We start from the raw sequence: 72,089 nt of genomic DNA on the forward strand, positions 1-72,089 counted from the left end.
AAATGGAAGAGCACATGTGTGCCTTCTGTAGTGGAGTGGGAATGTGAGATGGCGGAGATGCGTGCCCTGGAGGAAAGAATGGTGATAGAAGAGGGGTTCAAGGAACAAATATTAAACATATGGGCTATATCAGAGCCTCTTCAAGGCTTCTGAGGATGACATAGAATTTTAATGGATCATAAGAGGAGGGTTTTTTTTTTTGTGTGGTTTGTTGGTATGAATGGGTATGATTGAGTAGCGAGAGAGGATGGAGGGTGGGGGGGTAGGTTTAAATTATGGAATTTACATCCTTGAATTAATTTTGTAGTTTAAAGGGAATAGAAAATTGAATAACTGTTCTGATAAAGAATTATAGAATTGTTTCATGTTATGGATGTGTATCTGTATTATAAGTCGTTGTTAAAAATATTTTGATAAATAAAGATTGTAAAAAAAAAGAAAAAGAAACATGGATGTGCACTTATGGCCTTAGAGTACAGTGCACAACACAGGCACCATATTTATACACCATGTGTTATAGGCACACACCTCCAAGGTGCTTTTACACTAGCAAGTTAGTGTGGCCTTAGTTTTGTAGCAAGCAATGAAGAGTAAACCATGGGAAATGAACAGAATTTACAGGCAAAATTCCTTTTATATTTACCATACAGTATAGGACACAGACAATATATTCATACACCATGGGACATCCCCAAGCAATGAATATGGAGGGTGGGCAGCAACTCGGCAAGCAAAACTGTGCCAACTGGCCCAAACAATGTGGTCAAAAAGCCCAAGTTCCGAGTGCCAATGCAAGAACCTTGTAGCCAAAAGCTGCATCCACAGAAAATTGGACAGCCACCTGGTAAAACTTTGAGAAAGTATGAACAGAAGACCAGGTCCAGCAGCCTTACACAGTTGGTCTACAGAGGCTTGGTGCCAAAAAGCCTACGACTACGGATCAGGTGGAGTGAGTGCACAGGAGGTGGTTTTTGCTTAAATGATTATTCTAATCGGGCTCCTTATCCACTGTGCAATGGTGGATTTTTAAGCAGGTGTGCACCATGCAAGGTTCAAAGGATAGAATCTTTTTCTGATGGGAGCAGTAGCTTCTCATGGCTCTAACTACATCCAGGCAATATAAAGACAATTTCTTAGAGGGCTTAGGAGCAGGACACAGGATGGCAGAACAATGTACTCATTAAGGTGGAATGCTAAAGCCACCTTTGGAAGAAAAGATGGACTGAGGCATAAGCATAAAACAACTTTTTGTCTTTGTGAAGTATAAGGAAAGGTTCTTTTATAGGAGAGGGCTGCTAATAAAACACATCTGACAGACATGGTTGCCAAAAAAGGCAACTTTGCTGGCAAGAATCGCCAGGTGAAAATCCCTGATGGGTTCAAAGGGTGGTTTCTGCAAGGTGGAGAGAACCAAATTAAGGTCCCAATCTTTGGTATAGCAGATTGAACGTCTTTGCATGAAGAGATCATTCCCTTGGTCCAAGTGGTGGCAGTTAAGTCTGCCTGCTATTTGTCCATTCCTGGGATGTGGACTGAAGTGAGATTCTGTCGCCTCTTGCAGAGGTGACTGAGCCCCCCTGGTCCTCTTGGGATCCCTGAGGCCTCTTCAGGCTGCACAGGCTTTCCCTCTACACCCCCTGCTGGAACAGGTGGTGTATGCTGTTTGGGGAACATCCTGACAGGATTTTGTTCCTCTTGAGAGGTTTTCCCTTTTTATACCCCATGGATTAAAAGTTTGTTAAAAAAGGGAGCATGCCAGCCGTAGATGCAGCAGTCTCTTCCTTAAACAAGAAATGAACTTGTCCAATGTAGATAACACACAGGGCTTGAAAGACCTTGTTGACAAGAAATTTGAGTAATTTTTAAAGGCTTCCTTTTTCTTTGGCCAGTTCAGCTATTCAGCCAGCTGTTGCAGCAATTGGCATCTGCCAGTCCGTAAAGGATTAGGTCAAATGGCCCGATAGGCCTAACCAGGAGGATGATCTGCCTGAAAATAAGACAGATATTCCTTGAGCGCTGTGTTTTGCAGTTAACGCCTTAAAAGGATTCAATACAGCAGGTTTCTCGTTTGGATCTCTTGTCTGTACATATGCATAGACTTTTGTGGCTTAAGAACTGGTCAGCCGTGGTTCCTTGTGAAAAGTTATTGGCAGGTTTCCCTTTTCATGTGGAACTTTTATTTTGTGATCATTTGGATGAATATATTCAAAAGATTTCCGGAGGGAAGAGTTCTCTACTTCCTATGAATAAAAGCACCAGGCATTCCTCATTTAAAACTTCAGGGACTGCTTCCTCAAGTGTCTCAGTGCCAAGGCAGTTCCACTGCCAACAGGGCAGTGGGCCAGGGGCAAGCCACAAAGCCAGGGCCAGAAAAAGCCCTGGGTCCAAAATTCTTCTAAACCCAGCACCAAGCCCTCCCTTTGAGGGGACGGCCCCACTCCATTGGGTGGGGGGGAGGCTGCTGCACTTTGCGGACATTTGGAGAAAGATAATTCAGGACAAGTGGGTCACCTCAATTATAACCCGTGGTTACAAGCTGGAGTTGCGGGGGGGTTCCCCCTCAGAGGTTTTTAAGATCCAGCATTCCCTTGGATCCTCTAAAAAGAGACTTATTGCTTCAGGCACATCATTTTTTGCTTCAAGGAGTGATTGTACAGGTTCCTGTATCCGAAAGAGCGAACCTGTTTTACAGTTTAAAAACCAAACGGGGTCACAAGGCCCATTTTTGGACTCAAGATCCCTGAACCAGTATCTACTAATCCAGTCTTTTTGGATGGAGTCTGTCTGCTCAATTGTAGCCTCACTCCAGATGGAAGACTTTTTAGCCTCCATTGATATAAAAGACACATATTTACGCTTCAGCCTCATTAGAGGTTCCTGCGATTTGCAGTAGAGTAGAGGAACATCATTTGCCGTTTGTGGCTCTACCCTCGATATAAAAGACGCATATTTACCGTTACCTATCTTTCAGGCTCATCAGAGGTTCCTGCGATTTGTAGTAGAGGAACGTCATTTTCAGTTTGTGGCTCTACCCTTCGGGCTTGCTACAGCTCCCCGGGTGTTCACAAAGATCCTAGCACCAGTACTTGGTCTTTTAAGGGCCCAAGGGATCCTGGTGCTAGGGTATCTGGATGACCTCCTGCTCAGAGATCCCTCATTACAGGCTCTAGAAGAGAGCATAACATGCACAGTGTGGTATCAGAAATACCGAAAGGTCAGCCTTAAAATCAGCTCAAGGTCTAAAGTATTTAGGTCTGATCCTAAAAACAGTCCAAGCAAGAGTATTCTTGGCCACCCGCAAGGATCTGTGCCCTTAAGAATCAGGTGCACCAGACAACCCTCCATTCGGCTCTGTATGAGTCTTCTAGAGAGAATGGTATCCTCTGAGGTGGTGCCCTATGCCCAGTTCCATTCCAGGCCTCTACAAAAAGACATCTTGTTGGCTTGGAACAAGAGGGGACAAGCCCTGGATTACCCAATGTTCTTATCTCCTCGGGCACGCTTAAGCCTAAACTGGTAGTTCCAGGATCAGAACCTGCGAAAGGGAAGATCCTTCCTCCCGGTAACTTGGAGAGTGCTGACTACAGATGCCAGCCTATCAGGCTGGGGAGCGACCCTAGAGGGGCTCACAGATCAAGGGGGAAATGGTCAAGGACAGAACAGATCCTGCCCATCAACATCCTGGAATTACGGGCAGTATGACTGGCCCTACGGTCATGGACGGTGGAGCGTCAGGACTATGCCATCAGGGTTCAGTCCGGCAATACCACTGCAGTGGCATATAAAAACCACCACCTCGGTAACCAGGAGTCGTTCAGCTCTGAAGGAGGTAAACCACATACTAGCCTGGGCAGAGGGACATGTAACAATTCTATCGGCAGTCCATATCCTGGGAGTAGAGAACTGGAAGGCAGATTATCTCAGCCACCAGAAGATCTGCCCTGGGGAATGGTCCCTGCACCCAGGGGTGTTCCAGGAAATTTGCCAACATTGGGGATGACCAGAAGTCGACCTAATGGCATCCAGGTTCAAGAACAAGCTACAGCAGTTTGTGTCCCAGACAAGAGATCCTCTGGCAATCGGAGCAGATGCTCTGGTAGTTCCATGGAGCCAGTATTCCCTGGTTTATGCTTTCCCTCCGATCCCTCTGCTTCTACATTTTTTGCACAGGATTCGGAGAGAGGGGGTTCCAGTCATTCTGGTGGCACCAGCCTGGCCCAGAAGGCCCTGGTTCCCAGAGATTGTGAGACTGACAATAGACGGGTCATGGACACTTCCACGTCGCCCCGCTCTACTGTCTCAAGGTCCTATATTCCACGCCAATTTACAGTCTCTAAATTTGACGGTGTGGCTATTGAAGCCAGGGTGTAAAAGGACCGAGGCATCTCAGGACCAGTGGTGTCTACCCTAGTGAATGCTAGAAAAGCTGTCACTAGGAAGATCTATCATGGGGTATGGAAAACTTATATTGCTTGGTGTGAAGCCAAAAAACGACATCCTCGGAAATACGTGATTGGGTGAATTCTCTTTTCTACAGTCAGCTGTGGAAATCAAATTGGCTTTGAGCCCTATCAGTATTCTTCCAAAAGCCTTTAGCCTCCCGTTCACTGGTCCAAACCTTTATGCAGGGGGCAACTCGCTTGCTTCCCCCCATTAGGTCACCTAAGTGTCCTTGGGACTTGAACTTGGTGCTGTCTGTGTTACAGAAACAACCATTTGAACCTATCTAGGAAATTCCATTAGACTTGCTGTCACACAAGCAAGCCTTCCTGATGGCTATCACCTTGGCTAGAAGGGTGTCGGAGTTGGCGGCCCTTTCATGCAGGGAACCGTACTTGATCCTTCATGACAGGGTCATGTTACGACCTGTTCCACCCTTTTTTCCAAAAGTGGTGTTGACCTTTCATTTAAATCAAAAATTATTTTGCCTTCTTTTTTCGCCTCGTTAGGCGGAAGAGACAACTGCACTCCTTGGACGTTGTCCAGGCAGTCAAGGTTTATTTGTCTAGATATGCAGAGATCCGAGGATCAGACTCCTTTTTTGTTTTACCAAAAGGACCCAGGAAAGGGCAGGCAGCTTCCATTGCCAATTGGGTCTGTCAATTGGTCATGCGGGCCTACAGTCTGAAATGTAAAGCTCCCCCCTTTAGGGTGAAAGCTCATTCTACCAGGGGTGTAGGAACCTCCTGGGCTTTTCACCATCCGGTATCTGTGGCTGATTTGTAAGGCTGCTACCTGGTCTTCAGAGCAGACGTTCACAGAATGTTATCAAGTGGACGTTCGAGCAGCCAAGGATTCGGTTTTCGGCCACAGTGTACTGCAGGCTGCCATATAAGTTCTGATGGCTATTGTTTGGCAGGGTGTCTCCCTCTCCTCAAGGCTATTGCTCTGGTCCTAGCAGGTAATGAATATTATCCTAACTCTGTGTCCCATGATGTATTAAAAAAGAAAATATGATTTTTTTTCATCATACTTACCTGTAAAATCTTTTTCTTTGAGTACATCATGGGACACAGAGAACCCTCCCATCTTTTTTGAGGATTCAGTGCTTGCTACAAAACTGAAGTGCTTCCTGTATGGGAGGGGTTATATAGGGGATCACTTCCTGTCTAAAGACCTTTGGTCTACCAGTGGCCATTCACCTGAAGATGAAGTATAACCCAGCAGGTAATAAATATTAGCCTGACTCTGTGCCCCATGATGTACTGAAAGAAAATGATTTGACAGGCAAGACAAAAAAAAAATCCTATTTTTCTGAGAGCTGCAAGAAAGATGAATCCTTCAGAAGGACTGTGACATGAATGCCCTGAGAAGGGCATGCAAGGGCGCCAAGACCTTTGTGAACATCCTGGGAGCAGAGGGACAAACTGGAAGTGAATTTTCTGCCACTACGAAGCATAGAATGCGCTAATCAGATGGGTAAATGGGAATATGCAAATAGGCACTTTGGATGTCTGTAGATTTCCCACTATATCTCAGTGAGGCAAATTACACCCACCACCCATCCTTAGCAGTGAGGGTGCCCCTTAATTGTGAAGAAGGCCTGGCGGCCTTTATGGGCCAAGCCTTTAGGTGAATAAAGGGCTAAACTTAGATTTTGAAGTTCATTTAGAGATGCTAGGAGTTGCTGAGGTGGGTTGTTTTTAAATCTTTCACTGTGGAAATAAAACCTTCCCAACTGTGACCTCCTCAATTGGTCAAGTGGCTCCCCCAAATGTGTGAGGTGCCTTTTTGCAGGCAATTCCAGCTGTCCAAGCTTTAAGCCAAGTCTGTACATGTGAATGGAGATTCTTATTAATTCTGGAGATTTATCTAACAACATGTTCTGGGGCATCCACACAACAAAAAGGGGTAACTGCTGTAATTGCTCTGTAAATGGTGGTTGTTTATTGTCCTAAGTCTGGGTACCTGCAGTTTGGACATACTAAAATTGCAGCAAGAACTGGTTGCATGGCTGGGCCTGACAAGTTAACCACCTCAATACAGGGCACTTTCTCCCCCTTCCTGCCCAGGCATTTTTTCAGCTTTCTCACTTTGAATGAATTGCACAGCCATGCATTACTACCCAAATTAATTTTTAAATAATTTTCTTCACACAAATAGAGCTTTCTTTCGGTGGTATTTAATCACTGCTGGGTTTTTATTTTTTACTAAAAAAAAAAAAAAAAAAGAAAAAGCCATTCCTGTAAATAAGTAATTTTTCGCCTTCACGGATGTGCGCTGATGAGGTGGCGCTACTATGTTGCACTGATGGGCTCTGAAAGGCAGCATCTGTGGTGGACATGCCCAGTAATTAAAAGATTCTGGGAGTCGGTGTCTCCATGGATCAAGAAACTGACGGTGGGATACCTGGAATTTCAACCACTACATTATTTGTTCCATGGGATGCCGGGCTCTAATAGAAAGTATCGGGAGGGCATAACACCCCACCTATTAAACGCAGCGAAAAAAATCATACAGAAATTTTGGAAACAGACACAGGGTCCCTCAATATTAGATTGGAGAAAGGAAGTGAGCTTAATAATGGAAGCGGAAAGATGGGTTCATAAGGTAAAGGGCCAACACAGGAAATTTGAAAAGAAATGGGCAGGCTGGAAGGAATGTTTAGTTGAGATGGAAAAAGAAGACGGAGATGACTAAAATGAGAAGGAGGTGGAGGTACAGCCCTTGTAAATATGTAAAATAAAAGATACTGACCTATGGAAGGAAGAAAAGGGGAAAAAGAAAGGAAAAAAAAAAAAAAAGGAAAGAAAGATGAAAGGAATATTGGAATTAGTTCGCTGGCCCAATATGTAGGGGAGGGTTTGGAGGGGGTGGGGTTGTGGTTTTCCTGTGTTTTTCCTTCCCCCCCCCCCCCTTTTTCTTTTTTTTTTTTTTTTTTTTTTTTACGATGGGTAAAGGGTAATAACACTTATAGTTTGGCCATGGAGGGCTTCCTCTCAAATTTAAAAATAATGATAAACACGGGGTTTGGGGATGGGGGTTTGGGTTTTTTTTTTTTTTTTTTTCTCTCGAGATAACGTGATGGGTAAGGGTAATAACACTTATAGTTCGGCCAATGAGGGCCTTTTACACAAATTATATAATTGATAAACTTGGGTTTCGTGTAAAAAATTTTTTTTTTTTTTTAAATACGACGGGTAAAGGGTAACAACACTTATAGTTTGGCCATGGAAGGCCTCCTCTCAAATTTTAAAATAATGATAAACACGGGGTTTGGGATGGGGTTTTTTTTTTTTTTTTCGAGAGATAACGCGACGGGTAAGGGTAATAACACTTATAGTTCGGCCAATGAGGGCCTTTTACACAAATTATATAATTGATAAACTTGGGTTTCGTGTAATTTTTTTTTTTTTTTGTTTGGTTTTCTGGTGTTTTGATGGGTAAAGGGTAATAACACTTACTAGAATAGTTTGGCCAATGAGGGCCTCGTACACAAATACAAATTGATAAACACGTACACTTTTTATTCAATTATGTACACTTATGCACTTTTATGTCCCCCCCTCCTTTTTTTTTTTTTTTTTTTCCCCTCTCTCCTTCTCACGAAGGGTAAGAGGTCTTCTTGCACAAAGAGAGGAGGGGGAAGGAGTAACTACAGGATTACCAAGTGGTTTGGAAAGGGGGGGAGGGATAAGATTTAAGCAAATGTGGTAGTAGAAGATGTAATGCAATAAGGGTCTGGGGTGGGTGAGGAGGGGTTTTTCTTTTTTGTTTGTAACAATGTATGAAGATTGTTGTATTGTAAAATGGAAATAAAAATTCTGATTATTAAAAAAAAAAAATGAAAGGCGGCACTGACTGGCTATAATGGGCTTTACTGTAATCGGGGCACTGATTACCTGTCCAGGTGGCACCTGTGAGGAGATGCCGCTGATTGGCTCTTCTCGCCACACACTCTGTCAGCGTGAGCCGATGAGAGCCGATTACCAGCACTTCCGCATTTACATGAGACCGGCTGTGAGATTGGACACAGCCAATCACATGGTTAAAGAGCCACATCTTCGGCTCTTTACAGAGACAGGGGTCGCGCAGTGTTCTAGGAACACAGAGCAGCCATTCTGGGGCGACGTCACATGAAAAATAAAATTTACTATCTGCAGAATCTTTGAAAGACCAAACATCCTCAATAGGGACAGTGAGATGTTTGTTTAGGACAGAGACAGCAGGATCAAACACGGAATTGCTCACTTCTTTGTAAACTTTTTCTATTGAACAGAGTTCTGCAAAGATTTTGGAGGAAGTGAAAATCCTTTTAGGATTCACCCAATTATCATAGATTGCACATTCTATCTTCTCATGAACAGGAAAGCTTTTGCAGATCTTTGTCCCAGAGGGGCAAGTCGAGACAGAGGAGAGTCAAGTTGCACAATGCAAAGGCTTTTACGGACAGAGGCAACAAGCATGTTGCATAAATCTCCCTCTTTAATATAGTGACGTTTTGGGAGAGAGCAGTCTTCCGCAGCTTCCTCCTATACTGATTCAATATCCTCTTCCTTGCCTGCATCACCTAGGACCAACAGCTTGCAATTTTGATCTGGCTACCTCAGAGGGCATGCTGCAACTGCTGATTCACAAGCCTTTAGCTTGCCAATCAGCACCTGGCAACACCCAGCCCTGCCCACTGATTTCTGGGTTGACAACTCTTTTTGTGAGCCCCTATATTATGGGGAGGTGTTCTTTGGTCCTAACAAACTTCCTGTCTTAGGTTGAAGTTGCTCATCTATTGACACAGTACGTTGGGTGAACATTGTCACTCTAGGACAGGCAGTGTGTTACTGACAGGCATAAATGAAGGGAAAAAAGGGCCAAAAAAGAAAAACCTAACACATCTAATAATTAAGCAAACTGAAATCTATAACATTTTTGTTCTTGGGTAAAAACCCCCTCTAGATGTCTGCAAAACAGCTAGTGAAAGTTCATCAGAAATATCCCCATGCAAAATATTCCCAGTAGACAAATCTTATACACTCACAGGAAGTTAAGATTTCCAGACTTTTATTTCTGGAACTGTACACCAGATATTAAAGTACAACAAAAATACAAAATAATGGTTTTTAAAAAAAAAAAAAGTCAGTGTTTATGTACAAATATTAAAACCAATGAACAGTGACCTCCTTGAGCCTTTTTGATACTAAAACGTTAATGTGATTGTCACCCAATGTTCCTGGGGATTATAGCAGTAATTCTGAAACTGGAAAAACACTGGCGATCCAACAGGAATATTCATACATATCTTAAATATATATGGCAATTATTTCCATTTCTTTATTTTTAAAAAAATACCTCTCAGTAAATCAGGAGCCATTTAGATGGGTAAACTTTTCAGGTCTTAGAAAAAATAGAGCATTCTAATTACTTGTAGGAGGCGTCATATACGCATAGGAAGCCTTGCAGGATAACAACTAAGGATTTACTTTAATTATGAAGTAACTCGAACACACAAAAAAATAAACTTCTCAAAAGTTCAGGTGTGAAGCATAGTAAGATGTTTGCTGATGAATAATAAAAAAAATACCAGGAAATAAAACACTGCACAACTGTGAACATATTTATACACACTTTAGTATTTTCTTAGAACTTTCTGCAAACCCTTCAAGTAAATTCAGAAAAAATAAAATAAAAAAAATGAAAACATTCATCATGAAAATTTATGGACAGGCTGACAACTCAGTGTACAGCTACAAAGAAGAATGAGACTCCAGAAAGTGGCAGTCTTATAGGGAGGGTCATACACATTCCATGCCTACAAATGTATGCTTTTTTTGTTCCAGATTTAACACTTTACACATAGGTTTATGTATGGCCCTAGTCTATGCTTGGTGGAGACCATCTCACCTATAGAAGAGAAAACAAAGCCATATTTACTACAAACTAACTGTATAATCCAGGGGTAATACTCTAAGTGGTGACCAAAGACATCTCAAAATGACTACTGTGTGAATGTAAGAACTTGGTCGAAATAGTGGCTGTACAGCTAAACACAAGCAAATATATACATTTGTGTGACTGTATCTGAGTTTCCAGATTATTATATAGGATTTATATCATGCCAGAAGTTTGCACAGCGCTTTACAAAATGGACTAGTCAAAGGATTCAAATTTTGCATTGCAAACTTGCAACATGACTCAATACAATTTGGTTTTGGATGACGAGTCTGAAAGACACCTGGGGCATAGAAGCCCACCATAATAGAATATGTAGAGCAAATTTTCTTAATCCACTGTTTTTAGCTCATACTGCTGTATGCAAACTTTGTACATGTTCAACTTTAGATCTAAAACCATCAGGCAAATTGATTGTATAAGGAGGAACCAACTGATGGAGTGACTAAGACTGAATATGTCCCTGCAATGTACCATAGTGCACCGTATAGGTGTTTTGCCAGTAAGTGGCACCCTAATACATCAACAGTAGGAAAAAATATAATGCATTAAAGGCTGATCTTAAATCACCTTCCATACAGAAATATATTTAATATAGCTTAAGACCAATATTTCACAAAATGAAGGTAGATGTCCACACTAAGCCACTGCACAAGGATCATTATTGCCAATGACATCATTAGTCTCTAGTATACCAAATGGCTGGATCTTTGCCTCGTTAACTAACCCTTACATAATTTGATGTCAGTTACTTAAACTGTAAAGCTGTGGAAGAATTATGACCCCCTGAATAAGACAGTTCCAGACTACAGCAAAAATGTGCCGTTTGATATCAAACAAGTCCAAAAGCCTCACATCTCTCTGGCAGCAAATTCTTCTTCCTTGTTTGGGGATTCAACATGTAAATGGGGACAGTGGGATTACTGCAGAAACAGTTTTCTCTCAGCAGTTAACATGCTGCTGCTCCACAGACAACAATCACTAGAAAAAGCCGATAGCCATTTACCAAACAGGTTTTCTTTTCTGTTTTTGGTTTGTCTGCATGAAATAAATGGCTGAAAATTAAAAAAGGAGAAAAAAAAAAAAAAAAAAATCACCGGTTTCCTAGGAGGAATTGTGCTTAACATTTAATTTCAAAAGGCAAGATAGATAACATTTGTAGGTTTCTTCATGCCAATGCTAACGTGTACCTCTAACCTATTTGCAGTAAATGCAGCCATTTTGGATACAGTCTAGGAAACCATTATTTACCTCATTAGCTCAGTGATGTCACATGTGCAAAATGCCCATATTAAGAAGGACACAGGTACACGTTAAACAGTGCGCATGGAGGAACCTCAGGCTTGCCACACTGGTCTGCTATACTGTGCTTCTGTAAAAAGGTACAGCCAATAACACAAAATGTTTCGTATTTCATGTCTTTATAATTTAGTACAGGCCCATGTGGCAGCCAGAGTGATAATTTAAACAGAAAGCTCAGCTTTATTAAAAAAGAACCAAAAAAACAAACAAAAACAAAACAAAAAAAAAAAAAACATAAAAAAAAAATAATAAATAGCTATTTTACATGGGTAAAGTTAATAGTGGTACACATTGTGTCACATTATGCATGCACAAAAATGTTACTATACACTGCAGGAAGTCAGAAAACAATTTTACAGAAATAGATATATCTAAGATAAAGAGAAATTTACATATATTTACAAAATTCTTGCAATTATTGCCTCATCACGAGAATTAAGAGGTAAAGATTTAATGCTAGCTCACAGTTTCCAACACTCTTTTTGCCCACACAACCAGCAATGCAATACTTTGAAAAAACATAAAAATAAAATTAAACACACAAAAGGGGGCGGGGAAACAGTTGCAACGGCAACCAGAAAGGCCTCACTTCCCGGCAGAGGGTTGCCAGGAAGAGAGGCCTAAAAGGATTCATAAGGCTTTACTAAACAGGTAAAGGATTCATACACTAGAAGTAAACTAGCATTACAAAAAGGCATGTATCGCTAGCTCAACTCGTTACACCATCAAAAAGTATTTTGGTCAAAAATAAAAATACTTTTTTTTTATTATTATTATGTTAAACCACTAAAGTGTCTGTACAAACTGCTGACAATCAAAACTACTGGCAAGAAACTCAAGACTGTCTTCATCTACGTTAAGATTCCAGCAATGCATAGATTCACTGAATATTACTGCATTTGCCATGGAGAATGATTATGTTTTGCTAAAAGTGCAACAGGTTGAGCATTCAGTCATCCATAAGCAACCATGATTTCTAAACCACTGTAAGCCCATTCCTTGGAGAAAATAATATAAACAATCTAATGACTTTAAAGTGTATATAAACCCACAATCTAGATTTGGTAGGTTTGGCATCATGCCTTACTGTATACTGTTTTCCTATTATTATCGTCATTATTTGGGAGTTTGCTGCCACATCTCTTACCTGGCGATCCTGCCAGTAATTGCGCCATTTGATAAAGGCTGACAACACTATACCACTGCCTCTCAGCTGCAGCATTGTCAGCTTCCTGTGTATGCTTTCTTTCAGTTGGCTGTTGGGTTGCCCATCAGGCCTACATGTTCTCCCTGTAGCCCAGTGACTGCAATGAAGCAGGGTGCATGACAAATTGACAATGCTGCTGTTAACATGCACAAATCCAGAATATTGCTGCACTCCTTGGTACCTTTATTAAAGCATTAAAATGACATCACAGGTATGACTAAATTTAGAGCTTACTGGTAACTGGAGCTGCAAGATTCTGGAAAAAATAAAATGAGAATCTATTTTTTTGCCCAAGATAGGGATCACGATTCTCGGCGTAACATCTTTCACATTAAAAAAAAAAAAAAAAAAAAAGTGGCCAACTTTACTGTTTAATTTTTTTTTTTTTTTTTTTAATTAATTGAAGTGTATTTTTTCCCAAAAACTTGTCTTTGAATGACCGCTGCGCAAATACGATGCAACATAAAATATTGCAACGACTGCCATTTTATTCTCTAGCGTCTCTGCTAAAAAAAATATATATAATGTTTGGGGGTCCAAACACTGACACTTGTAGGCAACAAGTGCCAGAAAAAGGCTTACTCTTTAAGTGCTTACAGACCGCAGTTCATCCCTCTGATCTAGAAGAACCAAAATGTATCCTTTCATCTCCCAGTGCTGAGAAATGTTGATAAACATTTGCCATGGTGTTTTTTTTTGTTTTTTTTTTTACAACTGCTAGTAAGCAGAGAACAGCTCAGCACTTGTTATGTGAAAGAACCGTGGAAATGACAGATCAAAATTGTGAGGGGGGTTGAATCGAGACCGTGATTTTTTAACGATTAATCGTGCAACTCTACTGGTAACGTGTCGACTTTTAATGTTCCTGTCATGTCATTTTAATGCTTCAATAAAGATACAAAAAGGTGTGCAGCAATATTCTGGAATTGTGTGTTACTGAATCTCACAGACGAGCTGCGCAGCACTCTGGGTTCCAGTTCACAACATGTGAGTCGGTCACTCTCCTAGAGCGGTATTACTTTGGCTTTATTGACAGTGCTGCTGCTGACTGGGGGGGGGTTGTGGGCTAGCGTCAGCCTTCAACGGCAAATGCGCTTACTGGCAGGATCTCTAGGTGAGAAACATTTCAACAGCCACAAAAATGTGCTTAAAGAAAACTGTATACGAGAGGATTACAAACATACAAAAAAAGAAGAAAATAGATTAAGGATTTACATACACTAAGCGTGGGCAAAGGCAGGAATTCATATTAAATACTACATAAAAATAAGCAAAAACATAACTAGGCAAAAATAAAACTGCATACAGAACACGGGAAAGGTATGTTATTACCCACTGTTGATCAGCCTAATAAAGCCTGCAGTGTAAACTTAATTATCCTTCAAAAAACAGCAGTCGCTCAGGACCGGTTCCAATGCAGTTCACAGTAAGTTTAATAAATACCCTCCCTCTGAAAAATCTAGCTATGATCTATGCTCTCTGCACACACCCAAAACGTGTGCCATGAATGAACGGTGAATGGGCACATTCCTCGGATGGACTATGGAGACAACATTCTCAACACTTGAGCCTATCTGGAGCAGCGGTAGAATAAAGAAGACAGTTGCAAAAAGTGTGCAGTATGAAGGACTCTTTGGCAGAGGAGCACACAGGACATGTGCAGTTTTTTTTTTTTGTTTTTTTTTTCCCACTTTTAAAAATGATCTCTTCTGTGGCAAGTTTACAAAGGGAGCACACAAACTTAACACCTCCTGGCTAGGCCTGTAATGTATTGGTAAGCTTTGGGCTGCTCAGCAGTATTTATGTATGGGCAATGACAAAAGGTTTACCCTTCTATTATGATCTGTTCTAAATAAACGTGAATCACAGGTTAAGTAACTAGCAGTTCATGGCTGTATCTGATGCAACAAGCAAGCAAAATGAAAAAGGGAGCAGTACATCCAGGCCTTGGTTAAAACCTCGCCCACCCACACCAGTCTGAAAAGGTTCAGAATAAAAATGAGTGCCTTCATGTAAACTAGGATGTGTATTCTATCACTTAAAGTGTATGTCTGGGCAAAAAAAAAAAACACATATGCAGCAAATCTCTGCAATATATGCATATTCATGTTTTATCCCTTTCAAAACAAAGCAAGTACAGAAAAATACCCGTTTATCCACCAGAAATCCAGTGAGCTTCCGACTTCCTGTTTGGGATTTTAGTGTAGCAAAGGCACTGTTATCAGCCCAAACAGCATAGTCAGCCGTATCCCACTCAATTTCTCTCCCAGCAAAACAAATGCTGCTGCCTTGACTCCCAAGAGCCTGTTTACATACCACATAGAGAAAGGTCTCTTCTGAAATATAGTTCTGCTGTGTGCCAATGTCAACAGGAACTGACCCCCCCTTAAGTAGGTGCTCCTGCAGAAAAACTTTACAAACCTGCTCTTATTGTCACAGGGCTTAAAGTAGAGTCCCCCCTCACCAGCAAACATTTAAAAGTCAGCAGCTACACACTGTAGTTGCTGACTTTTAATATTAGGACACTTACCTGTAATGGAATCTAGCGGTGTCAGCACCCCAGCCGATGTTTCCATCGGCTCTCAGGTGCTGCCGCCGCCATTGTCTGTAAGGAAGACCGGCATTGAAGCCTTATGGCTTTACAGTCAGTCCCCTACTGCGCATCTGTGAATCGTGCTGCGCTTTCCAAATGGCCCGGCTGCGAGGAAAGGAGGAAGAGGGCCAAACTTCTGGGTGATCGCACGGTAGTGATAAGATAAGGGGAGCTTCCACTTTTGGGTGGAACTCCGCTTTATTAAAAAGCCATTTCTCACAGCAGGAACAAGGTATAAGAAGAAAAAAAAAAAATGGTGGGGCGACATTAAATAGGAATATGCAGATCTTGGGGGTAAATTTGGGAACACCTCGACATACACTTTAAGCTTGGACAGTATCTGCTTCCTCATAAAAGATACACAGATTAATGTGTAATTATTTTTTTTCCTTTTTTACAATTTTCAAAAAAAAAAAAAAAAAAAATTGGACAAGTAGCACTCCCTTTCTCCTGGTGAAAAATACAACACCGCAAAAAGAGACAGAAGAAGACACATTCAGCTACGGTACACAGATCCACTCTGGCAGTATAAAGAACATTGTGTATTTATCAAAAAAAAAAAAACAAAAACAAAAAACATGGTGAAGTGTATACTGTCCCATACACCAGCTGTAGTTGCTGGTCTTGGGGTCAGCTCAAGTGCTCTTCTTTTATATCTCTTATGAAATGGTATGCTTAAAGAAAAAAAAAAAAAAACCATCGTGAAGGGTGAGGCTGTGCAGTTCAAATTAGAATTTCCAGTCCTGCTTTAAATAAAAAACAAAAACAAACAAAAAAAAAAAAACCCCAAAACAAAAAACAAAAAAAATGCTACATTTAGCAGGGAAGGGACTGGTACCTGTAAACATTGGTTATCCACTGAACTCTCTGCTGTAAAACAAAGCTTACATCAAGAGTCGCCTACTTAGATCCTGAACCTGTGCTGGTTTATTTTTTTTTTTTTTTTTTTTTTTTTTTTTTTTTAGATGGAGACCAAGTTTATCTACCAAATTTTAAAGAAAGAAAATTAGAAGTTAAGCCTAAAAGCTGCTTTCCCAGATCATAATCCGAGTTCCCAACTCTGCCGAACATTGTCATTTTCCCATTGAATGGACCAAAAAAAAAAAAAAAAAAGTTAAATTCTTGACAAAAATCAAGATATAGTTCTTTACATACAAAGACATCACTGATGTCATAGTGAAAAGTTCAAACTTCCAGTGAAAGACTAAGCAAACCCGAAGTTTATGATCAGATTTTGCGGCGGCTGCGTCCCCAAAACAGAACGTTCGTAGGAGGATGGAGTCACTCCGACTGCAGGGCTGTATGGTGTAGTGTGTGCGAACTTATAAAACTATTTGTGTCATTTGCAGAAAGACTGCTGAAGTCTGCCATGGATACAGCCATTTTGGCACTGGTAATATGGTGCGCATGGTTGTCAAAGTCTACACTTAGGTTATTTACAGACACGTCGTTGATGAAGGGTTCTGGGACGGAGATCCCCATTTTTATCCTTTTTGCCGGCCTCTCCGTTTCCTCGCCACATAAGCTCACCGGGTTGAGGTCAGGAGGATAAAATCCAGTCTCAAACAAGGTAAAGCAATCACTTTCGCCATTGCTGGGCAAGTTGAGCAGGTCTTCTGTGCCGACAGGCACGTGGTTCACTGAGCCTCGGGGCAATGAGTCTAGCGATGGGAAGCCATCATTTAAACAGTTTACGTCTGTAGAATTGCATACGTTGGCCACGCTGTGCGTCAGTGCTGAAAGAATCAAGGGACAGACAACTATAAATATATATCTACTGCTGCTTCTCGGGTATGCAGTAAACACGCTCGGTACTGTCCTATACACATCCTATTTTACAGAGGATAAAAAGTTAATTGCAATGATGACCCACCTGTAAGGTCATTCGCAGTTATATTCAGAATGTTAAGCTGGGTGTCAGGCATGGACTCGGACCTATTCTGGCAGGTTAAGGCTGATGGATGCTCAACTCCTCCAAGTGCCTCTGCTTCATCTACCAATCTGTCCATGTAATCCCTAAATACAAGAAAGAACAGTGAATTCACATGGAAACAAGTGACAAACTAGCAGATCAGATGTGGCTAAAATTCAGCTGAACCACGGGAACAAAACAGTTCAGTTGGTCCACTGGGAAAAGATTTTCTATGTAGCTGATTTACTGGAGGGTGTAAAATCTGGTGCAGCTGTGCATAGAAACCAATCAGCTTCCAGGTTTAAGCCCCCGTTCACATTGGACCGATTTGACATGTCAAATCGCATACCAAATCTGAGCCCATTGCCGGCAACAGCACCGTCTGAATTGGTGCAACGCTGACTTTGTGTCGCAGCACCGATTCCCAAAAGTAGTTCCTGCACTACTTTTGGCAACTTCAGAGGCAATTTCAATAGACATCTGTGCATGAACCCACACAGAGGTCTTTCAAATCGCCCCCGAAGTCGCACGGAAATGCAGGTTTGAAATTGTGAGAGTTCAGCTGACAGTGCTAAAAATCTGCACCGTTACTGTACACCATAGGCCGTTGTCTCTGCAGCAAAAGGGGGAGCAGTTAAGGGGCACTAAAAATGTAGCTCAGCCACAGGGTTTTACTACCTCCCCCCAATCACGTGTAAATGAGCCCTTAGGGGTTCAAAGCAATGTAAAACTAGAATTAAATCTTGTATGAGGATTTAGCCATTAAGTTTTACATCAGCTTTAAACCACTTGTGAACCGCCAACTCGCAATGTACTGCAGACCATACATCGTGGCCTGCTGTGAAAAATGATCTACATTTTGTTTGGGTCCAGGAGTTGCATGACCAAGCAATTAGCAGTTTAAGTAATGCAGTGCTAAATAGCAAAAAAGGGCCTGGTCATGAAGGGGGTAAAAGCTTCCAGAGCAGAAGAGGATAAATGGTTAATGTGATTTTAAAAGATGTTCATTTTTCGAAACCCACAGCTATAATAAAAAAAAAAAAACCAAACCACACACACACACACACACCCCATCTCCATATCCTAAAGCTGGCCATACATTATACAATTTTCTTATTCAAGTTCCTTTAGATTTACCTTCAACTATATAATGCAAGGGCCTGCCTGATTGCACACACATTGAAAGGGTTTAGGTTTGACCTTATATTATATGGTTTTGGTAAATCTAAAAGAAAATTGTATAATGTATGGCCAGCCTAAATGTGCTCTCTCATTGTTACCCTGTCATGTGGGCATCTGATAGAGACTACATCTGGCTGTTTCAACATTACACAAGCATGGTCCACTGTTGTCACCATGGGGAAATCTTCACTAAATGTCCATACAACTAGGGCTGCAACTAACAATTATTTTCATAATCGATTAGTTGGCAGATTGTTTCGATTAATTGGTTAATAACCTTAAAAAAAAAAAAGTGTGGTGTATAATTTAGTTAATATGTAAAGTTTTTAAAAAAAGGCAATTTATTCTTAAATATATCTATGCAATGGTAAATAAAAATAACCAACTATATGGTTAGGGAGCAAAATATCTAATCCACTCTGAGAATGACAGAAGAGATATACTGTATATACTATTAGAGGAGAGATAAGAACGTTCATTCGATTTTCTAATCGTTGGCGAGGTCAAATCGACGTTCATTTTCAACCACAGTGATGGGAAAATTTGGAAATAGGAAACTTCTTCATGAAAGAAATTATCAGACAGACAGTGTGTGTGGTTTTCGTTCAGAAATTACAATTATTTTAAAAACAGAATGTTAAAAACAAGGGAAAATTTCAAACATTCTTTCATTCATCGAATGCACAAAGATTTTTCGTCTGAATATTCTCATCTGAAAATTGATCGGTGTGGCCAGCATAAGGCTCGGTGCACACCTACCCTGTTTCCCCGAAAAGAAGTCCTAGCGTGATTGTCGGTGATGGCTGCAATGTAAGCCCTACCCCCCAAATAAGCCCTAGTTAAAGTCCTTGTAGGTCTTATTTTCAGGGTAGGGCTTATATTGCAGTCATCACAGACAATCACGCTAGGTCTTATTTTCGGGGAAACAGGGTATGCAGTTTGCTTTTGATCTGTTTCTGGAGTGCTCTTTGCTGTGCGTTTTGATTTTTGCGCACATGATTTTGTGGTGATTTGCGTTTTTGCATTTTTTTGGCCAATTTGTTGTTGGGCAGATTAAAAAAAACACAAATTGCTGCAAAAATGCATTACATGCTTTTCTGCAGCTTCTCCGTTGAAGTATATTGAAACAAAAAAGCACTGTTTTGCGTTAAAAAAAAGTCACTGACACTTTCCAAATATGCAGCGGCTGAAAAAGTATAGATGTGAACGTGTCCCATAGGAAACCATGTAAATGAACTGTAGTCCGTTTCTGCAAAAAGCACCAAAAAACACATAGATGTGAACCAGGTCAAAAGACGTTTAGTAACATAATGAGGTTAAAAAAACTAATATTAGCCCTTTATAGTACAAAAAAAAAGCAAATCACTACTGTAAGGGGTTTGTTTTTTTTTATTGTAGAACTGAGAGAAATAGTTACAGTAGGGATTATTTGCTCTTTTTCGTACTATAAAGGGCTCATTTTAGTTTTTTTTTTAACCACGTTATGTTACTGGCCAATCAATCGATTATGAAAATAGTAATCGATTAATTTCATAATCGATTAGATGTCGATGAATCAATTAGTTGTTTCAGCCCTACATACAACCATCACTGGAGTGCATGTATGCACACATAATGTGGCTGCAAAGAGTCTGCAGAGATCAGGAAATCACCAATACTGAGACACTAAGGATAAAAAAAAAAAAAAAAAAAAAACAAAACACGTTTTTTGTTTTTTTTTTTACATAAACAATTGCCCTTATTTATCGTACATGGCTGTTTAGCAATTTAACTATTATTCAGTTATGGTTTACTTTTACAGGTGCAGACTAAAACAGGAAATATCATGTGGCTGAGCCTTCTGCTTAGTGAGCAAACCAACCCATCACAGGCTTCACACAAGGTGACAAACAATCACTGGGATTATAGGTTGTTGGCATTATTTTAGGAATGTAAAAACCCTGTAACCCAATTCAAAAACACTTCAACATACATATACATCTCCAGACTAAAATCAACTTACGTTACTCCAGGATGATGGTGATATCTTTTCTTGCCAAATCTAGTTTGCTGGGCAAAATTGTCATATCTCTCCGATTTCTTCCAGATGTAATAAAAAGCTACACATTCAGCTACTGTGCGGGTTCTCACCTGGGTAGTGGAAGAAGGTAAAATAATGAGAACTTCAATCCAATAAAAACTTCTGGACAGAGTAAGGTGATGGTCTCACGGCTTTTCAAAAACCATTACTATATGCCATTGAAGGATGCAGCAGGGCAACAATCAAAACAAAATTAGTGAGGGTACTCAGCTCTTCCCACTCTAGACCTGCCAGTCACAGGCTGTCATCTTGGGAATTAAAGATCTGAATGACACATTCTTGAATTGGTCTGAAGGCAGCTTGAATGAGCAGCTGCTTTTGCACCTTCACATATGATTATTTTGACAGCTTAGAATAGCAGACTCTGGATCTAGAAATGTTACAAATGTGCACGTCGAGTGAAACTCTAGATTTGCTGATTTTTTTTTTTACCTTTACATACACAATTCCCCTATATTCTATGCAACGCTCCTATCCTTTTCCACTAAAGAAGCGGCCATCTTAGCCAATGTATGATGTATGATGCAGTTGCCATGGTGCTGAACATGTGATTTGTTATTTCAGTTGCGAGCACAAGCAAAATGTGACAGTTATCATTCATGATATGCCTTGAATTTAACAGTTTTTCAAAAGAGTTAAATCAATGGGTTTAGTTCCGAATATAATATAAATATAAATATCTAAAGTGAGTACACCCATGAAATTTTTGTAAATATTTTATTATCTTTTCATGTGACAACACTGAAAAAAATGACACTTTACTACAATGTAAAGTAGTAAGTATACAGATTGTATAACATTTACTGCACCCTCAAAATAACTCAACACACAGCCATTAATGTCTAAATCGCGGGCAACAAAAGGGAGTACACTCCTAAGTGAAAATGTCCAAATTGGGCCCAATTAGCCATTTTCCCTCCCCGATGTCATGTGACTTGTTAGTGTTACAAGGTCTCAGGTGTGAATGGGGAGCAGGTGTGTTAAATTTGGTGTCATCACTCTCACTCTCGCATACTGGTCACTGGAAGTTCAACATGGCACCTCATAGCAAAGAACTCTCTGAGGATCTGAAAAAAAGAACTGTTGCTCTACATAAAGATGACCTAGGCTTTAAGAAAATAGCCAAGACCCTGAAATTGAGCTGCAGTACGGTGGCAAAGACCATACAGTGGTTTAGCAGGACAGGTTCCACACAGAACAGGCCTCGCCATGGTCGACCAAAGAAGTTGAGTGCACATGCTCAGCGTCATATCCAGAGGTTGTCTTTGGGGAATAGACGTATGAGTGCTGCCAGCATTGCTGCAGAGATTGAAGGGGCGGGGGGTTGGGGGATCAGCCTGTCCGTGCTCAGACCATATGCCGCACACTGCATGAAATTGGTCTGCACGGTTGTCATCCCAGAAGGAAACCTCTTCTAAAGATGATACACAAGAAAGCCCGCAGTTTGCTGAAGACAAGCAGACTAAGGACATGGATTACTGGAACCATGTCATGTGGTCTGATGAGACCAAGATAAACTTATTTGGTTCAGATGGTGTCAAGCGTGTGTGGTGCCAATCAGGTGATGAGTACAAAGACAAGTGTGTCTTGCCTACAGTCAAGCATGGTGGTGGGAGTGTCATGGTCTGGGGCTGCATGAGTGCTGCCGGCACTGGGGAGCTACAGTTCATTGAGGGAACCATGAATGCCAACATGTACTGTGACATACTGAAGCAGAGCATGATCCCCTCCCTTCAGAGGCTGGGCCACAAGGCAGTATTCCAACATAACAACCCCAAACACACCTCCAAAACGACCACTGCCTTGCTAAAGAAGCAGAGGGTAAAGATGATGGACTGGCCAAGCATGTCTCCAGACCTAAACCCTATTGAGCATCTGTGGGGCATCCTCAAATAGAAGGTGGAGGAGCACAAGGTCTCCAACATCCACCAGCTCAATGATGTCATCATGGTGGAGTGTAAGAGGACTCCAGTGGCAACCTGTGAAGCTCTGGTGAACTCCATGCCCAAGAGAGTTAAGTCAGTGCTGGAAATTAAATTGTGGCCACACAAAATATTGACACTTTGGGCCCAATTTTAACATTTTCACTTAGGGGTGTACTCACTTTTGTTGCCAGGGCTTAGATATTGGCTGCGTGTTGAGTTATTTTGAAGGGACAGCAAATTTACACTGTTATACAAGCTGTACACTCACTACTTTACATTGTAGCAAAGTGTCATTTCTGCAGTGTGGACACAGGAAAAGATAATAGAATATTTACAAAAATGTGTATTCACTTTTGTGAGAATCTCTCATATTTTTATATATATATATATATATATATATATATATATATATATATATATATATATATATATATATATATATATATATATATATATATATACATACATATATATACATATATATACACACACACACACACACACAATATCATTTTTAAATGCCATTAGAGTGACACTTAAGCGGTATGTCTATAAAATTAGCCATACACGGAGGTGGGCCATGAAAGGGCTTTGTTGTGCTCATTCTGCCAAGAGTTCTAAACTTAGCTGATACAGTATGGCAAAAAAGGATTAGCACAGAATGAATTAAGATATCCAAAATACTGAAAATTCTCCATGCGCAATCACCAGCACCATTGATGCACATCCCTGTTATTACAAATCAATGTACAATCTAGTAAGTTACCTTATTTTTCTGTATTAGATGAAAATCTTTCCCATGGATTAGAAGTGCATGTTCAAAATTTCTACATTCTTCCTCAGTCCAAGGCTTGAACTCTTCTGAAGAAACATAAATAAATAAATAAAATGAATAAAAATAAATCAGTGAGGTAGACCTTTCTGTGGGTAATCTGGCTAAGCAGAGGGAAGGCTGAACAGTCCCCAATCTTTAAGCTGGCCATGCACCAAAGGCAATCAGCAGTCATCATCAAAACAAGGCCTAGAAGAGTTGGCGCTGGAGCAGCATTCAGGAACCTATGTTTAGAGCACAGAGAACACACACACACACACACACTTATACACATCACTTCCCTAGCTAAGCCACTCCAAATGCCATATGAAAAAGGCAGTAACAGGTGTAATCCACTCTTACAGCCCAAATTGTCACCCCCAGATCATCAAACATATTGATGAGCCAGAAAAAGTAGTTAGCTAGTGGAACGCTACATCAACAAACAGAGAATTAGCATTAATTTCCCTGACTGGCATATTGCAAACATGGCGGGTCCATAAAAGGAGCACTTAATAAAGCCTATATTTAGTACATTAGACTAGCAGGAACTGGTGTAAATTTTCTAGCTCAACCTCTTGCACTTGAAGAAAAAAAAAAAAAAAAAAAAAAAATAGAAACATTTTTTTTTTTTTTTTTTAATTATTAGGCAGAAGCCAGGACATCACTAAATCTACCATATACACGTTAGTGTAACGAAGACAAAAAAAAAAAAAAAAAAAAAACGTTAATTGAAATTCTACATTTCAGGGTGTGCTGGAGGAAGCAAGCAATACAGGATACACACATTAGAGAGGCCGCTGGCAGGGCTCTATTTCAGGCCTGTAAACTTGTCCTGATGCACTGGATTACGCAGACTGTACCCTCCATGCAGTCTGGGTAGATTAAATGGGCACCACCCTTAGATACGAAAAGTTAATATACCAACATAAAGGTAACCCATATAAATTTGATAAAGTCTGGGGCGGTTGGTTGGCAATACCAGGGGTGGCACCTGTGGCCTTAATTTGGGCCGGATTGTTACTATAAAGACATTTGACCCATGGTCTCCTGAGATTGAAGAGACGGAAGGAATGTGTGGCAGGCGCTTGATTTTCACAAGAGACGATACTTGGTGTACTGATGTGCATGAGGGATAAATATTTACTGAACTATGTATTGTGACAAAATACGGTTTTGTTGTTTTTCTTGGGTGGTGCATAATATTATGCATGGACCTTTCTTTGTATGGCTTGTTGCTGTTTACAGGCAATAACCAATGCAATCTTGAGCTCTTACCATGTAATACTCCTCTACTGCAAAATCTTTCCATTGCCTCTGGGAAGTCGTATTCACACTTGAAGAGCTCATGCAGAGCCTGCAAAATGGAAATGACACAGTGAATTCAAATTCAACCATATGATTGAATAATTCTGCTCATGAACATTCTGAACATAAACAGTGGCAGTCTCCTGTAGTGTTAACCACTTCCCCTGGGTTAACGTCATAGGACGATGGTGACTTTGAGTGGAGATATCTGGATAATGCCTGCAGGCATCATGCAGATATCAGGTTTTTTCAGACGGTGATTCCCTGCAATATCAAGCCATCATAGTGGCTGTTTAGCTGCCTTTACAGGCGACGGTAGGGTCCTCGACCATCTCCATGACCCTCAGAGGCCAGAAGCAGCGTCATGACGTCACTTCCGGCGCAGGCAAATGTAAACACTGCTGTTTTTTTAGCTGGAAAGCCACAGATTGATTTTTTTTGGATCTCAGGCTTTCCAGCACAGAGGAGAGATGTGGGGACTTAGACCCCAGATCTCTCTGTAAAGAGGACCTGTCTTGCCCTATTCCTATTACAAGGGATGTTTATATTCCTTCTAATAGGAATAAAAGTGATCAAAAAATAAAAAATGAAAAAAAAGGGAAAGCGGAAAAATAAAAAAAAAATTTTTTTAAAGCGCCCCTGGTCTCCTCGTGCTCGCACGCAGAAGCGAACACATATGTAGGTTGCGCCCACATACGTAAATGGCTTTCAAACCATACATGTGAGGTATCACTGTGAACACTAGAGCGAGAGCAATCATTCTAGCGCTAGACCTCCTGTTAATCTGTAAAAACATTTAAAGCGTAGCCTATGGAGATTTTTTTTTTTAAGTACTGAAGTTTGGTTCCATTCCACGAGTGTGCGCAATTTTAAAGTATGACATGTTAGATATCCTATTACTCAGTGTAACATCTTTCACATTATACCAAAAAAATTGGGGAATATTGTGTTTTGTTTTAATTTATAAAAAAGTTTTTTTTGTTTTTTTTTTTTTGAGGAAAACAAAGAAAAATCACGTTTGAAAAAAATGCTGCACAAATACCCTGTGACATAAAAAATTGCAATGACCATTCCCTAGGGCAAGGGTCTCCAAACTATGGCCCTCCAGTTGTTCAGAAAATTCCCATCATGCCCAGTCATGTCTGTGAATGTCAGAGTTTTACAATGCCTCATGGGACGTGTAGTTCCGCAACAGCTGGAGGGCCGTCGTTTGGAGATCCCTACCCTAGGTTCTCGGCTAATATTTTAATATATATATATATATATATATATATATATATATATATATATATATATATATATATATATATATATATATATATATATATATATATATATATATATATATATAGTTTGGGAGTTCTGAGTAATTTTCTAGCAAGAAAAAAAATGTAAAAGATGAAGAGGATGATTTTTTACATGTATGAGAGAAATGCCAGAATTGACTTGGGTGGCAAGCCAACGTTATTTTTTTAACACAACTACAGACCTGAACAGGGCAGTTTCCAGTAATAGGAGTCAATCACCAATATGGCAGCTAAAGCTCTCTCAAATGTAACTGCAAGTTTGGAGTAGAAGCAGGCTGCCGAAATGATTTACAGAAACAAAACAGAGCAGATCTTCAATTGCCAATATCCATATTTTAATTTTAGTGTTCCAAAGTCTGAGCCTGATAACAGACTAGCTCCTGATGCTAGTTTCACTCCCTCTCTAAACTGAATAGATTTAATTTAGTGCAACAGCAAATTTTTCCCCAAAACAGTGGTACAACAGCAGACTTTGTTTCCCAGAGTTACTATGTAAAAAAAAAAAAAAAAAAAAAAAAAAAAAAAAGTCCCTCAACATATAAAAGAATAAGTCACCTGTTCGTTATCTTTGATGACCCCATCTGATACTCTATTGTGCATATTCTTCTTGTCCATCTGCATGGTTTCCAACAGAAAGTCCTCCACTTTGCTCTCTGGAACAACTTCTGGACTCCAGATCAACTGATCTTGGTGTTCGTAGTCTGTAATGCATTTTATAAACAGATATTATGTAGTCTTTATTTATGCCACCCTCTCTAACGGCTGTGATTAAGGCTGGCCATACACAGTTCAAACCTGATTTGAAATGTTAACGGGCAGGCTGAATGTACAAAGTTGATCGATTGATCAACTTGGGTACAAACAGCCTACCGGAATCTCTTGCAATTATTGCCAGCGGCCACTATAGCTACGAGGGATGATCATTGTCTTCTCCCGGCAGGGATGGCTTCCCTCATCCGCCGGGAGCAGACAATTGTTTGGCAGGAGGGATTCCCCCGTCAGCGCTGTGTTGATGGGGGAATCATGCAAATTTCATGCCTACAACCTGCGGTTGCAGGCAAGAAATTTGCATTGTGTATGGCCTGCCTTACAAAAGCTTTCCCCAGACATTTCACAATACATTCCAAAGTATTGTTTACAAAATGCTGCTTTATGCGAGATGAAATGTCCATCAACTTACCAGATAAATCTGCCATGTAATGTCCCTGAAAAGGGGGAATTTCTGCCTGATACTGTGAACCAACCATTATTTCCTAAAAGACACAGAAAGATAAAACACCATTTACCATCAAAGTCTTTTGAATTGAGGAACCCACTCTTTCTACATTCAGCAAGTTGAAGCAAACATTTGTGAACAGTTGCATAATAAAATGCAGCCCAGCAGCCGATACCTTTATCCACAAGCAGTGATGGAAAAGCCCATAAAACACACACTTACCTTTCTTAAATCTTCTGAAGAATTTCCAATTTCCGTTTCCAAATCCTCACTTTCCCACTCTCTATCGCCATCATATGCTGCATTTGCTACGCATAAGGTCAAAGACAAATTTAGAATAAAATGGGCAAGACTACTGTCTTCTTTTAAGCTCCAATATCTAGTAAATCACATTGATATTAAAAACAAATTGTGGACCAATTTTAGGAAGGTATTTTTGCAACATGCCTCTTAGTGCTATTTAGAGATATAAGCAAAACCCTTTTTACAAAACCTTCAGCTGTTGTGGCTGCATTAGCATTCTTTTTTTTTCAGCTTAAGAACATTTTCAGCAATCACAGAAAATGCCTGTTTTTTGCCATAGACACCAGAAAGATGTCTGCATTGTACTTTCAGTTTAGCCAACATTACAGTAATATTACATGTGTGGATATGAAGAATCCTAAATATAGTCATTTTAGCAGAAAAGGTCACTTATGGTCAACAAAATACGTTTTTCTTGGAATTCACTGGGGAACAAAAGAATTCAGAAACAGTTGGGTTATATTGCCACCTATGGAGGCTTGCACACTGGGAAACAGAAAAATTAAGCAAACCCTTGTACAACCCCTCTATAGAGCATGCTTCAGTTTTGTGAGTAAGCAGTACTAAGGACCAGAAAACAAATAAATAAATATAGACAGGTGGGACCTGTGTCCCTCAATGTACTCCATGAAAAACAAAAAGGTTTTGGGAAATATAAAAAGGTTTTCTCTCATCTTTTAAGGGACAGAAATTCAGAAACAGTTTGGATGCCTAAAAGCAGCCTCAATTTTAAGTGACACCTAATGGTGCAAATAGTTGGGCTGAAGCCCCAGGAGCTACCTCACCATCTTTATTTACTAAGCGAGTCTTCAGATTCACAAGTACGTTTTTGCCATGGCTCTGGTCCTGGAAAGTGCTCCACAGCTAACAGTACACGAAGGTCTGGAAAGCACCACAATGTAAAGCCCAGTGCCTAAAGGACAACTTCCATGCTAGCCCTACGTGTCCAGTCCTGTGGGGTCCAGGTATGGTCCCCAAAGCTTTTGCTGAAGAAACCACAATCTATATAGCAACTAAAGAATAGTTAGCTTCATGCTTGTCAAGTTTTCCAACCTCTGTAGGAGGCAGTTTAAACAAATGTTTCTGCATTTTTGTGTCCATCAATAGAGAAAAAAAAAAAAAAATCACTGATTATATTTTTTTATTTGTTTTCTCTAAAGATTTCTGAATGTAGGTAAAAGAATATTTTAAAATGCTTACATCTTAAAGGTCGAGGAAAAAAGTCTGGTGTCTCATGTGACGTGACGGATGGAGTCAAATCATCAGCTGAAGACTGTGTTTCTTCATCATCACCTGACAAAAGGTCCTTTGCAATTTCCTCCTGAGAAGACAAAAATAGAGCTACCAACTGTTCCACTGCAATCAAAGGTATAGTAGAGCTGAAAGAATAACCTTTCAATCTACATTATATGACCAAATGTTTGTGAATACCTGACCATTGCACAGTTATGAGATTAATGGACATCACATTCCTAATCTACCCACCCCCCTTTGCAGTTATAACAGTCTCCCCTCTTCGGAGAAGGCTTTCTAGGGATTGAAGTCAGGGCTCAAGTTCCTCCACACCAAACTCATTGGGGTTAATTTACTAAAGGCAAAGCCACTGTGCACTACAAGTGCACTTGGAATTGCAGTCACTGTAGATCTGAGGGGAACATGTAAGGAAAATAAAAAACAGCATTTTTGCTTGCACATAATTGGATGATATAAGTCAGAAGAGCTTCCCCTCATTTCAGATCTTCCCTTCAGATCTACAGCGACTGCACTTCCAAGTGCACAGTGGATTTGGCTTTAGTAAATCTACCAAATTGTGTCTTTATGGAGCTACCTTTGTGCACAGGTACACAGTACAGAACAGAAAAAAGGATTTTACCCAAATAGTATGAAGAGCACAAAAGGTCTTTGTGTGCTGCAGCATTCATCGTACCCTTCACTTGAAATGCCTTAACTCAAAAAGTTGGAGATGTACACATGCTTTTGGCAATATAATACATTTCATGGATTTATTGCATGAAAGGGCACTACTAAGGGCAGGCTACCCAAAACCTATATTTCTGAATGGGAAACACTTAGGGACACCAGAAGTAAGTCTCAAGGATACAAGACTTGGGTCCAACAGACAAAAAAAAAAAACCCAAAAAAACTTCTTCATAATGGCAACAGCAGGAGACGGAACAAAGAAAGTCCCTCTGTCAAAAATTACAAAATTCTGGATAACTGAAAGATGCCCTTTTATGTCAACTGCACCTTGAAATGACTAGAACCCCCTAGACATTTCTGCGCAATCCCTGTTAATTTGATTATAGATTAAGGTTTTACTTTTTTTTCTAAATATCACGTCAAAGTTGGACCAAGAGGCCTAAGGCGGGTAGTTTGTTGCTACTTACTTTATCTAGCGTCATGTCAGGGAGCTCATCAGCCAACTCGCTGGGAGAGCTGCCAACGCTGGATCCTGCCATAACTGGATCTGCAGGCTCATAGACATAAATGGCTAATAAATCTTCCAAAGGCATGTTTCCTTCCTGCAAAGCACATTTTAAAATTAGTGTTCATGTGAGCCAAAGAAAACTATTTTGATAAAAAATAATCTTACAAGCCTGCAAGACAGACCCCACACAGCAAAGAAAGTTACTATAAAAAAAAATAATAATTAAAATCAATGCTTCACAGATGGACAGTTTTGACCTGCTATCAAGTCTGCCATGTGATAATGTGCCTAGATTAGAGCAGAAATAATGATTAGAAATGTCTAACCCAGTTAGGGAGATTCACCCTGTCTATTTGTACTGTTTGCCATTAAAAGTGAAAGTAAAAGAAAATCCCAAGTTGTCCCCAGAAAAGTAAGAGGGGAAATATTCTAATGGGGACACCAGTTCTGATGACATGGGAGTCCCCAAGGAATTCGCTTAAATTTTCAAGGATTTTTTCTCACTTCCTGTTTGGCTATGGGACAGGAAGTGAAGGAAAATCTCCGCAATGGGACACAGAGGGCGAAAAAACAAATATATATATATATATATAAAAAAAAAAAAAAAAAAAAAAAAAAAAAAAGGGTTTGCATATAGTTCTACTTTATTATAATAATGTGCAATGTATGTTACTTGCTGAACAATATTTTTATCAAGTTGTTATGTGTAAAGTTCCATTGTAACCACTTCAATACAGGGCACTTCCCCCCTTTCTACCCAAGCCGATTTTCAGCTTTCAGCGCTGTCGCTTTTTAAATGACAATTGCGCAGTCATACAACACTGTACCCAAACGAGATTGTTATTTTGTTCACACAAATAGAACCCTCCTCTACTCGCGTCTGTCAGACGCGAGAGGAAAAGCCGATACACGGCTTTTCCTGTTTACACTGCGATCAGCTGTTATTGGACACAGCTGATCACGTGGTAAAGAGCCTCCGTCGGACGTGCTTTACCTAGATCGGAGTTGTGGTGTGTCAAACTGACAGACCACAACACCGATCGCCTGTGGGCGCACGCTGGCTTGTTATCCTGACGGACGTCATATAACACCCAGTCAGGAGACCTGAACTGCTTCCCGGCTGTCATTCTGCTATAGGCCGGAAGTGAAGTGGTTAAAGAGGTTGTAAACCCTGGTGTTTTTTCACCTTAATGCATAGTTGCATTAAGGTGAAAAAACACCTGGCAGTGACCGGCCTCCCCATTTTACTTACCTGAGCCCTGGAACTTCACCCGACGGGGACGCGCTGTCCCTCTGCCCGGGATTCTCTGCTCTTGATTGGATAGGTTGATTGCAGCACAGCCATTGGCTCCTGCTGCTGTCAATCAAATCCAATGGCGCGGGTGCTGGGGGGGGGGCGGGGCCGAATCATACATTCGGCAGCTGTGGACGCCGAATGATGGACTCGGGAGCGTGCCAGCAAGGTAACCCCCCCCCCCGGAAGAGCGCTTCTCCTAGGGGGTTATCTGATGTTGGGAGGAGCCGCGAGAGCCCCCAGAAGAGGTAGAATGGGGCTACTTAGTGCAAAACGAGCTGCACAATGGAGGCAAGTATGACATGTTTGGTTTTTTTTTTTTTTAAATAATCGAAGCGTTACAATCACTTTAACCACTTAAGGACTAGCCTCGTTTTGGATTTTAGGTGTTTACATGTTTAAAACAGGTTTTTCTGCTAGAAAATTACTTAGAACCCCCAAACATTATATATGGTTTTTCTTCTAACACCCTAGAGAATACAATGGCGGTCATTGCAATACTTTTTTTTGCACCGTATTTGCGCAGCGGTCTTATAAGCGCACTTTTTTTTTGGAAAAAATTCACTTTTTTGAATAAAAAAAATAAAACAGTAAAGTTATCCCAATTTTTTTTTATATTGTGCAATATAATGTTACGCCAAGTAAATTGATACCCAACATGTCATGCTTGAAAATTGCGCCCGCTCGTGGAATGGCGTCAAACTTTTACCCTCAAAAATCTCCATAGGCGACGTTTAAAAAATTCTACAGGTTGCATATTTTGCGCTACAGAGGAGGTCTAGGGCTAGAATTATTGCCCTTGCTCTACCGGTCGCTGTGATACCTCACATGTGTGGTTTGACCACCGTTTTCATATGCGGGCGCTACTCGCGTATGCGTTCGCTTCTGCGCGCGAGCTCGTCGGGACAGGGGGGTTTTAAAATTTTTTTTTTTTATTTTTATTATTTATTTTAAAATATTTTATTTATTTTTACACTGTTTATAAAAAAAAAAAAAAATTGTGTCACTTTTATTCCTATTACAAGGAATGTAAACATCCCTTGTAATAGAAAAAAGCATGGCAGGACCTCTTAAATATGAGATCTGGGGTCAAAAAGACCTCAGATCTCATATTTACACTAAAATGCAAAAAAAAAAAAAAAAAAAGTCATTTAGAAAAATGACATTTGAAAAAATATGCCTTTAAGAGGCGTGGACGGAAGTGACGTTTTGACGTCGCTTCCGCCCAGCAGTGTCATGGAGACGAGTGAGCGCCATCTTGGCCTCACTCGTCTCCAGACACACCACGCAGAAGGACGCGATCGCCTCCGCCACTACCAACGGCTCCGGTAAGCGGCGGTGGGCACCGGATCGCGGCGGGGGGGGGGGGTGTCCCTCTCCCGCCACCGATAAAAGTGATCTCGCGGCGAATCCGCCGCAGGGACCACTTTTATCTGAAAGCCGGCCGCCGCACGAAAACGGGGATACCGGGGTTAAGGCAGCTATCTGCTGCCATAACAACGATATCCCCGTTCAAACTTAGGACGTATATAGTCGTGCGGCGGTCGGGAAGTGGTTAAGCACAATTGATAAAAAAAAAAAAAAAAATTACATAAAATAAAAATCAAGCTAACGGAAACCTTTTCTAAATCTTCAATTTCAGAGCTGAAGTTTTTTCCGTCTTCCTTCATTTCTTCTTCTTCAAGAGTTCTCTCATCATCATAATCATGTACCAACATTTCAGCTGTAGGGTCAAAGTCATGATCTTCTGATGACAGAGAGCCAACTATAAAAAGACAAGAGAGAAATACTCTAGTTAATGTCACAAAATGTTGAATTGGGGTTTGCTAAAAAAAATATAGAAAAATGAGGATTATTGCAAATATACAAGCAGACTTGGGGACAAGAAGGGTTTCTAAATCTCATAAAAGGTCTTCTTGGCTAGGAGGGTTTAAAAAAAACAAAGCAAACACCTGATGTAAAATAAGACAACTCTATATAACAATTTCCAAATACTGATACAAATATCAAATAGTCTTCAGAATTGTACCTGGACATGTCATTATCATGCAAGATAACAGCTTAATAAAATAATGTTAAGATCATCAGATACCCGATATCCAGCATCAAGCCCTAAATTAGATTCAATATTTTCTTCCAGCTTGACACCAAGAGAATCCAGATAGCATCAGAATACACATAAAAAACCTTAAGGTCCCTTTTACACTTGTGCGACTTGTCCTGAGACTTGGGACTGCAAAGTCGCATGACAAGTTGTACCCCATGATTTTCAATGAGTACCATTCATAACTTCAAAGTAGTCCCTGTACTACTTTGGTCTGACTTTGATGCGAGTTGAGGTCCATAGACCTCAAAATTGAAATTGTGGTAAAATTGCGCAACTTTCAAGTTGTGGCAGCGTGAAAGGAGCCCAACTGAAATCAGGGATCCAGACATTTAACATTAAGGCTCAGTTCACACTGGTGCAATGCGGGAACCCTGCGAATCCGGTGCGGGTTAACGCATCACACCTGAATCGCACAGTGGTTCACACTGCCATATGCGAACCGCTGGGAGTGTCAGTACAAAGTTAAAGCGAAGGTTCACACAAAAATTTAACCTCCGGTTTTTGGAACCCCCCCCCGGTGTCACATTTGGCACCTTTCAGGGGGGAGGGGGGGTGCAGATACCTGTCTAATACATGTATTTGCTCCCACTTCCAGGCATAGACTCCCACGGGAGTCTACGCCACTTCCCGTCCCCCCGGGCTGTCTGCTGGGACACACACAGATCCCAGAGACAGCAGGGACCGTTCTGATTTCACAGCGCGACTCACGCATGCGCAGTAGGGAACCAGGAAGTGAAGCTGCAAGGCTTCATTTCCTGATTCCCTTACAGAAGATGGCGGCAGCCCCCGAGAGCAAAGTGACGGTTCGGCCTCGGGTGCCGACATCGCTGGACCCTGAGACAAGTAAGTGTCCTTATTTTAAAAGTCAGCAGCTGCAGTATTTGTAGCTGCTGACATTTAAAAATTGTTTTTTTTCGCGGGACTCCCTCTTTAAAGCGGTTGTATACCCGCAAAAATTTTTTATTTTTTTTTAACCCCTGTAAAGCAAAAGGCATAATGAGCTAGTATGCACCGCATACTTGCCTTAGAACGAGGCGTCGGTATCTTACCTGGTCCACGCTGAGGGAGCTGTCATGTTGCCTCGGCGTGTCTTCCGGGTATCGCTGTTCCAGCGCTGTGAGTGGCTGGAGCCGCGATGTCATCACTCCCGCACATGTGATTTCTTACCCGGCAAGGTCCGGCAGTTGCCGGGCCTTCAGCCAAGAATCCCCTGTGCGCATGCACCGCTGCAGTCAGCGGCACATAGCGAGGGGAATATCTCCTAAACCAGTGGTTCTCAACTCCGGTCCTCAGGACCCACTAACAGGCCAGGTTTGCAAGATAACTGAAATACATCACAGGTGATATAATTTGCTGCTCAGTGATTGCAGTATTCTAATCTGCATCTCCCCAAGGTAATGCTTAAAATCTGGCCTGTTGGTGGGTCCTGAGGACTGGAGTTGAGAACCACTGTCCTAAACCGTACAGGTTTAGGAGATATTTTTTTTTACCTACAGGTAAGCCTTATTATAGGCTTACCTGTAAGTAAAAGTTACAAAAAACACTATACAACCACTTTAATGACACCCCCAGATTGGTTCGCATAGCACAGTGCAAACTGTTAGTTCGGACATGAATCAGATCGCATGGGTGCGAACACCCACGCAACCAGATTCTGGTGCGGACCAAAAAAAAAAAAAAAACGACTTTGGTCCGAAAGCGATGCAAATTCAAATTCGCATCGCACAGACATCGCATGTGATTTGCACAGTAGTGCATTGCAAATCACATGTGATATTACACAGCACACCAGTGCGAACTGGGACTAATGCAGCACCTATTCAACAAACAAACATGCTATCATGTATAGATATTTGAAGGGGCTAATCCAATTAAAAAAAAAAAAAAAAGCCCCTAGTAGTAATAAGCACTGCTCCCAGGAACTACATTTACATTTTCCCTTGAGAGTAGAAATCCTTAATTCAAAACCTTGTTTTAGCATACAAGAAAATTACTAGTATTTGCGGTTATTGTAATACTTAAAAGGTTTCCAAAGTGCCTACCAAGACTGAACAAATTGTGAAGTCAACATTTAACACATTTATATATTAAATACCATTTTGGCTTAAATTCCAGCTATCCGTAGTCAACAGATCTAGTGGGTCTCTTGATAATATAGTTGTCTTTACTAAATAAAAGCCACTGAAACCGGCTCTGCTTATATTTCACCTTGGGCGATGCCCTGTAAACCCTATGGAAAAACTACGATCAGAATCATTTAGATAAAAATTGGTGAAACCAAACCTCTGTAATGAATCACTGTGTCTAAAAGGCTGGGTTCACACCTCCGACGAATGCGGCTTGCAGCAGGGGTCCAGTGCGTCCCTGTTCTCCATTTCAGGGACGAAGCAGGGCAGGATTTTTGCCTGAACTCTGCCCTGAAAATGGAGCCAAAGACACACAGCCAATCCGCAGCCGCAACCAAGATATGTGAACCCGCTCCATAGAGAGCCGGTCACAATCTCCTATCATGCGAATTGGATGCTAGGGAAATCCGCACCCAATTCGCATAGGCGTGAACCCAGTCTAATAGAATAAGAGGCTGCATCTTTTACGGGGATAACTCTTAATATGAAACAGGCAAACAAATATTTACTTTAAAAAAACAAAAGCACAAATAAAAAAAAAAAACTGACAACTTCACATTTTTCTTCTTTTACAGGCATACAAAAAAAAAAGCATGAAATCAAAGCATGGTGCTTGATCAGAGCTGTAGATGTCCAGGCCCACAGACACTGGAGGCAGCCGTTTTCCCAGATAAATCCCAACTTCAGGGGCCACAAGTCTGCTTTAAAGTAAACCCATCAGCCACATTTAAAGTCTTTCTAAGGCTCCATTTAAGCTTGCAGGATTCATAAGTTGCACGATTCCCAGTACGACTTTGGAGCGCAACTACTTTTCACTCTCTGGACACAAGTTGCATCAAAGTAGTGTAAGAACCTTTTTAAAGTCACTGCAACTTTAAGGCGCACTGATTCCACAAGTCGCATGACAAGTCGCACATGGGAATGGAGCCTAAAAAGGAAAAGTCCCATCTAAAAACAAGATCTCTGCAAAACCAGAAATATCTCTTTGTATTCCCTTTCATCCTGGTGTCACCAATGGCTTGATTTCTTAAGCTTCTAGACTAAGCCACAGCTCTAATTACTGCTCATTTATAGCCTTCCTGGGACACCAGCGCCATTAAAAACACTCATTGGACAGGGTACAGTAGGTGGGTGTGCTTTAGCCTAGAAGATCAGAAAAGCCAAGCCCCTAGAAACAATGTGAAACCAAGATAGAAGCAGCGAGATATAGGGACAAAACTTTTACTTTAAATTGCTTAAAGGGCAAGTTCACCTTTACAGAAAAATCTATAAGGTGAACTTACACAGGACCCTTCTCCACCCCCCGCCCTTCCCGCAGTCCAGCTAACCTAGAGCGCGGCAATCACCCGCTAGGAGACATTGGGTAACCGCCTCACCGGTCCGGGGCTTAGAAATCCCCCACAGGTTAATCTCCAAAACGTACCCCGTAAGGAGGTACGTTTAGAAGCATTCTAATTGGTCGGTGCCGTCACATGGGCGGCGCTGACCAATCAGAACCCGTGTAGCCTCTTCTGTCATCACAGGCAAAGAGGAGAGAAAGCCATGGGGGTTTTAAATCCCCAGACCGGTACATCGGCGATACGATCCGTCAGTGCGGGTGATCGCCAGACTCCAGGTTAGCGGGACCGGGTGCAATGGAAGGGGCTCCAGAGTAAGTTCATCTAACAGATTTTCCGTAAAGGTGAACTTACAAATGTAAGCTAAAATGGCTGAAGTGTTTGCTTAAAGTGATAATACCACCCAAGAATCATCTGCTGGCTTTTTACCCTCACGAATGGTGACATTTTCCTATAGTAGCTTGTCTCTACCCCATTCCACAAAGCCACAATGTTGCTCTTGCAGCTTCCACTGAGGCCACTATAAATGGACCTTGTAATTACCACAGCCATTTAGAATAACTGTGAGCTGTGGTGGAGACCTCTCACCACTGATGTCCATAGTTAAACATCAAAAGCCAGCATATGATTCAACTGGTTACCCACCACACAATATCAGGTGACAGGTGTCTGCCTTTAAATCTCAGCGATGGATGGAAGACTAGCTGTTAATGACCTGTTCTTGGTTCACTAATCAGAATGGTTTCCAAGCCGAACACACAATTCATATTTATTCTCAATGTTTCCTTCGCAAGAGAACCTTGTGAATTCTGTGTTATGCCCGAGTTGGAATGAAGTGATACTGGCATACAGATTAACAACCAGATTCCCTCCATCCCTGAATTTCAGTGCTGAATGCTTCTTTTATACTAAAATACTGCCAAAAGAATACAAGATTTTCAAGTAGCAGAATTTTTTTTTTTTTTTTTTAACTACTGGTCCAAGATATTAAAAAACACTTGGGGAAAAGCCAATTGAAGCCTGGATTTGTGTCAGCCCTGATGCCAATAACCAACACAAAAAGTATTATATTAAAAATTGTGGTGATCATTACAGAAATGTAACGTTTGCTGACAAATCTTCTCCCTTCAACCTCTTAAAGCACCAGTCTCACTTAAGCATTTGTTCAAAATAAAATAAAAATATTGTTTAATATATTACCTTTACTTTCTCTTTGTCATTCTGATTGAATAATTCATTGTGAAATGCTTCAGTAGTTATCTATTTCAGAGAAAAATTGAAATAAAACAATATATTTTCGAGACTTACATAAAGTTCCTAAGTGTGACTAATTTAAGCTTGCTGTCTCATTAACAAATACAGTTGTTTTCCATGCACATATTTCCTAAATTTAACCCCTTTAGAATAGGCATGGCGTGATCATATGTTTCATGTATGCTAGTCACTGACTATTTGACTTTCCCACCAATGTGAGTAATAATTTATTAAAACAATTTTTACATATAAACGGTTACAATTAACATATTGCAGAGCAAATAATACTGGAGCTGCTGCGCCCAGCAAAAGGATTCTCTGGGAAATAGGAGTAAGAAAGAGCATCTGTTTGCTGAGTGCATCAGCCCCACTTCTTCTCCAACTTCCAGAAATCATTCTTTTTTTTTAACTAGAGAAATAAGACACCATTGCTAATGCAATAGCTTTACTTTCATTCCTAAACAATTTGCACGCTGGTCTTGTTATGTTGGTCTTGTTAAGTTCGATTTATAAAAACTGGGGCAAAAGTCATTTTCAAAAGTTTGATCAACCTCTATCCAATTAAATGTGCAGATGGATAACGTGGAGTTTCAATTTTGTGAAAATTGTCTTGGATCAATTTTAAATGTTATTTGGAGCTTTTCCAATTGATATAAATTTTTCTTTTTTTTTTTTACTGTTACAAGCAAACTATTGATACAGGGTACATTCATAAGACCTTGTCCACATGAGCTAGTATGAGAGCAGTGTGTACAACAAACGTCTGGCATGCTTCGAGCAGCAAGCCTTTAGAGAAAACTTGAGTTCCTGTATTGAGGTGTTGAGCAAAGTCTTAATGAGACTGCTGTAACTTTAATAAAGCAGCTAGCTGATCTTTAAAGTGATACTAAAGTCTCATTTTTTTCCCCTTTTAAAAATAAACATGTCATACTTACCTGCCCTGTGCAGGGGTTTTGCACAGAGCAGCCTGGATTCTCCTCTGTTCGGGTCCCTCGCTAGCAGTCCTGGCCCCTCCCTCCTGTCAACTGCCCCTACAGCAAGCAGCTAGCTATGGGGGGCACCTGAGCTGAGCCACTGCATCATGCACAATGGTGTATTCAAACATACTGAAAGTTTCTGCCACCAGGAGATGGAAGAAAAATCCAGCTTTAAAAAGCAGTTCATTATATATATATATATATCTATCTTTTTGCAAGAAAACAAAAAAAAAAAGTTCATATATTATTATTTTATTGGCAGCCTGGAAAACAGGGCTCTAGCAGACTGTGTGTAAGCTGCCTGGCCGTAGATTGTATGGTGGGGCAGAGTTGAGACATGTAATACGTTACAAAAAGGTGCACTTTTAGGCCTCATGCACGCTGGACATTTTTTGAAGTTTGTTTTTTCTACAGTCATTAAACTCTCCATCATGTTATCCTATATGTCCATGCACACATAGGCTGTTATCAGCAGTTTTGGGCAGTGGCGTATTTGAGCAGTAAAAAAAAAAACAAAAAAACAAAACTATCGGGTTCTGAGAGACCTTTTTCAGCTGTAAAAACGCTCTAAAGCTGATAAACGCTCAAAAACGTCGCTCACCATCGTTTAATGTTTTTGATCCATTGAAAATAAATATAATTTTTTTCTTAAAAAAAACGCTAACGTGGAAAAACGCTAAAAAAACGCTACTGCAAAAACGATGAAAAAAGTTGAAAACTCACTGCAAAGCTACTGACGTTTTTATAACGTTATTTTAACGTCTAGTGTGCATGACGCCTAAAATTAAAAAAAAAAATAAATAAAAAATTCAGACACCTCTTAAAGTGATTTTTTTTTTTTTTTTTTTTTATTTACACACCCATGTGCACGAGACCTAAAAAGCTTCAAGAACTGCCAAGGTTTACTGAAGATTGCTACAGTAACAGCTACTTTAAAGTGACAGTCAGCACTTCCATTAAACTGTGTTTGAGCTCTCCAGAGGCTTCAACCAAGCAGCTTGTTGCACACAATGCTCTCATATAATCTGAATTCCGTGAAACAAAATCTAACAAAGAATTTACAATTTATGCCCTGGTTCACACTGATGCTACTTTGAAATTGCGCGATTTCAAAGTAGCAAGGACAGCGCGATTTCAGCTGCTACTTGTGTGGCTTCATGCACAGATGTCTACTGAAGTCACAGGTGCAACGGGCAAAAGTGGTACTGGAACTACTTTCGCAAATCGGTGCGGCGCCGCAAAATCGGTGTTGCACCGATTGGAGCAGTGCCATTGCCTCCAATAGGCTGCGACTTGTCATGCGATTTGATCTCCCAAATCACATGACAAATCGCTCCAATGTGAATCTAGGCTTAGATGGGTTTCTAGCACAGCAGCAGCTCTTCGCCTTCTCTTACTGAAAGTTTTGACAGAACTGATTGAAAACCGCAACACCTGCGTGTGCAGATTTCAGGTGAAACTACTGAGCTCTGTAAACAAGGTTTTCCTCAGTGTAAGCAGTTTAGCATAGACAGGTAACCACTATATTCCCCTTTAAGGAAGCACTATGTATACATTATTATTTTTTGTGATTATTTTACTTCCCAAGGGGGATCAAGAGCACATAGGGTATGGTACTGTTAGAATCGGTGGCCCCTTTGTTCCCAAAACAGACTTCTAATATGATATATGCTGGCTGCAACTCAACACCGTGAAGCTCAAATTATAGGTGTTGCTGTGAGGGGGGGTGGGGGTACAGTCAGCACAGAGCTCTGCCTCCCATTTAAGCCGAGCTTGAATTTATATTAAGTTATGTCATTTTTGTTTATTACTGACATCATTAGTGGTTAAATATTATCATGAATAATATTATAGTCAAGAACTATTTTTATTGTAACTTTTGTGATGCGAGTTATGTGTATTAATAGCAATATTTAACATTTCTGGTTGTCTTGGAAAATTATAGCTGGCTGCAGACCGATTGAGAAAAGTAATTTTAAAATTAAATTACAAAGCTTAATTTTCCAAAAAAAAAAAAAAAAAAAACTGAATTTTTCCTTTAAAGCAGAAGTACAGCCAAAGGTCGTTTGGCTGTACTACTCCTGTAGATCACAGGAGCGCAGTTCGTTCTGCATTCCTGTGGCCTATTTTCAGCAGACAGTGGGCTGAAGCCGGCTGCCATCACAGAGCCGGACCAGGCTCGGGCAAGACTGCGACAACGAAGTCTGGATCCGCCCGCATGCCTGGACCGGCACCCAGTTCAGCCTCTCAGCGGGCCGTTGAGAGCCTGAGGCGGCTGCTCCCTCCATCACCCAGTGCTCCAGTAAACGAGGGGGGCAGAGCAGACAGCAGTGACTGACAGTCATTAGCTCTCTGCTTAGGGAGCCATGAGAACCGAGCGATTGGCGTCGTCTGAACGCTTGGTTCTCAGTGTTAGGTGTTGCGGGGGACAGATGCAGCATCCACCTAGGTGATTCAGAAATAAAATCTAACCCCATACTTCTCTTTTAACAGCCTCTCTACAAGGAACAAACACTATTTATTGTTGAATATTACTGTAGTTTAACAAAGTCTGCACTGAGAGAAATATATAGGCAGGCAATACAGACCACTGCTCCCAAAAGAATTAAAATGCTAATTGGCTGAATGTCTTCTCAGAAGTAGTGTGACAATCAGGTGTTCCATCTTAAATTTGGACTTCACTGGTTGCATGATTGTCAGTAACTGAAGCCAGCTACCTTTGGGAATAGCTAGCATTTTAAGAAGGGCAACAATGGCAGCAGCCTACTCGCTTTCCCACTGCACAGATTTGATTGATTAAAAAAAAAATTATATATATATATATCTCTATCTATCTATCTTTATGTGTCTTCTCTGGAGAGGCTATTTCTCTTTTAGAATTTGGAAAGTAAGCAACACAAGTAATTGACCAAGGTGTTCAAATTGCTCAAATTTTTTTTTTTTTATAGCAACATTGAAAAGAGGGCACGTAGAGTCGTAGACTATTCCTTAAATGCAATCAATATACAATATCAATTAAGAGCACATTTCCATTGTTAGTTATTTGTATTTTTCGTTAAGTATTACAGCATTTCTACACGCTTAAAATACATTTTAACAACAATACTGCATATACATTTTAGTAAGTTTGATTTTTTTATTTCTGCAGTTTCACTGGTACAATTTTGCCAAGTGGGACTGGTGCTATTAGTTTCAAAATAATGATCTTTGACAGAAAATAAAAATGTTGTCTCCTGACGTGAACTTCTTCACCTAAATACTGACCAAATGCAGTGAAGAAGGGAAGGGACGATATATGCTGTATTTTTACTTCCAATGATGAAAGTTTTATAGTCTATTTTAGAGGTAACCTATCACTGTAAGTACTTTTTACTTGCAAGGATACTATTCTATAGATTTCACATGCCTTTTCATTTTTTACAAACTTGAATGCAGACACGGCTCTACAGAAAACTAACAGTCTACAGGAGACCTGCAAGGCACATTTTTTTACCTGCAAAAAAAGTGCATTTATTATTTTTTGTTACAAGGTGAACTTATCCTTTAAGCTGGCCATATATTATACAAATTTTCTTTAGATTTACCTTCAACTATATAGTGCAAGGGCCTGCCTTATTGCATACAAATTGAAAGTGTTTAGGTTTAACCTTTAATTTAATATGCTTTTGGCAAATCTAAAAAGGAAAAATACCTGCCCCATCTCATCACCAAGCTCCGAAACCTGTAATGTCACTGTCAAATGCCAACATTTAAGTGGCCAACAGAGGCTCTGGCTCTTTACAGTCCATGGACACAAGAAGCTTATTCTCAGCTTCATAAAAGTCAGGGCATTTCCCTATGGGGGTGCTTAATAAATCCAGGGACTGCAGCCCTGGAGTCTCCATCTACTTGTCCTTATAAAATATAATCAGGGAGTTCCAGTGTGCATAAAATGATGGGTGAGAGCCAGGGATACTCCATTATCATGTGGGGTGGGGGAGAGCATCCAAGTTTAAGCAGGATAATGCACTTCCTGCAGACATGGAGTGATAATGGGGATAAGCATACACAAGATCAGGTTCACAGGCATGGTGTTAAGGGTAGGGTGTAGAGAAAAAAAAAAAAACAACAAAAAACAAAAACAAAAAAAAACAAAAACAAAGGGTAACCAGGGTAATGCTGTGATGGTTTGGGAGTGCACAGATACTGTGACGATAAAGTGTGGAGTGCAAGTGTGCTGGTGAGAGGGGAAGATAGGCGAAGGGGGAGGTATACGTGTGGTAGGTGATGAAAGATGGGGGCAACAGGAATGTTGTGTGTTCAGTGAATAGGAGTGCAAGCGCACTGAATGCAGAGTGAATGGTGGGGTGCAGGGGTGGTGGGTGAACAGGAAAAAGGGGGCTACAGAGAGGTACAGGGCTACAGAAGTGGGGGTGTCAAGAGACAATCAGACTAGGTGGAGTAGCCTCTTAGGGGAAGATGGAAGACGTTATAAGAGGAAGTGGTTGGAGATGGTCTGCAAGGCTACAGTCTGTCCAGGATGCCGGGAGAGAGAACTCCAGGTACCTCGGCACTGTTACTACAGAGATGTCTTAGGTTCGGTAGTATTGACTTTAAAGTGCAACTGGACAAAAATGGCCCCTGTAACTGCCACTTTGCTACTTACATAAAGAATTTACTGACAGGACCAACACCTAAAAAGCAATGTATTAGGAGGAGGGGGTGTCCTCAAGGAAACACGCTGACAGACTGCCATAATTCTTTTTAACCCTGGTTACACTTGATTTTATTTGTATTTGTAGACTGTTGCCGCAACTGCTCAAGCAGAGATATAGTTAGTTTGTCCCCTCACCTGTCATGGTCACTTTTGCTGGAAAGCCTTGTCTGCATGTAAATGTGGAAAAAATGATAAATCAGGGCATGTGAATAAAGTGAATACCATCATTGTATCTTTCTGATTATAGCTATATAAATAAAATAAGCCTGATAAACTACTGGTGGTGCAACAAGAAACTCCAACAGAAAAATTATGTTTGAAATGGTCTAAAAAAGTGCAGCAAATTATAATGTCATTGTTTACCAGAAGTCCTGTACCAGGTACTTTCTGGTGCACTGATGCATTTATTTTCTCATAAAAAAAACATATGCAATCTTCAATAGTAAAGTGGTTCTAAAGGCACAAGGTTTTCATCTTAATGCATTTAATGCATTAAGATAAAAAAAAACCTTCTGTGTGCAGCATCCCCCCCTAATACTTACGTGAGCCCCATCTCGATCCAGCGATGTGCACGAGTGCCTTGGTTGTCCGGGACTGTCCCTCCTGATTGGCTGAGACACAGCAGCAGCGCCACTGGCTCCCGTTGCTGTCAAAGTCAGTTAGCCAGTGAGGAGAGAGAGTGGGAGGGGTCAAACGGCAATTCTGTGTCTGAATGGACACACAGAACTGCAGCTCGGCTGTCCCCATAGCAAGCTGCTTGCCGTGGGGGCACTCAACAGGGGGTAGGGGCCAGGAATGCCGGCGAGGGACCCGAGAAGAGGAGGATCCAGGCTGCTCTGTGCAAAACCACAGCACAGGGCAGGCAAGTATAATAGGTTTGTTATTTTTAAAAGGAGGAGAAAAAAAAAAAAAAAAAAACACTTTAGTATCACTTTAAGTTGCAAAAATATTACAAATAGGTATTTTCCTATGTCTGCCATACAGATCACATTCCACAGGAACATACACCGCAAATCATTATTTGTTGCACTACTAAAAAATGTTGCACCGCTAATTGTTTATAGGGCCCAATATGTTTTACAACAGTGGTCCCAGAACATCCATTTTTTAGTCCTAAATGACAGTCAAGCCTCTCACACTGACTTCTACTGGTTACTATTGCAATATAGCAAGGCCAGACACTGGAAGCATCAGATAAGACAAGATCAGCTGTCACTCGGCATCTAAGAACATAACAGTGACACCAAAGTAATTCATAGCCTAGTACCGGCTGTTTCGATATGCAAAATAGGAGGACCAAATGAAGAATCACCTCTTTCATAACTGGAGGAGGGGTACACATTACTTTATAGTATATTTTGAACCAACACTACAGTCTGTGTGTTTAGACCAATTAGTACCTTGTCTACAATGCATATTATGTGAGATTATAACTATTAACAGTTAAGTAGTTTTATTCCTTACATGACTTAAAGTGGGACTTCACCCTAAAACGGACGTTCTGCTTTAACCTTCTTCCCCCTCTCCCGAATTGCGTTTTTTTTTTTTTTTTTTTTGAGGACGGGGTAACTAGTTTTATTGGGTACCCACTACCACTGCCTCAGCAATTGGAGCGGAAGTTCATCCCCCTCCTCTGCCTGCCCACAATTTTCTGGGACACGTCCCAGAGGGGTGCAGGTCCATTCACAAAGTGCAGCGCAACTTGGGCACTAACAGTGGGAAGCCACAAGGAGTAACAGCTGGCTTCCCTTAGTAAACATGCCAGTGTCGGGGGACCCAAACACCGTCAAAACACTGGCCTGGGTGAGGACAGCGCTGGATTACAGTATTTGTAGCTACATTTTTTTTTGTTTGTTTGTTTTTTTTTGTTAAGACTGAACCGCTTTAAAATTTATAGAACTGGTTATATTCTCAGAATAACTGCCAAGGCTTGCTTCTACTGCTATTTGGATTTTTAATGTAACATAGGAAAAGCTCCGGAACCAAGACAAGCTGGAAAAATGACTGCAGCATTTCAGGTACATAAACACAGAAATATGAACAATACAGTCAAACCCCTCTACGAAAAAAAAAAAAAAACAAAACAAAAAAAAACAAACAATCGAGTAAGAAGTAAATTAGAAATATCACAAGTTAGGTATCAAATAGATAAAAACATGGAACAAGCAAGGTGTGTGAATGTGGGGTTTGCCTATAATGTTCTCACACAAAACTGTACAAAGACTCACAACTAGATACAAAAACTAACACAGAAACATGCCACCATTTTTGTCCAGGCTTCAACTGTTCCCTTTTGGAAAACTTTTCATATTTATACATTAATATTTCTTATGGATATATAATAAAAAGTATTATCTATTTTATATTATGCACTTGTTTAGACTTTTTAGATAAACAGAGTTTATTAAGTCAATGATTATCAAGCAGATGCTTGCTAATTACATCACATAGGGCTGTTCAACTCAATCCAAGGTCCAGAATTGTTCAGCAGAAAATTATTTTGCTTTAGTGAGTTTGACTTATATATTATTGTCTCCTAAAGTATAACTAAAGGCAAAACCTTTGTTTTTAGTTTTGAATAGAGTGAAGAGAGATTGTCTCCTGTGTCCTGGTTAGGGAGTTGAAACCTCTCTATTGGTCCTGTTTACTGTTATCACCGAAAGTAACATTTTCAATTGCCACCGAAAAAAGGAAGGGTAATCTTCCAGTTCTGGTGACAGTTTGCATCACCTTGGAGGAGGATTGCGCCCACTTCCTGTTTTGGCTATAAATCTACCCAAAGTGACACACATGGAAAAAAAAAAAAAAAACTGCCAGGAGGTTATAACCCTCTCTTACCCTACCAAAAATAAAAAGCATTGCCTTTAGTCATACCTTTTCATGGGAAAACAAAGCCCCCCAACTTTGAGTTTTGTTTGTCAGACACAAGCAATTACACCAGTTAGTAAACTCTGGTACTGCAGAGCATTCTTAAAGGGAAACTGTACTGAGAAAAAAAAAAAACACAGGGACTAGCATTGCTGAGGAAAATAATGGCTGCCCAAGTGCTTCAATATTTTGAATGCAGAGAAATTCAAAACTACCGATTTGCATACTTGTTTCAGGTACGCTACTAAGAAATCAAAAACAAAACGAAATCCCTATGACATCCAGGCAACCAGTATTTTTAGAAAGAGGGATCAGCAATTGCAACATCTATAATAAACCAATATAAAACTTTGGTTAAAAATAAAAAAATGTGTTTAGAGAAAGTGAATATATTTTTTTTCATTATATCTGCGCAGACATACTTATGAAAAACTCATAACCTCCCCCTTATTTAGCATTACTAAAGCTGGCCATACACCTATAGATTATCTGCAGATTTTCTATGTTTAGATAGAAAATGTGCAACAGATCTCTCCATGTTCGCTAAACTGTGTGGATGGAGGAATCTCCCACTTTTTCCATCTAACCATAGAAAATCTGCAGATAATCTATAGGTGTATGGCCAGCCTTACTCTGTTGGAGTGTGGATCTTTGGCTTGTATTAGGAGATCGCCAAGTCTGATAGCAATTGCCTGTCTTCACACACACACACACACACACACACACACACACACACACACACACTTCCCAGCTACAGAGTGTACAGTGCATAACTCTGGACAGGCAACTAACCCCACAACACAACATATTTCAGACTCTACCAGAGTAATTACAGCTAAATAAGGGGTAAACAATTTTTTTTGAAGCATGTTCACACAATTATAAGAATTTAAGTTTGAACATCGCACTGTAAAGATTAAATGCACATTTTGTCTAGGGGATGATGAAGGTGAATTACTTATTTTATTCCTCTTCCGACACTCCTGGGATGTCAGCAGGCCCTCGGCATGCTCAGATATTATGCAGGACCAATGATACTGCATAGTACGCCATGACGTTAGAGAGGTGCAACTGGTTGCACAGTGAAGTGTAGCGGCTTCAGGGGACAAGTCCCAACTGATTCCCTATGGGAAGAATTACTTTTTTTGGAGGGGCTTCAGTTTGATAAATATGTGACGATGAGAACTGCTGTTATGTGCCAGGAGGTTGAGAGAGATGGGTTACCCTCAATGTTTGCATGCAACCCCATAACTCCTTGTAAGGGAATGCCATTTTTCTAGGACTTGCTCTCAAATTCCTCAAACTGTTTGGAGGGTCATAGCCTTCAAGGATGGAGTTGGAAAGCACCGATTACAACAATTAAATTAAAGTTTAATGGAAATTCTATTTAGGCTAGCTGAGCATTTTGCCACCGCACTGATGATTATAAGCAAAACTGCATGGTACTTAAAAGAGGACCATACAGATCTGCTTAAAATTTAACTTAGCATACAGCCCTCAACCACTCCAAAATTACGCCATTTAAGAAACAGAAATTTTATGGTACCCCAATTTAGAATGGCAAATTAGTGGGGAGGAAAATAAAATTAACAATCTAAGGGTTTATTTGGTACCTGGGATAGGAAATCTCAACATCTAATTGGTTTGAAGAATATATTTTCAATTTACTTTATTCAATTTTTAATTGTAATTTCTGCTCTGTTAACTTCAAGTAAGTTTTAAGAAATTAGATTAATTGGATATTATGTAACTGGTTGTGGCCAGTGTTAATTTCGTTGACTAAAACAACTGAGATGACTAAAATACGACTAAAACTAAAATGGCATTTTAGTCAAAAGACTAAAACTAAATTGAAATTTGACTTCAAAATTAACATTGGTCTGTAGTGCATGTTCATACCTCAATGCCATATTAAATAACATATTAGATTTTTCACTCCAGCAGTATATAATGAGTTTGGAAGTTGTAGAGAAATGTTAACTAATGCACTACAATTTAATTACACCCATTCGGTTTTGAGACGACTAAAATGAGTTTTAGTCGACTAAAATGTACTGGAGATTTAGTCGACTAAATACGACTAAAACAATTGCAGAAGACTAAAATGGGACTAAAACTAAAATGCCATTTTAGTCCTAAGACTACAACTAAATCGAAATCTGCTGCCAAAATTAACACTGGTTGTGGCCAATACCAGCATATCGCGATCCAGTATTCTAATACACTTGTAGTTAGGAATATATCTTTAGCAATCTATGTTACATAATCAATAACCTACACAATATGCAAAAAACTCTGAAAAGACAATTTAAATACCACTCACAGAGACAATAATAAACCTCGTATTACAGGATCATTTCCAATTAAAACAAGCTGATGACGTGATCAGCAGAACTTCTACTTCCTCATCCCCATCATTAAATAAAGAACAAAGTCAGCTGACAGCAGAGGGCTCTGTTGTGTTCTTTTCCCTGGCTCACTCTAACCTCTCAGCAAGCCAGGATGTTGTGATGTATAAAACGGTAAGAAACAGGACAAACCTGGGCTCGAACTGTCAAAGGAAGCCTGTAGGGGGGAAAAAAAAAGAAAGAGAAAAGACAAACACAATGAGATTGGCATAATCTATCCACTCACAGAAACAGGATATTATAAAACATATATGTTATATATTTATACATAAATATCCCTACTCTTCTCTGTGCATCGCTTCCGGACAGACCAGATTGATTGATTGATTCACTGCGATAGCACTGGCCAATCGATCCAGTCCATCCAGGAAGCATTGTACGGAGAAGAGCGGGGGTTTTCAAAACCTGGACCGGCTGTGTGTCCACTGACAGCTCAGCAACCCCAGAGGTAAGTACTACAGGGAGTATAAAGATCTGTAAATGCTTATATATATTTAGAGATCTATAAGTACAGCATAAAGATCTGCAGAAATAGGAACAAACACCTGTAAATAAAGTATATATGGTATAGGGATCTGCAAATTTGTATATACAGTATAGAGATGCATAGATACAATGTATACAGCACAGGGATCTGTAACTAGAATATACACAGCGCAGAGTTCTGTATATACATAAGAGATATGCAGTACAGAGATGTGTAAATAAAACCAGTATATATGGTATAGAGAGACTTTGTGGAGGTGTGCAGATGAAGGCAGTACCATAGAGTATGATGTCTGATGGTGGGAAGGATGGAGAGGTGTGTAGATGAAGGTGGTACCATAGAGTAGGATGTCTGATGGTGGGGGAGGATGGAGAGGTGTGTAGTACCATAGAGTAGGATGTCTGATGGTGGGGGAGGATGGAGATGTGTGTAGTACCATAGAGTAGGATGTCTGATGGTGGGGAGGATGGAGAGGTGTGTAGTACCATAGAGTAGGATGTCTGATGGTGGGGGAGGATGGAGAGGTGTGTAGTACCATAGAGTAGGATGTCTGATGGTGGGGGAGGATGGAGAGGTGTGTAGATGAAGGTGGTACCATAGCGTAGGATGTATTATGGTGGGGAGGATGGAAAGGTGTGTAGATGAAGGTAGTACTATAGAGTAGAATGTATTATAGTGGGGAAGATTGAGAGGTGTGCAGATGAAGGTAGTACCATAGAGTAGAATGTCCGATGGTGGGAAGGATGGAGAGGTGTGTAGATGAAGGTGGTACCATACAGTAGGATGTATGATGGTGGTGGTGGTGGGGGTGGAGAGGTGTGTAGTACCATAAAGTAGGATCTCTGATGATGGGGAGGATGGAGAGATGTTTAGTACCCTAGAGAAGAATAGAATGTGTGATGGTGGGGAGGATGGAGAGGTGTGTAGTACCATAGCGTAGGATGGAGAAAGGTGGGGGGAGGATGGAAAGGTGTGTAGAGTAGGATGTCTGATGGTGGGGAGGATGGAGAGGTGTGTAGTACCATAGAGCAGGATGGAGATGGTGGGGGGGTGGAGAGGTGTGTAGTACCATAGAGCAGGGTGTCTGATGGTGGGGAGGATGGAGAGGTGTGTAGTACCATAGGGTAAAATCATGTCTGGTGGGGGGGGGGGGGGGGGGGGGGGGGGGGGGCGCGGGGTGGAGAGGTGTGTAGTACCATAGAGTAGGATGTCTGATGGTGGGGAAGATGGGGAGGTGTGTGGTACCATAGAGTAGGGCAGTGATGGCGAAACTTGGCACCCCAAAACATCTGGGGTGCCAAGGTTCGCCATCACTGGAGTAGGGTGTCTGATGGTGGGGGGGATGGAGAAGTGTGTAGTACCATAGAGTAGGGTGTCTGATGGTGGGGGGGGATGGAGAAGTGTGTAGTACCATAGAGTAGGGTGTCTGATGGTGGGGGGGGATGGAGAAGTGTGTAGTACCATAGAGTAGGGTGTCTGATGGTGGGGGGGGATGGAGAAGTGTGTAGTACCATAGAGTAGGATGGAGATGGTAGTGGTTGGTCCTGTAGTCTATGAGGAGGGGGTGGGTCAGTGGAGGGTCTGGCAGTGTCCTGGGTGTGATGTGCCGACCTGTTGCTGATAGTGATAGGTCAGGTTGAGGAAGGGGGCGTGGTGTTTGGTTGTTAGGGGTAACGTCTCCCCCTATAGGAGAGGCCTGGGTGTACACAACCCCCCCCCCCCCCCGGTCCTCTCGGTGTACGGACCGGTCCGGATGAGGGATTACCCCGCTGGGTCTGGCCGTCCATCACTCACAACACTCCGGATACCACCGAGGATGACCAACCCGTCCGTACACAGCCGACCATCTCTCGCCAGAAGCGCACAGGCCCCAGCCGGCCGCCGCCTCTCGGCCCCCCGGTCCCTCCCCCACCCCTGACCGTCCGCTCCCAGCCGCGGCCTAGCCGACATTTCCCCGCTCCTGGCCGGCCCCTGTCACCCCAGACTCCCCGTGGAGCCGGATGGGGCTCTAAGGGGTGAGCCATGAGGGGACTGGGCCGGTTTCGGCGGCGGCGGAGCCCGGTATTTCCGTGTATTCCGTCCCTCCCCCCGCTCCGGCCCGGTTTTCCTCCTTACCTCCGCCATATTGGTACCTCTACGCGAACGAGCTGCAACTGCGCAAAGTACCCGGATGGAGAGAGCCAGCCAATCACAGAGCGACGAGACAGAGGTGTCCGGCGGCCTGGAGAAGGGGGCGGGGCGCTGGGACTGAGGACCAGGAGGGGGAGGAGTTACCTGGACACCCATAACATTGCAATGTTATCATTCTAGAACATGGGACTGTTTGTGTGATCACATCGTGTATGGGGGGCCCACATCGGACACATCGTCTTATATAGTCATCCTAAAAGGTGTACACTGCCTTCAGCTCTTCTACAACTATTATATATAGTTTTTGTGAATGTATATTATATACTATTATTTATAATTTGTATATATACACGGATTATAAATAATAGTATATATTTTATATTATTTTTAATAGTATAAAAATTATATATATATGTATATACATACACATTTACACACACACTGTATAGATAAATATTGATATATAAAAAAAATATATATGGAGATGATAAATATATATATATATTCCATTCCTTTAATGGAGATGATAAATATATATATATATTCCATTCCTTTAATGAAATTGTAGCGTCGGCTGTCATTTTATAAATATTACATGCAGGAAAACATATGAAGCTCTACGCACAGTATTACATATATCATTATACAGCGTGTCATATGTAAAAGAAATGAGCAATAATCTGACAACAAATTCATCATCTCTAAGGGCTAGGTTCACAGTTTGGGGCCCACGTTTGCACAGGCACAGCAGCCCATATATTTAAATGATGACTGATCACCTTTTTCTTTGAAAGCCCATGGCGTGTGAAACGCACTCAAAAACTTCACCCAGTGCCAAAAAAAATGTGCACACACATAGAGAGTGAAACACAAAAAAGGGCAATGGGTACACAAGCCCTCTAAAATCAGAGGGCCTTGCCCTGATCCCCCGGGGCGTTAGGCTCCTGACGGGGACAAGGGTACTTACACTTGGTCCATCTGACCGAAACCAGACGGACCCCTCTTTCTGGAGGGACTGCCAAAACAGACCCCCCAAGTACTCGGTGGGGCTTCCCCGAAGGGAGACCCCATGAGAGAGGGCGAACCAAGCCAGAAGGCCTTTGTCCACCCCCTCCCAAGACTTTCAGGGCAGGCCCGAGGACCTGCAACCCTACTCATCACACAATTCAACAAACCGTGTACATAACAAAAAAATACAAAAACGTAACACACAAAGGAAATGAATAAAAAGAAAGTGGGGGAGAGGGAAGTAGAGGAGAGTGAAAAGGTGGCCATTGTGCAATACAAAGGCCAGGCCCTCCAGCCAGGAATAAAAAATTCCTCCGGTCCCAGCCAAAAGGCCCAGCCCAGGAGGCAGGTGCTAAAAAAAAAGTGTGTAATGGTGCAGTGACCGTGGTGCCTTAAATCAAAGTGACCCTCACTCATAGTGATTTTATGGACTTGGACTGCCACTCCAGGAGCACATACACCATAGGCTTTTGTGACCAACCATGACCAACAGCCCAGACCACAGCAGTCCCCACCCCAGCCAGGAAGGCGCGAGGTTCTGGAAGCTTGGTGAGAGCCCTTTACCATCACTCCTACCTAATTACATTCGGGAAATACTAAGCGCTCCTCCCCCTCCAGATAGAGAGGAGTCTCTCCTAAAAACTGACCGGAGCTAGAGCTACCCCAATCAAGGCCAGGGCCCTCTGGATCAGACCAAGATGCAGCACCCATCCTCACCAGGAGCACCCTTCCGGACGGCTCAGACTCGGCCCCGCCGATGCCTTGGTGGTCGTCCAGACACCGGCACTGCCGAACCACCCTTCCAGCTCCAATGACACCATTGGATGTGCATGTGTCTTCCCCACTCTCGGGAGTAACACAGCACCTCCTCTGGAAACTGATAAGAACAGATACTACACTTGATCTTAGCCAAAAGGCCGAGAAGCGATGATGACTGATCACTATGATAGCCAATCGGAGGCTACCACAGCAATTGGGTGACCCGGAACCAAAAGTCCCGGGTCCCAATCCTTAGTACGGGGCCCGGGGCTCTCGGTGAGAGCCTGGTCTCTGTGCTGGGAGTGCTCCCAGCATAAAATATGCGGCCACACGGAAAAAATGCCCACTTCCGTGAAGACGTCTATATGTGTGCGGTCAGAAGGAAGGGGTTAAAATTCCTTTTTTGTTGTTGTTTTGATCAGACTTCCTGTTAGAGGGTGGCTACCTTTATTTTCAATGGTCCCAGTGGATGTAGAAATGTAGATACCCTCTCTTGCTCACTCCTGAATGGACTAGGGACTATGAAATCTGAAGTATGCATAATGCAGTGCACATGACCGCAACTAATATACACTGCTCATTTCAAATACACGTAAGTGAGGGGGAAAAGGAGAGACTTAGGAGCTCAGAGAGGATGTTACAAGGAGGCAATAAGGATATTGTTTAGTGTCACTTTAAATTTGAACTCCAGGTATGATCCTTATTACATACTTACATTTATCCAGCTTGGCACACTGTAAGTAATAGAGATATATATATATATATCTATCTATCTATCTATCTATCTATCTATCTATCTATCTATCTATCTATCTATCTATCTATCTATCTATCTATCTATCTATCTATCTATCTCTATCTTATCTGATGAACACTGGGAAATCTGGAACTCACTGTAATAGTGCATGCTAATGATAGCTGCAATCCTTTTGGAGGATTCTCCTGTGTAAGGAGCTTCACCTCTGCACACTGACCACAGGGGGCCGCTCACTCAGCACTGCCACCTCCCAAGACCTCCTGCTCTCTAGCTCCCTTGTTACCTCCTTCAATGCTCGCCTCCAGGACTTCTACAGAGCTTCTCCCATCCTTTGGAACTCCCTACCCCAATCTGTCCAATTTCCTACTCTGTGCTTTTAGACGATCCTTGAAAACCCTCCCCTTCAGAGAAGCCTATTCTGACTCCACCTAACAACTGTATTTTCATTTTCTCCATCAGCTCATCCCCCACAGTTATTACCTTTTGTATCACTTGACCCTCCCTCCTAGATTGTAAGCTCTAACGATCAGGGCCCTCTGATTCCTCCTGTATTGAATTGGATTGTAACTGTACTGTCTGCCCTCATGTTGTAAAGCGCCGAGCAAACTGTTGACGCTATATAAATCCTGAATAACAATAATAATAACATATAGAATGACTTTTTTTCAATGAACACAAGGCATTCTCTGATTGGCTGAGATGGTGTTGACATCACACTCTCCACATTATCAAATGAGAGAACACCTTGTTATTATTAACCACCTGCCGCAGTTTTACGATGGCTGTTTAAAGGAGGATATCGTTGTTATGGCAGCAACTAGCTGCCATAACCCCGGTATCCTCTTCTTCAGCGGGCGGTCCGCTACAAGATAAAAGTGGTCTCTGCGGCAGATTCGCTGCAAAATCACTTTTATCAGTGGCGGGAGAGGGGGGCCCCCCTTCCCGCCGCGATCCGGTGCCCTCCACTGCTTACCAGGGCAGCGGCGGATCCGATCGAGTCCTGTCTCCTGTTAGGTATGGAGATGAGTGAAGGGAAGATGGCCCCCACCCGTCTCCATAACAATGCAGGGTGGAAGCGATGTCAAAACGTCACTTCCGCCCACAGCTCCTAAAGGGCCATTTTTTAAATGACAATTTTTTTTTTGTTTGTTTGCATTTTAGTGTAAATATGAGATCTGAGGTCTTTTTGACCCCAGATCTCATATTTAAGAGGTCCTGTCATGCTTTTTTTCTATTACAAGGGATGTTTACATTCCTTGTAATAAAATAAAAGTGACAACGTTTTGTTTTTTTTTTTAAAAACAGTGTAAAAATAAAAAATAAAAAGGTAAAATAAATAAGAAAAAAATTTTTTTTTTTAAACGCGCCCCGTCTCAACGAGCTTGCATGCAGAAGTGAACGCATACGTGAGTAGCGCAGCGCCCGCATATGAAAACGGTGTTCAAACCACACGTGAGGTATCGCCGCGATCGCCACGATTGGTAGTGCGAGAGCAATAATTCAAGCCCTAGACCTCCTCTGTAAACTCAAAACATGCAACCTGTAGAATTTTTTAAACATCGCCTATGGGGATTTTTAAGGGTAAAAGTTTGGCACCATTCCATGAGCGGGCGCAATTTTGAAGCGTGACATGTTGGGTATCAATTTACTCGGCGTAACATTATATTTCACAATAAAAAAAAAAAAAAAAAATTGGCCAACTTTACTGTTGTCTTATTTTTTAATTGAAACAAGTGTATTTTTTTCCAAAAAAGTGCTTGTAAGACCGCTGCGCAAATACGGTGTGACAGAAAGTATTGCAAGGACCGCCATTTTATTCTCTAGGGTGTTAGAAAAAAAATGTATAATGTTTGGGGTTCTAAGTAATTTTCTAGCAAAAAAAAATGTTTTTAAAGAGGCATTCCACCGAAAAAAAAAAATTATTAAAAGCCAGCAGCTACAAATACTGCAGCTGCTGACTTTTAATAAATGGACACTTACCTGTCCTGGAGTCCAGCGATTTCGGCAGCCGAAGCCAATCAGTCGCTCGGCTCTCGGCTGCTGCCGCCGCCATTCTCTGTGAGGGAATCAGGAAGTGAAGCATTGCGGCTTCACTTCCCGGTTCCCTACTGCGCATGCGCGAGTCGCGCTGTGCGTCCTAAGTGGTCCCCGCTATCTCCTGGGACCTGTGTGTTTCCCAGTAGACAGCGGGGGGGGGGGGGTGCGGGAAGGGGCATGACTCCCGCGGGAGTCTATTCCAGGAAGTGGGTGCAAATACCTGTGGTAGACAGGTATCTGGACCCCCCTCCCCCCTGAAAGGTGCCAATTGTGGCTCCAGAGGGGGGAGGAATCAGATGAGCGGAAGTTCCACTTTTGGGTGGAACTCCGCTTTAACTTGTAAACAACAAATCTCAAAAAAAGGCTCGGTCCTTAAGTGGTTAAATAATATCCAGAGGGGAAGCCACTCAGCAGGCACCAGAAGATTGTGGCTATAACTCTAATAGCGTCGACTACTGCAGTGATTTTCAGTTTCCTCAGTGGCCCATCAGTTATGAGATATAGAGATTGATTTACTAAAGGCAAACAAAGTTGCACATTGCAAGGGATTGTTCCCTTTGCTTAGTAAATGTGGTGAAATTTCAGTTTACAAAGAATACCCAATCACACGCATGGAAAAAAAATAAATGCATTTTTACTTGCACATGATTGGATGGTGGAAGCCAGCAGAACTTCACCTTATTCATCAAGCCAAGTGAAGGTTCCTTTGCAAAGTGAGCAGTCTATTTACCTAGTAAATTAAACCATGCTCTCTCCAACCCCATCCCCATCATCCTACACACCCTTCCCAGCCCCTTGTTACCCAGTCCCCCCACCTGTAGCCCTTCTCATTCCACTATTTTATCCTACCAAACTGACATTTGAATACACTATGCTGATACCCCCACACCTCTATAAGCAGTGATACCCCTCTTCTCCTGTATTTCTTAAAAATTCCAAAACAAAATGTGTAAACTAAGGGAAACCTAGATGCAGCAACATATATGGCGAAACACAAGTCAAGTATTCTGGTAAACCGTTTATTGTATCTCATCATTGAATGTTTGGCTTGAGTTGTGATCATTAAAGTAATATTGAACCCTCAGCATTTTTTAATATAAGCATCACTAAACTATTTGTTAAAATTCTTACCCCAACACTTGCTGTTTACAACTGTCAGTGCTTCTGGCTCCTTTTCTATCGGTGCTGCTTCCCTGAATCTCTGGTCTCCGCAAGAAAGAGTTAACAGTGGACAGAGCAATCTGGAGATAAACTGTTAGTTTAGAGAAGGGATGAGGGAGGAGGAAGGATGAGCAGGGAAGTTCCTTGGAATTCTAGGCTGCTGGGTTGTATGTTTCCAGCGGGTTGAATGAAAAAACCTCACAGCTCTGGTCGGAGCCGCTGTACGAACGTCGAATTGGTCTCCCCCACTGAGCTGTTCTGACAGGGGGGGCCCTGCCCCACCAGAACACTACGATTAGCGTTCTCTGCCATTGGCGGAGAGTGCGGATTGGGAACCAGTCAGCTGCTGGTTTTTCAGCATAGTAGTCTGACAGAAGCCATCCAAACGGCCGGCTTTCGGCTTCTGTCGGATAGGGTGCCATACACACAGGCCGAATGGCTTTTATTGAACCGGCACATTTCACCTGAAATTCACCATGTGTGTACAGTGCTTAAGTGATTATAGGAAAAAAAGGCAAGAAGCGCCAATCTAAGTGCAGTATCATAAAAAGCTTTATTAAAATATATAAAAAAGCAACAGCCAAATGGCTACTCACAGGGACAAGATGAAATACAGGCAAAGGACATATAGCTGGTCCAGGGACGTCTTCTCTGATGTTAGTGGGGGTGCATGGTGCAGGCTCCAGTCAAGATGGTCTCGGCACTAGGAGGAAAGTGTGCAAGCGGTCTGTGTTGTATAAAGATTCCGCTGTGGGTGCTGGACTGTATGGAAGATGGTGGGATCCGGGTGTCCGCAAGAAGAGCCGGCCTCTAATGGGACATAGAGAGCCAGGACCGTAGCAGGAAGCAGGAACCGGATGGAAACCAGCGTGAGGCGCAAACTGTACCAGGAACCAGAGAGCGGAGATGACGTATGGACGTGTCAGATGACGCGTTTCAATGCTTCCGCATTTTCTTCAGATCTAGCGGGCTAATAGAGCGATTGTCCTTTATATAGAAGCTCTGGAGTCGGTAGATGCCAGGAGCTTTTGGGAAAGTATCTGATTGCCTGTAGATCACCAGCACCTGCTCTCTGAAACGCGTCATCTGACACGTCCATACGTCATCTCCGCTCTCTGGTTCCTGGTACAGTTTGCGCCTCACGCTGGTTTCCATCAGCTGCTTTTTATGATACTGCACTTAGATTGGCGCTTCTTGCCTTTTTTTCCTATATTGTCTTTCAGAGTTGTTGCTTCTACTCTCAAGTAAGCAGCCACTGGTGCTTAGTATCAGATTCTTTGTGAACTGTATCATCCCATTGATAATTTTTGTTGTCATTTTTTGGACTTTTTTGGCACAGTATTTATATGCGTTTTTGCATATCTATAACTACATGGTACATTCTAGGCATATAGTGCCTTTTTTGGACTTTTAAATATTTGGGACTTTTTTACTTTTGTTTGTATTATTTTATTTTTCATGTTTGGTTGCGTTCTTGTGCCATTTTTTCTCTTTTTTTAGTGCTTAAGTGATTAAATCAGCTGCTAAAAATGTGTAAAACCCAGAGGGTTTAGTATCACTTTAAGCTATGATGACAATATACAGTGTCTTGGAAAAGTATTCATACCCCTTGAAATTTTCCACATTTTGTCATGTTACAGGAAAATGTTAAATGTTTTTCAATTTTTTTTTTACAAATAAATGTAGCAAGCATTAGACCCTTTGGTCTAATGAGAACCTCCAGAGTTAGGGACAGCTGACATCCTTCTGTGTAGAGTGGGTTACAAGGCATAGTGGGTGTAATGCAAGGTAGATTCATGGGCGCCAGACACTTCTTGAATGCAAAGAGAATTATTTTCTCTTAACAGAACTGTGAGAGAGAGGGTTTAGGGCCAGGACACCCTTTAGTAGTTGTAATAGTAATTAGCAGACTCAAAGACTTCTATGAATGAATGAATGAATGAATGAATGAATGATTTGTAAAGCACTGCAAATGCGAACTGAATCGCCTCAAGGCGCTGATGCGTTTGTGTTGTCAGCTTCATTAGAAGAGGTAAGTCTTGAGTTTTTTCCTGAAGGCCAGATGGTTTTCTTCCATGTGGATGTGAGTCGGAAGAGAGTTCCATAGCCGAGGTCCCTGGACTGCGAATCTTCGTTCTCCCCTTGTTTTGTAGCGGTATTTGGGAACGAGGAGGAGGTTTTGGCTAGATGATCGCAGATTGAGATTCGGTGTGTAATGTTTTATTTTTTCTCGGAGGTATTGAGGGGCGTTACCTTGTATGCATTTGTGGGTGAGGCAGAGGGTCTTGAATGTGGTCCGATTCTTTACTGTTAGCCAATGTAGGCTCCTCAGGGATGGGGAGATGGACTCCCAGGGTTTTTTTCCTGTTAGCAGTCTTGCCGCCGCGTTTTGAATGGCCTGTAGGTGCGCAAGCTGATATTGGGGTAATCCTATGTAGAGTGAGTTTGCGTAGTCGAGACGGGAATTGATGATTGTTCCAACTACTGCTGCTTTGTCATCTTCTGGGATGAAGGGGATGAGTCTGTGTAACAGCCAGAGGAGATGGTGAGATCCGCTAACTACTGATCCTATTTGTGTATCCATTGTTATTTCTGAGTCAAAGATAACTCCAAGACTTTTGGCTTTGGTGCTCGGAGAGATGGTTTGTCCAAAGATGGCGGGAGGTGTCTATGGAGTCTTGGTTTTGGGATTTTGGTTAGTAGAGAAGTTCTGTTTTTGACCCGTTGAGTTTGAGGGAACTAATGGTCATCCAGTCATCTATTAAAGTAAGACATTTCTCTAGTTGCTGATGGTGGTCTTTTTGTCCGGTGATCCGAAGGTAGATTTGGGTATCGTATGCGTATGAGTGGAAGCAGAGGTCTGATTTTTTGATGATTTTGAGGAGAGGGCAGATGTAGATGTTGAATAGCACTGGCGACAAGGGTGAACCCTGAGGGACTCCACAGGAGATTGCCCGGGTTTCCGAGGTGAATGCTCCTAGTTTCACTGTCTGCAAGCGATTCTCTAAGAAGGATGCGAACCATTTTAGACTAGAATCTGTGACTCCTGCTACTTCTGTGAGCCGGACAAGTAGAGTATTGTGGTCCACTGTGTCAAATGCTGCACTGAGGTCGAACAGTACCAGGAGACATGATTCTCCATCATCATCATCTTTGAGTGCATCGTCCCATATTTTTAGAAGTGCAGTTTCCGTGCCATGGCCTGGGCGGAAACCTGATTGTAGAGTGTCCAGAAGTTGATGCGTGTCCAGGTGGCATTGTAGCTGTTGTACTACCGCTTTCTCCATAATCTTGGAGACGGTGTTGAGGCTTGTTATCGGTCTGCGGTGGTTAGGGTCTTTAGGGTCGAGATTGGGTTTCTTTAGCAGGGGTTTGACGATGCCTTGCTTGAGGGTGGTTGGTACAATCCCTTCTTTGAACGACTGATTTATGAGGTGTGTTATAGTGGGAATGATGTCATTTGGTGATGTGCTGTCTCGAAGGCTTCTCATAATGTTTTTAGTCGTGTCAGTGGTGATTGGGGTCAAGAAGAAGTCTGGCGGTTGTGTGCTGTTCGCGTCAATGTCCTCTTTTTGCTTTGGTTGGGTAAGGTTGGTTGCTTTTTTCTGTTGAATTGATTTCCGAATTTTGTCGATGAAGAAATTAGATAACTCATTGCAGAATTCTTGAGTATCGTTTGCTGGGGGCTCTAAGCAGGTTGGGTTCATTGATTGGGCGACTATTTTGAAAAGTTCCCGCAGCCGGTTTAAGGCAGTTGAGATGGTGTTCGAGAAATGTTCTTTTTTGGCTGTGAAAATCGCTTTGTGGTATTTTACAGTGAGTATTTTGTAGTTTGTATGGTTTTCCTTGGTAGGATTTCTTCTCCATGCTCTTTCAGCTCTTCTACGTTCTTGCTTGAGTAGGGTGAGAGTGCCGTTGAACCATCTCGAGTTTTTTTTGCAGGTGAGTGTTCTGCGTTTTGGTGCTACTGAGTCTGCTGTTTGTAGTAATGCCTTGTTTAGGGAGTTGAGTGTTTGTTCCGTTGAGAGGTTTAAGTTTAGCGATTGTATTTTGTTTTATAATGTGGTTTTGAAGAGTTCAGAATGCAGTTTCTTCTGGGATCTATTCCAGTGTGTTGTTGTTGAATGTTTCTGTTTTTGGAGGATGGAGTTGGTGGTGATTTTAAATTTGATGGTGTGGTGGTCCATCCATGGTAGTGGTGTGTTGTCGAATATGTTGATGTCTATATTCTGTTTGAAGATGAGGTCTAGAGTATGTCCTGAACCGTGCGTGGGGGTATTTATCAGCTGTTGAAGACCTAGCTCTTCCAGTTGGTTGATGCAGGCGGTCGCAATAGGGTCTTGGGTGGAGTTTGCCCAAAGGTTAACCACTTGACGACCGCTCACTGTATATATACGTCATTTTTTTGAAGATGGATATCTCGGTAACGGCAGCAGCTGCTGCCACAACCGAGGTATCCATCTTTACAGCGAGCGGTTCTGTACACGATAATGGTGGTCTCTGCGGCGGGTTCGCCGCGAGATCACCGTTATCGGCGGTGGGAGAGGTGCCACCCCCCCTCCCGCCTCTCTCCCGCGCCCTCCGCCGCTTACCGGAGCCGTCGGTAGCGGCGGGGGAGATCGGGACCTGTCACTGCTGAGGTACTGAGACGAGTGAGGCTAAGATGGCCCCCACCCATCTCTATACCATGTGACGGCCGGAGCGACGTCATTACGACGGCTCCGCCCACTTCTCTTAAAGGCACAATTTTTTTTGTGTCATTTTTTTAAACGACTTTTTTTTTTTTTTTTTTTTTTGCATTTTAGTGTAAATATGAGATCTGAGATCTGAGGACTTTTTGACCCCAGATCTCATATTTAAGAGGACCTGTCATGTTTTTTTTCTATTACAAGGGATGTTCACATTCTTTGTAATAGGAATAAAAGTGATCCAAATTTTTTTTTTTTTAAAACAGTGAAAAAATAAATAAAATAAAGTAAAATAAATAATAAAAAAAAAAAAAAAATGAAATATGAAAACGGTGGTCAAACCACACATGTGAGGTATCGCCGCGACCGGTAGAGCGAGAGCAATAATTCTAGCCCTAGACCTCCTCTGTAACGCAAAACATGCAACCTGTAGAATTTTTTAAACATCGCCTATGAAGATTTTTAAGGGTAAAAGTTTGACGCTATTCCACGAGCGGGCGCAATTTTGAAGCGTGACATGTTGGGTATCAATTTACTTGGCGTAACATTATATTTCACAATATAAAAAAAAATTGGGCTAACTTTACTGTTGTCTTATTTTTTTATTCAAAAAAGTGAATTTTTTCCAAAAAAAGTGCGCTTATAAGACCGCTGCGCAAATACGGTGCAAAAAAAAGGATTGCAATGACCGCCATTTTATTCTCTAGGGTGTTAGAAAAAAAGACATATATAATGTTTGGGGGTTCTAAGTAATTTTATAGCAAAAAAACCTGTTTTAAACATGTAAACACCTAAAATCCAAAACGAGGCTGGTCCTTAAAGTGGAGTTCCACCCACTTTTACAACTCTTCAGCATCCCTCACTAAACTGTGCACTGTAAACGAATTGGATATTTTTTTTTTTTTTCTCAGCACCTACTGTATATATCTTCTGTATTCATTTTTCACTTCCTCCTCCCTGGCCGCGGCCCATCGCATCATTTCCTGTTTGCAATGCCTTCTGGGAAGGGGCGGCAACTTCCTCTGACACTGCCGTTGCTATGGAAACCTGACCTGAAACCTATTACACTGCTTGTGCCGCACTGAGCATGTGCGAGATCTGCAAGGCTGAGATCCAGGAAGAAATACAGTCTGGCTTCAGATGCCCACACTTAAGATGGCCACGGCCTGCTGTAAGTTTATAAAATAACAAACTACTGCTATAAACTAACAAAACAGACCTTAGTTTACAGACTAACGTTACTAGAATACATTAAGCTTGTGTATTATGGGGGTATTTTTATTTAAAAAGTATCATTTCGGCCGGAACACCATTTTAAGTGGTTAAAATCTCCAAGTACCAGAAGGTTTTTGGTTTTCAGGGTGTGCATTGAGATGAATTCAGTAAGTGGTGTAAAGGAGATTTGTCTTGTCTATAGGTAAACAGCCATGCAGGGAAAGGGAACCCAGCAGGACACCACATCTGCATAGGTAGGATTGCGGTCTCCTATGGCCACAGTCTTATAGCAGTTTCTAACACAAGTTGTAACAAACTTCTGTACTTCCTCTACAATCATTTCTTGTAGATCTTCACTCCACTGAGCTCCCAGTCTCTCTCACTAGACTTGCTGATCCACTGCCACTGGATCTCCCGAGCTCTTCCAATCTTCTCACTGAGTATCTTCCTCAAGCGTCACCCCCGCTTTCCTGATGGCTCCATAGCTTGGCACTCACAGATACTCCTCAAGCGTCACCCCACTGGCCTTGTCGGTCCCTGGCTTGCCACACAAGGCTGCTCTGCAAGCGTCTCCTCCGCTGGCTGGGTCCCTGGCTTGACACCTGCTGAAGTTTCCCAATTTTTCACCATCCCCAGTTGGTGAGAATACTGCTCCGGTACTTGCTTCAGCTACTCATTGTGGTCCTTGGTAATAAGGTGGCTGGTCCCTTAGTGGCGACAGCTTCCCCTCTATCTCTGATTACGACAGGTTCTCCGGCCCGCAGAACCGTCACTTCTGGTTGGACTGCAAGCTGCAATCCCAACAAATCCTACGCCGCTCTCTTGCTTCTGGATAGGCCCTCAGACAGCCTAGCAGCCAGATGTGCCTGGGATAGGTCTCAGACTCTGGCCTAGCAGCCCGGGGCAGCACAAAACACGTCCACCCAGGCAGCCGTCCAGGTTGCACAGAACCCCGATCACCTGACCTCACCCAAATAAATAGGCTCTCTCAGCAGGCCAAGGGACCCAAGAAGATCCCTGCCCATTGGCTGAGATACCCCATCTATTCCTAATCTATCCCTGCATTGCCCTTATCTTAGCTAATGCCACCAGATACCCGGCCATCTAGTGACAGAAGCGAGAAGTGCAGCAATTCCAGAATTAGGGTGGAATCAATTGATCTCCTATAAATTGGCCAAGGCAACTATACCTGGCAGGTGAATTTAAGAGCAACCCTGTCTAAACATCAGGGTGCTACATAAATATCCCAAAATCCCCCTTTACTCTGATACCCCTAACTAAAATCTAGTGGAACCAATTGCCTTGAGAAGTCACCTACCTAGTAAATAGAGTGCACTCGTGTGTAATTTAATCTCAGTATAAATACAGCTGTTCTGTGAAGTCCTCAGAGGTCTGTTAGAGAACCGTAGTGAACAAACAGCATCATGAAAGCCAAGGAACACACCAGACAGGTCAGGGATAGAGTTGTGGAGAAGTTTAAAGCGGAGTTAGGTTTTAAAAAAATATCCCAAGCTTTGAACATCTCACGGAGCACTGTTCAATCCATCATCTGAAAATGGGAAGAGTATGGCAGAACTGCAAGTTTACCAAGACATGGCCATCCACCTAAACTGACAGGCCGGGCAAGAAGAGCATTAATCAGAGAGGCAGCCAAGAGGCCCATGGTAACTCTGGAGGAGCTACAGAGATCTACAGCTCAGGTGGGAGAATCTGTCCACAGGACAACTATTAGTCGTGCACTCCACAAATCTGGCCTTTATGGAAGAGTGGCAAGAAGAAAGCCATATTTAAAAGAAAGCCATAAGAAGTCCCGTTTGCAGTTTGCGAGAAGCCATGTGGGGGACACAGCAAACATTTGGAAGAGCTTCGCTTCACTTTCAAGTAAACCAGGAAGTGAAGCGAAGCTTGTAGGGACACAGCAGTTCTACTATATGACATGCTGTTTCATTCAATGCTTTTATCCTGTAAGGGCAATTTACTTATACCATTAAATTTGGATACATAAAGTACTGCACTATGGGGAGCATTTCTTTTATTTTTTATGTCTGAGTTCCGTCTGCAAAGCAGGGATTCCAGCCACTATTAGGGTTCCTGGGGAGACCCATTTCCCTGTGTTTGGTGAGACCATTATTCTAGTGGTCACGGGGAGCTGGTAAGCAGGCTACTTGCTCTCACCTGGGTGTGGAGCTGGATTTATCTAATTTGAAAGACTATTACTTTCTCTTCATCTAGAGCCTTTCATCTACATGAAGCACAGATATTGGTTTTTAGTTTCACCTATGGACTGTATATTTGGGACTCTTCATTTTAAGTCTTTTTTCACTTGTATATTTCCAATGTTATTAGCCCTGCACCAATTTTGTATTTTATTTTGCAAAGAAGAATGGGCAAACATGTCACCCTCTAGATGTGCAAAGCTGGTAGAGACATCCCCAAAAAGACTTGCAGCTGTAAATTGCAGTGAAAAGGTGGTTCTACAAAGTATTGATTTTGACTATTGACTTGAGGGGGGGCTGAATACAAATGCACGCCACACTTTTCAGATATTAATTTGTAAAAAATTTTGAAAACCATTTATAATTTTCCTTCCACTTCACAATTATGTGCCACTTTGTATTGGTCCATCACATAAAATCCCAATAAAATACATTTACGTTTTTGGTTGTAATATGACAAAATGTGGAAAATTTCAATGGGGTGTGAATACTTTTTCAAGGCACTGTATATTTCTTTGTCTTTTCACTCTTGAAGAAACCAACTTGATTTTATATATCTTGTAATCATCTCACGTTATATCATGTTCTTAATTTAAATAATTTATTAAGAAAAAGGTGCATTCCAAATATTACTTAACCAGTTACCAACCGGCCCATAGCCGAATGACGGCTGCAGGGCGGTTGGATAACTCTGGGAGGACGTACTATGACGTCCTCCCAGAATTACCCTCTCGCGCGCCCCCTGGGGCGCGCACCCGAACACATCCGTGACCGCCGGGTCCCGCATCACGGATCCCGGTAAATGGCCGCTGATCGCGGCCGTTTACATGTGATCGCGCCGTCAAATGACGGCGCGATCACATGTAAACAGACCGGCGTCATCTGATGACGCCGGTTCCTCTCCTCCCCTCCTGTGTACCGATCGGTACACAGTGAGCGGGGAGGGGGATGGATGGATGTCTGCAGCGCTGTGGGCTGTATGTGTAGTGCCCACAGCGCTGCACAGAGACATCCATCCATGCTCAGCCATCCCTACTACTATGCAATGCTGTGCAATACTCTGCAATACCCCCACAATACTCTGCAATACTCCCACAATACTCTGCAATGCTGTGCAATACTCTGAAATACCCCCACAATACTCTGCAATGCTGTGCAATACTCTTTAATACCCCCACAATACTCTGCAATACCCCCACAATACTCTGCAATGCTGTGCAATACTCTGCAATGCCCCCACAATACTCTGCAATGCTGTGCAATACTCTGCAATGCCCCCACAATACTCTGCAATGCCCCCACAATACTCTGCAATGCTGTGCAATACTCTGCAATGCTGTGCAATACTCTGCAATGCTGTGCAATACTCTGCAATGCCCCCACAATACTCTGCAATACCCCCACAATACTCTGCAATGCTGTGCAATACTCTGCAATGCCCCCACAATACTCTGCAATGACCCCGCCATACTCTGCAATGCCCCCCCGCCATACCCCGCCATACTCCGCCATACTCCGCCATACCCCGCCATACCCCGCCATACTCCGCAATACCCTGCCATACCCCGCCATACTCCGCAATACCCCGCCATACCCTGCCATGCTGAGCCATGCTCAGCTGTACTCGCCCTCTGTATGTGGCCAGGCTGTGGAGGTCTCACACATGGGGTATCGCCGTACTCAGGAGGAGTAGGAGAATCTATTTTGGGGTGTCATTTTTGGTATGTACATGTTATGTGGTAGAAATATTGTATAAATGGACAACTTTGTGTTAAAAAAAAAAAAAGCGTTTTAACCACTTCCCGCCCGCCGGCCGTCATACAACGTCCTTGACTTTGTGCTGAGATATCTGAATGATGGTTGCAGCTACAGGCATCATTCAGATATCAGCTTTTTCAGCCGGCGATTCCCTACACCATGACAACAATCATAGCAGCTGTTCCACTGCTTGATCGTTCTTACGGGAGGCGAGAGGGGACGTCCCCCCTTCCTGCCGCCTTGCGGTGCTTCTACCGACTCACCGCTACGATCGAAGCCAGGATCTTTTTTTTTTTTTTTTTTTTTTTTTTTAATTTTAGGCTTCCCAGCCTAGAGGTGAGATGTGGGGTCTTATTGACCCCATATCTCACTGTAAAGAGGACCTGTCATGCCATATTCCTATTACAAGGATGTTTATATTCCTTGTAATAGGAATAAAAGTGGTCAAAAATTTTTTTTGGGGGAAAAAAGCATCAAACTAAAATAAATAAAGTAAAATGAACAATAAAAAAAAAAAAATTTTTAAAGCGCCCCTGTCCCTGTGTGCTCGCATGCAGAAGCGAACGCATACGTAAGTCCCGCCCACATATGAAAACGGTGTTCAAACCACACATGTGAGGTATCGCTGCGATCGGTAGAGCGAGAGCAATAATTTTGGCCCTAGACCTCCTCTGTAACTCAAAACATGTAACCAGTAAAAAATTTTAAAGCGTCGCCTATGGGGATTTTTGAGTAGCAAAGTTTGGCGCCATTCCACAAGCGCGTGCAATTTTGAAGGGTGACATGTTGGGTATCTATTTACTCGCCGTAACTTCATCTTTCACATTATGCAATAACATTAGGCAAACTTTACTGTTTTGGTTTTTGTAAAGCACAAAACAGTTTTTTTTCCAAAAAAAACGCGTTAAAAAAATTGGTGCGCAAATACCGTGCGAGATAAAAAGTTGCAACGACCGCCATTGTATTCTCTAGGGTCTTTGCTAAAAAAACATATATAATGTTTTGGGGTTCTAAGTAATTTTCTAGCTAATAAATGATGATTTTTACATGTAGGAGAGAAATGTCAGAATTGGCCTGGGTGCTCCAGAATGCCTGAAGGTGCTCCCCTGCTTGTTGGGCCTCTGTATGTGGCCACGCTGTGTAAAAGTCTCACACATGTGGTATCACCATACTCGGGAGTAATAGCAGAATGTGTTTTGGGGTGTAATTTGTGGTATGCATATGCGGTCTGTGAGAAATACCCTGCTAATATGACAATTTTGTGGGAAAAAAAAGTAAAAAAAAAACCTTGATTTTGCAAAGAATTGTGGGAAAAAATGACAACTTCAAAAAACTCACCATGCATCTTTCTAAATACCTTGGAATGTCTTCTTTCCAAAAAGGGGTCATTTGGGGGGTATTTGTACTTTTCTGGCATGTTAGGGTCTCAAGAAATGAGATAGGCCGTCAGTAATTCAGGTGTGATCAATTTTCAGATATTCGCACCATAGCTTTTGGACTCTATAACTTTCACAAAGACCAAATAATATCCACCGATTTGGGTTATTTTTACCAAAGATATGTAGCGGTATAAATTTTGGCCAAAATATATGAAGAAAAATTACTAATTTGCTAAATATTATAACAGAAATGAAGAAAAATGTATTTTTTTACAGATTTTTCGGTCTTTTTTCTTTTACGGCGCAAAAAATAAAGAACCCAGCAGTGATTAAATACCACCAAAAGAAAGCTCTATTTGTGTGAAAAAAAGGACAAAAATTTCATAAAGATACAGTGTTGCATGACTGAGTAATTGTCATTCAAAATGTGAGAGCACCAAAAGCTGAAAATTGGTCTGGTTAGGAAGGGGGTTTAAGTGCCCAGTTGTCAAGTGGTTAAATAGGATATATATACACATGTAGCACCCTGGAGTTTAGGCAGGGTTGCTCCTAAATTTACCTGCCAGGTATTAGCTACCTTGGCTAATTGTTGAGGATCAGTTGATTTCAATCTAAGTCTGTAATTGCTGCACTTCTCTCTTTTGACGCTAGGTGGCTGGGTACCTGGTGGCATTAGATATGAGAAGGGTACTGCAAGGTGAGATTATGAGTATATGGGGTATCCCAGCCAATGGGCAGGGGTTTTCTTAAATCCCTCAGTCTGCTGGGAGAATCTGTAGTCTGCCAAATAATCTTGCAACTACCCAAGGGTGTCCTGGCCCTAACCCTCTCTCCCAAAGTTTTGTTAAGAGAAATAAACATCTCTTGCATTCAAGAAGTGTCTGGCACCAAATGACTTCAACTACTTTGCACCCACTATGCCTTACAACCCACCATATACAGAAGGATGTCAGCTATCTCTGGCCTTGGAGGTCCTCATTAGACCGAAGGAGGCATGGGACCTTGCTACATACAGATTTTAAATATCTCTTATAAAACATTAACTGGGTCCTTCTCAAAACAATCGCCAGTGATAAGAGTTTCACTTGAATATATAATTGTTTTTGTGTAATCATCGTATCATTCAAACCCATTTATAATCCCAAAATGTGGGTAAATCCAAGGATATTATGTGTTTTGTAGAATATTGATGTACTGTAAATCATTGTGATATTTCTTGAGATGGTATGGTGGTGGGAGTATATCCTATACACAGATGGTATAGTGAGATGTAAGATAGTATATCCTATAAGCAGATGGCAGTAGATTGCTCAGTTCACATAAATAACTTGCGCCATTAAAGAATATTCAAACCCAAGAACAAAAATGTAATATTTTGCAGCCTAAAGTCATTAGTTGTGGTGACTGCATTAATATTTTTTTCAAGCTACACAAATACAGAAAATATATGTTGATATTGCCAGAAATGCAGCATCCTTGTCATTTCCTGTGAGCTGCATTGAAAAATATCTTCCTTCCTAAAATATCTTCCTTCCTAGCTATCTACGAATTGCCCCACTCTCCATGTAAAAAAGATATATGGACAGTTTGGGTCCTTATCAGGAGACCAGCATATAGTGACAAGCATGGCCCCTACCACAGATACAGTGTAGGTGTGACGTAGCCACCCAAGGACAACAAGTATGTTCTTTGCAAGATTGCCAGGTGAGAATAAAGATAGACACTTGAAAAAAAGAAAACAATTGCAGCTATCATAAGACACCTTTTACACTGAGGCAGTTTTCAGGTGTTTTAGCGCTAGAAATAGCATCTGTAAAGTACCTCAAAACTGCTTCCTATTCATTGCATTGGGTGCTTTCACACCCGTGAGGTGCGGTTGTGGGACGCAACAGCATCTTTGGGACAGTTTGGGAGTGCTGTATACAGCAATGAATGGGCAGTGCTTCCAAAGCGCTTCAGAAGCACCGCAATACGGGAGTTTTTAACCCTTTTTTGGGGTTAAAAGCACCCCGCTAGTGGCCAAAAAGTGGCGTAAAATGGCGCTAGAACAAGCGGCGCTTTACCGCGAACACACGGGCAGTCCCAATGTGAAAGGGCTCTAACAAGCACTTGTAATTTGCTTTCTATTACAATTTTGGTCAGTTTAGATACACTTTAAACTAGTACTAACTTCAAAACTAACTTCTTCTTCTTTTTTCTTTTCATTTTGAATAGCATGGGGGGGGGGGTAACCACTTCAGCCCCAGAAAGACTTGCCCCCTTAATGACCAGGCCATTTTTGCGATACGGCACTGCATTAATTTAGCTGAGCCAAATGGGCTGTGCCCAAATAAAATTGATGTCCTTTATTTCCCACAAATAGAGCTTTCTTTTGGTGGTAACTGATCACCTCTCCGGTTTTTATTTTTTGCGCTATATGACAATTTTGAAAAAAAAAAAAAAAAAACAATATTTTTTATTTTCTGCTATTAAAACACACCCATTAAAAAAATTTTCAAAAATCTAAATTTCTTCATCAATTTAGGCCAATTTGTATTCTGCCACATATTTTTGGTAAAAAAAAACCCCCAATAAACGTATATTGATTGGTTTGCTCAAAAGTTATAGCGTCTACAAACAGGGTAAAGATTCATGGCATTTTTATTATTATTATTTATTTTATTTTTTTTACTAGTAATAGGGGTGCTCAGCGACTTTTAGTAGGACTGTGACAATGTGGCGGACAGATGGGACACTTGACATTTTTTGACACTTTTTTGGGAACCAGTGACATTATTACACTGATCAGTGCTAAAAATATGCACTGACATTGTACTAATGGCACTGGCAGGGAAAGGGTTAACACCAGGGGCAATCAAGGGATTAAATGTGTTCTCTCAAAGCAGAAAGACAGGATCTGTGTGTCATTCCCTGACAGAACGGAGATCTGCCTTGTTTACTATGGCTATACTATACTATACTATAATAGAAAATAAAAAATATTGTTTTTTTTACAAAATTGTCTTTTTTTTTTTTATAGCGCAAAAAATGCGGGGAACGATCATGGGCAGGCGGCAGACATCAAGTCTGCCGGACACGCTGACTGGCTCACCCGTTGGCCAATGGGGAGGCGCACGCACCCACAGATCACCGTGTATGAGCCCTATGTACACCTACAGTGATTTGAACAGCCGAGCCAACCTGCCGAAGTATAACTGCGGCGGCTGGTCGGCAAATGGTTAAAGTAGAACTATACACACCACTTTATTTAATTTTGGATAGAGTAATGCTGCGTACACACGATCGGAAATGCTGCCAGCAAAACTCTGACGAGAGCTTTTTGTCGGAAAATGCGACCGTGTGTATGCTCCATCGGACTTTTGCTGGCAGAATTCCTGCCTGCAAAAGATTGAGAGCATGCTCTCTAATTTTTCGGTCGGAAAAAGTTCCAATCCGAAAATGCGTTCGTCTATATGCAATTCGGATGG

General features: G+C 41.7%; 1 protein-coding gene and 1 pseudogene across 2 annotated transcripts; both read right to left on the bottom strand.

Moving 5' to 3' along the window:
- Nucleotides 1-13,113: 13,113 nt before the first annotated feature.
- On the bottom strand, nt 13,114-51,706 carry MIER3 (MIER family member 3). 2 transcript variants are annotated; one of them, XM_073623001.1, is made up of 14 exons: nt 51,630-51,706; nt 49,160-49,184; nt 38,025-38,084; nt 32,874-33,019; nt 29,920-30,054; nt 28,733-28,853; nt 27,452-27,537; nt 27,194-27,266; nt 26,569-26,714; nt 24,677-24,755; nt 23,354-23,448; nt 20,585-20,712; nt 17,362-17,504; nt 13,114-17,224 (listed from the first exon to the last, which is right to left on the bottom strand). In XM_073623001.1, the coding sequence occupies exons 4-14, from the start codon at nt 32,970-32,972 to the stop codon at nt 16,770-16,772; spliced, it is 1,560 nt and encodes a 519-aa protein (XP_073479102.1). In that variant the 5' UTR covers nt 32,973-33,019; nt 38,025-38,084; nt 49,160-49,184; nt 51,630-51,706; the 3' UTR covers nt 13,114-16,769. The 2 variants fall into 2 exon arrangements, with proteins under 2 accessions (XP_073479102.1, XP_073479095.1); XM_073622994.1 differs by lacking the exon at nt 38,025-38,084 and having other exon boundaries at nt 51,630-51,646.
- Nucleotides 51,707-53,471: 1,765 nt separating this feature from the next.
- On the bottom strand, nt 53,472-53,581 carry LOC141124324 (U2 spliceosomal RNA; annotated as a pseudogene).
- Nucleotides 53,582-72,089: the final 18,508 nt, after the last annotated feature.

The sequence above is a fragment of the Aquarana catesbeiana genome, linkage group LG01, assembly GCF_042186555.1.
Source record: "Aquarana catesbeiana isolate 2022-GZ linkage group LG01, ASM4218655v1, whole genome shotgun sequence".
Classification (NCBI taxonomy): Eukaryota; Metazoa; Chordata; class Amphibia; order Anura; family Ranidae; genus Aquarana; species Aquarana catesbeiana.

Bases quoted from the DNA above. Each gene is read 5' to 3' on its own strand.
- MIER3 (XM_073622994.1), bottom strand. The intron at 26,715-27,193 runs GTAAGTTGATGG...AATGCATTACAG, and splicing joins TTACATGGCAGATTTATCTG to ACTACGAACACCAAGATCAG. The intron at 24,756-26,568 runs GTGACTTATTCT...TCCATTTTGCAG, and splicing joins TCATCAAAGATAACGAACAG to GCTCTGCATGAGCTCTTCAA.